Source organism: Henckelia pumila, unplaced genomic scaffold (genome assembly GCF_033568475.1).
Source record: "Henckelia pumila isolate YLH828 unplaced genomic scaffold, ASM3356847v2 CTG_461:::fragment_3, whole genome shotgun sequence".
Taxonomy (NCBI): Eukaryota; Viridiplantae; Streptophyta; class Magnoliopsida; order Lamiales; family Gesneriaceae; genus Henckelia; species Henckelia pumila.
This window is the reverse complement of record NW_027331831.1, coordinates 10,038,214-10,110,302: the sequence shown is the minus strand read 5'-3', so window position 1 is coordinate 10,110,302 and position 72,089 is coordinate 10,038,214. Positions and strand designations below refer to the sequence as shown.

The window sequence follows — 72,089 nt, the reverse complement described above, 5'->3', positions numbered from 1 at the left end:
GTCTAAAAAATGTTTCTTAATAATATAATAATTATATGTTGAATATCTATTTATTTTTTTACACAAATTTATTTATGATAAACTTAGCTTCTATAAGGGGGAACATGACATAAATAAGATTTTTGTATACAGCTTGTGGCGGCACACCATATGCATTAATTCACATCTAAAACCCAGCCATTAACATTAAATAAGTGTTAAAGAAACAGATAAAAAAATTGAGCAAGCACCACCAACAGATGCAGCTATTCCAGCTTTAGGTTTACTGTAATTGTCTTTACTTGGCAAATAATTCATTTGTCATTGATTTTTGGGTTTGAAAACAATTGAATCCAATGCTATCAATTCCAGGCAAAATAATAGTGAATAATTTATATGGATGAAATGGTAACTTGATGTCATTAATTCTTCCACTTCTTTCTCATGGTTGGGTTGGATCTGTATGATAGTTATATTGTTTATCGAGTTAATTAAACTCCATCTATTAGGATTATACTGCTACCACAGCGTAAAAAAACGTTACCATTGCGGCAAAAGTTATAGCTTACGAATGTAGGACCTAACTTTTTTATTTTATGAGATGATATTTAGTGCGAAAAATTATTTTTAATAATATTTAATTGATTGTTACTTATTTAACTCATTTAAACTTTATATTTAAATGTTTTACTATAAAATGATCTAAAACGATAGTATACAATATTTTATAATATATTATTATTATTAATTTAAATAATTGTATCAAAACGGAATTAGTCGAACCATTTCGATAGAAAATCGAACGAAAACGATAGTATACAATATTTTATAATATATCGGATTATATATTTTTAAAAACATATACCGAAACTAAAAAAATTGAACAGAACCAACCATTAATGAACCTAATGAAACTTTGTGCAGAACTGACCAATGAACCTAATTAATGAAAACTTCCCAAAAGCTCACCTATGTTTTTATTAATTAAAAGCATACATATAGGTACCAAACGATATATACCATTTTAACGATTGTTCTTCACTAATTATAACAATTTTAGATTAATTAATTATATATATATATTATATGTTTGAATGGAAGGAATAACGAGATCATTAAAATGTGACGTAGCTATCTGGGGGCTGGGTCTGCCAACTGGATGTTCCTTGACTCTCAGACATGAATATTCAAATTGTGTGCTACTTTTAATTACTTCGTGTTCACATGGCAAGTCTGAAATAGAATTAGGTTCATCGAATTTTAATATTATGTATAATTGATATTTTATCGACCTCGATATATATATATATATATATATATATATATATATATATTGTACGTTACTGTGATCATCTTAAGATAATGGCATATTTACTCTCTTAAAAAAAAATAAAAACCCACCCTGGCATACCGCATACAAACACTCCAAACAATTTTGACAAACTATTACAGAAGAACAACACAAATATATTAAATATAATTGCTCGTGATTTTATATAAATCCAACTTCGGAAATAAGTATTTATAAAAATCAATTGTACAAGCATGTAACACCTAACACGTATATAATATGTTATTGGAAAAGTTGAATGAAAATGGTTAAAATAGAGTTGACAAAGTACGAAAACAAAAATGGTGGACGCTCGAGCGCACATTTCTGCACGTCGAGGCGCCTGGCCCAAGCGAAGGGGCCATGCAGAAAAAGGCGTGCACTCCAACGCGCAGTTTTGTGCGGTGGAGCGTGAAGCCGCGCTGCCTGACTTTCCAGGCAGCAGTTTTTACTCTAGGAGTTGCACCTTTTCGAATCCATTTTCTTGTATGGATTGAATAACAGTTATTGTATGGCATATATTCATTCCAATGCACATCTAAATGATGATAGATGTGGTTTTTCCAGAAAGTTGTATTATTTTGACGAAAGGTCGTACTATTTGGATACAAACCTTTGATTATCTATATTGTTGAAGTATGCTTCTATCAGATTGAATGAGAATATAGAAAAGATCGGATCGAATGATACAGATCAGATGAGCTCAGTGTTCAGATGAGTTCATGGCCAAATCGTATACTGGGATCAAATCGATGTGATGGTCAGACGAGTCTTCGGATGAGTTCATGCAGATAGATTGCTCGAGTATTGTGACTTGGTTAGAAGTCAGATGGAGTGTCCAAGAAGCTATACGCTTGCAGGCAGATCGATGCAGATCGAAATACAAAGGCAGATCAAAATGATGAATGAAGACTTATCGGGCTGGACCATGTTGACTTTATAATTGGGTCATAAGTTACTGTTGACCTAAAGCCCAAGATGAAAGTCGGTCTAAATTCTCTATATAAGCAGATGGAAGCTGGCCGCAACGAGAATAACAGAAAATCAGATTCTTCAGAATATATTGAGAGAACAAAAGAGAGATTTCGGAGGAGAGAAACAAGCGAAGATTGTGACGGGAAAAATTCAAGTATCAAAAGCTTGAATTGAGTCTGTATCTAGCTTGAGAGTTTTTTTCGTTGTCCATCTCTGTAATAAGCTCTGTTCTTGAGCTTGCGTTGTTCTGTTGGGTGATTAATAAAAGTGTGTGTGTTGCTCTCCCGTGGACGTAGGCAAATCTTTGCCGAACCACGTAAATACTTGCGTCGTTTAATCGCTTTCGCGTGAGTTGGTTGATTGATTTGTGTGCATTAGGTTCATCTGCTTTCTGGAATTATTGTTCTTATCTGTGTGTTTCGTTTGCCTGGTGAATTCTCGATCTTCAAATTCGGATTGATTCCTAACAAGTGGCGCCGTCTGTGGGAAACCAAGCAAAGATGGTGGGATCAATGAAGTTTGATATTGAGAAGTTTACGGGCAAGAACGATTTCTCACTCTGGAGGATTAAGATGCATGCAATCCTGATACAACAAGGATTGGTGGAGGCTCTTAAGAAGAAGAGGGAGATGTCCGATGAGATAAAGAACAAGGATGAATTGCTCGAGAAAGCACACAGTGCAATTATTCTCTGTCTGGGAGATAGACCACTTCGGGAGGTGGCCAGAGAAGAATCTGCAGCGGCGGTGTGGCTCAAACTCGAAAATTTATACATGACGAAATCCTTGGCTAATCGTCTGTACATGAAACAGAGATTGTATTCCTTTGTGATTAAGGATGAGAAGAACCTTGAAGACCAGATCGAAGAAGTCACCAAGATATTGGATGACTTGGAGAATATTGAAGTAAAGCTTGAGGATGAAGATCAAGCTTTGATACTTCTGAATGCTCTTCCTAAAGTATATAAAAATTTCAGGGATGCTTTGCTATATGGAAGAGAACAGACGATAACATTGGAAGAAGTTATGTCTGCTATTCAATCCAAGGAACTTCAGAGAAAATCGAACACAAACACTGAATCACATGGAGAAGGTCTTACGGCGAGAGGCAGAAGTGATAAGAGGACATTCAGTGGAAAATATAGGCCAAAGTCCAGATCGAAGATTCAAGGAAGATACCAAAACAGAAACTTGGGTAATATGAAGTGCTATGCCTGTCAGAAGGTTGGACATCTGCGAAGAGATTGTCCTGAAAGGAAAGGGAAGCAACAGGAAAAACCCAAGGATGATGGTACTCTGGCCATAGCTACAGATGGATATGACTCAGCAGAAGTATTGGTGGTTTCTAAAGGTGATCAAAACCACGAGTGGATACTGAATTCAGGATGCTCCTTTCACATGTGTCCTATAAGATCTTGGTTTGAAAAATTGGAGGAATCAGATCAGGGCATGGTACTGTTGGGGAATAATAAATCATGCAGGATAAAGGGCTCTGGAAATATCAGAATAAGGATGCATGATGGGATCGACAGAGTACTCACCAAGGTGAGGTATGTGTCCGAGTTGAAGAGAAACTTGATATCATTGGGAATGCTTGATGCTCAGGGATATTCATTCAAATCAGGAGCAGGCAGTATCTCAGTGTCAAAAGGATCTCTTGTTGTGATGAAGGCTGTCAAAAGGAACCTCCTGTATGTACTACAAGGTGATACGATAATTGGAAGTACAACAAGTATTCAGGAACAGCAAGACAGAACCAAGCTATGGCATCTGAGGCTTGGACATGTAAGTGAGAAGGGATTACATGAACTGTCTAAACAGAGTCTGTTAGGTGGAGATAAGATCGAATCACTTGAGCTGTGTGATAGTTGTGCTCTTGGGAAATCTAAAAGAGTATCGTTTGGTCAAGGAAGTCACACAACTGAGCAACCATTGGCCTACATTCATTCAGATCTATGGGGTCCTTCTCGGACAGAAACTCATGGTGGAGGCAGATACTTCATGTCTTTGATAGATGATTACTCAAGGAGAGCATGTATATTCATCTTAAAGACTAAGGATGAAGTCTATGACAAGTTCAGAGAATGGCTGCTGGCAGTTGAGAACAAGAGTGATCGAAGAGTGAAACACCTGAGAACAGATAATGGGCTGGAATACTTATCAGATAAGTTTGTCAAGCTATGCAAGGAGAAAGGCATTACCAGACACAGAACACTGGCAGGAACACCACAGCAAAATGGCCTGGCAGAGAGAATGAACAGAACTCTTCTGGAAAGGGTCAGATGTATGTTGATCAATGCTTCTCTTCCTAAGTCTTTCTGGGGAGAAGCATTATCTACTGCGTGCTATTTGGTCAATAGGTGTCCATCCAGTGCGATTGGTTTCAAGACACCAATGGAAAAGTGGAGTGGAACACCTGCAGACTACTCAAACTTGAGGGTATTCGGATGTCTAGCATATGCTCATCTAAAACAGGACAAGTTGGAAGCAAGGGCAGTAAGATGTATATTCATTGGGTATCCGGATGGTGTGAAGGGTTATAAGGTTTGGAACCTGGAGTCAAGAGGTCCAAAGTGCTTCAACACCAAGGATGTGAAGTTTGATGAATCCAAACTGGGATATAAAATGAATACAAATGGAAAGGACAGTCAGATCAGTGTGAATGATAAACTACCGATTGAGGTGGAGTCTTCTGTGCCAGATGAAGAGGCAGATGAGATGCAAGATGATGATATGACAGCGAGTGATCCAAAAGAGTACTTAAGAACTTATAATCTTGCAAGGGACAGAACCAGAAGGGAGATCAGAGCTTCTAAGAGGTTTGGTGAAGCTGATCTGGCTTGGTATGCACTGACAGTAGCTGAGGAGGTGGAGTATTCAGAGCCAAATACTTATGATGAAGCTATGACGAGTAAACAGAAAAACAAGTGGATTGAAGCTATGAATGAAGAGATGAACTCACTTGAGAAGAATCAAACCTGGAAGCTAGTAGACAGACCGATGCATCAAAAGACATTGGGATGCAAGTGGATCTATAAACAGAAGGAAGGAACTCCTGGTACAGATCAGATCAAGTATAAAGCAAGATTGGTTGCAAAGGGTTTTGGTCAAGTAGAAGGGATAGATTTTAATGAGGTCTATTCTTCAGTGGTCAAACATTGTTCCATCCGAATCATGTTAGCACTGGTGAACCAGCTCAACTTGGAGCTTGAGCAGATGGATGTGAAAACTGCGTTTCTACACGGTGACCTGGAAGAAACCATTTATATGGAACAACCAAAGGGCTTCATACATCAGAAAACCCAGAACAAAGTCTGCTTACTGAGAAAATCATTGTATGGGCTAAAGCAGAGTCCTAGGCAGTGGAACAAGAGGTTTGATGAGTTCATGATTGATATTGGGTTTGTGAGAAGCCAATATGACAGATGTGTCTATCTGAAGAAGGATGATGGGCAGGTTATCTTGTACCTACTGATTTACGTTGATGATATCTTGATCGCAAGTAAAAGTAGGACAGAGATATCATCCTTGAAACAACAGCTCAACACAGAGTTTGAGATGAAAGATCTGGGTGAAGCGAAGAGAATTCTGGGCATGGACATAGTAAGAAATAGAAAAAGACAGGAGATTCATCTGAGTCAGAAGAACTATTTGAAGAAGGTTGTTCTGCGGTATAATATGAATCATGCAAAATCTGTCTTGACCCCTCTGGGACAACATTTGAAGCTATCTGCAAATCAGTCACCTAAAAGTGAGGAAAACAAGATGAAGATGGCTGGTATTCCATATGCTAGTGGAGTGGGGAGTCTCATATATGGAATGGTGTGTAGTAGGCCTGATCTGGCATACGCAATCAGTGTAGTGTCAAGATTTATGGATAATCCGGGAACATATCATTGGGAAGCTTTGAAGTGGATTCTCCGATATCTCATAAACACAACTGGGCTGAGATTGAAGTTTGAGAAACATCAAGATGGGATTGATCCGGTAGTTGGATATGTGGATTCAGATTTTGCTGGGAACTTAGACACAAGAAAGTCGTTGACTGGTTATGTGTTCACCTTTTATGGCACAACGATCACCTGGAAGTCTAATTTACAGTCAGTGGTTGCTCTTTCTACCACTGAGGCAGAATTCATAGCTGTGACTGAGGCCATAAAGGAAGGATTGTGGTTAAAAGGGATGATAGCGGAGTTGGGTGTAAAACAAGATCAAGTTGTAGTACACTGTGACAATCAAAGTACAATACACTTGACGAAACACCAAGTCTATCATGAACGATCGAAACACATAGACGTGAAAATGCATTTCGTGAGAGATGTAATTGAAAAAGAAGATGTGATCTTTGTGAAGATAGCATCAGAAGAAAACCCTGCAGATGCTATGACTAAGTCACTGCCGTATGCTAAGTTCAAGAAATGTTTGGACTTAGTTAATGCGGTGATTGGAAATTAGCCAAGGCGGCTAGGATGGAGAGCAGCATTCCTTCTGCAAGAATCAAGGTGGAGATTGTTGAAGTATGCTTCTATCAGATTGAATGGGAATAGAGAAGAGATCGGATCGAATGGTACAGATCAGATGAGCTCAGTGTTCAGATGAGTTCATGGCCAGATCGTATACTGGGATCAGATCGATGTGATGGTCAGACGAGTCTTCGGATGAGTTCATGCAGATAGATTGCTCGAGTATTGTGACTTGGTTAGAAGTCAGATGAAGTGTTCAAAAAGCTATACGCTTGCAGGCAGATCGATGCAGATCAAAATACAAGGGCAGATCAAACTGATGAATGAAGACTTATCGGGCTGGACCATGTTGACTTTGTAATTGGGTCATAAGTTACTGTTGACCTAAAGCCCAAGATGAAAGTCGGTCTAAATTCTCTATATAAGCAGATGGAAGCTGACCGCAACGAGAATAACAGAAAATCAGATTCTTCAGAATATATTGAGAGAACAAAAGAGAGATTTCGGAGGAGAGAAACAAGCGAAGATTGTGACGGAAAAAATTCAAGTATCAAAAGCTTGAATTGAGTCTGTATCTAGCTTGAGAGTTTTTTTCGTTATCCATATCTGTAATAAGCTCTGTTCTTGAGCTTGGGTTGTTCTGTTGGGTGATTAATAAAAGTATGTGTGTTGCTCTCCCGTGGACGTAGGCAAATCTTTGCCGAACCACGTAAATACTTGCGTCGTTTAATCGCTTTCGCGTAAGTTGGTTGATTGATTTGTGTGTGTTGGGTTCATCTGCTTTCTGGGATTATTGTTCTTATTTGTGTGGTTCGTTTGCCTGATGAATTCTCGATCTTCAAATTCGGATTGATTCCTAACATATATAATCAATCCCATGTCTGCATTACAAGATACACAACACACAAGTGCATTCATATTCCTGCAAAAATTCTCTTCTAATCACTTGAAATTGCAGCATATAATAGTTCGCAAAAATCAAGTAGTTGTGGTGCTTCAATTCTTGATAAGTACAATCGTTGTATCTTAGAGACGATTGCCGATACCAGTTTAGCACTTTGTAACCGGACAATTTCGTCTTGCGAAAAGAGTGTTATACTCTTACCTCGACGTCATTCTTGTTGCTGAGTTGCAGTGTTCCAGATCTGAAGATAAACAAACAGCATATGCTAACAATTAATTCTTATCTTTTCAAATCATACAATATACAGTTTAAACCTTATATATGTTTCGACCAATCTCCCAAACAAAATTGATTATCGCTCCCAACCATATGCTTTGACCCTTGTTTGAAATGTGACTACCACCAGAATGCCATTAAGACACACAACAATAGCAATTGTATAATATCTTTTTAAAGATTTTTTTTTATGGCAAAGCAAATGTATTCTGTATTTCTGTAAATAAAAATATTAAAATGCACATTAAATATTTGTAGAAATATTTTAGGTAAAAATATATGAAATCATGAACTCCTAAATCCTATATTTGTCGGTTTTAATAATGATAATGATAATGATAATGGACAGAACCACATGCAGATACAATATTGTTGAAGGGATGAAAATCGAGTCACATGGCCTCATGGGCTCGACGGCACCCTTTATTATGATTGGATAATGCTCATCCCACTCGACATTCTCTTATCATTTTATTGTTCCCTTCATTGTAATAATTGTCACAATATTGTCGCGTCATTTTTTTGTATTTTTTCCATTCAATTTTCGCCATGTCCCTATTATCCTTATCTGTATATACTGTGTGGGCAAAATCAATACATGTTATGAGTTTTGTGCTTCATGCTTCGTGTCATTTTTTTTAGGAAGAGTGTCGATCCATTGATATACATGTGTGTAAAATGTAGAATATACGATTGATGTAAGTGTAACTTTAAAAAAAATAAGAAAAATTATTTTTTTGGTCATGTATGTATGTTATTTTGTGATTTCGATCCTCTATATTTTCAGATTTCAGTTTTAGTCCGTTATCTTTGTTTTTTTTGGCAATTTTATTTATTTTTTCGATGTGGCGCTGATGTGGCACATATGCAATGCTGATGTGGAGCTGTCGTGTATAGTGCCACGTAAACATTTTCGAATAAAAATGACTAAAATTATCAAAAATCGAAATATGTAGAACTAAAACTAAAATATAAAAACATAAAAGACCGAAATCACAAAATGACAAACATGTTTTCTAAAAAAAAATATAGTTACTTTTAAGAATATTTTCGGGTTGTCGAATACTTCAACAAATCCAACAAATAATTTTATGTGTCACAACGTGAGAGGCGTTATGACGTATACATTCCGACGTTCAATTAAACATTTGTAAGAAGGTTATGTTTGAAAACCCAAGCAATGAATAGCAAAGAATGAGAGTGTACGTACTTTGAATAATGGAGGGTCTCCTTGTCTATTCATCAGATTTTTTGAGAGATTTGATCTCATTTTCGAGCATTGAAAAGGTGTTATAATAAATATAAACAATATTTAGTTAATTATATATATCCAGCCCAAAATTAACAGGCTAATTAAATTGTCGGTTAAGAAATTAATTCTAAATTCACACAAAACCAAGTGTGAGGTAATATTCAAATAATAAATTAGGATGTCAATGTACGGAAATAAAATTCTATATTTCAAGCAAGTTTCAGATGATCCTATGCTTCATGTTTGTTCTAATTTATAGTTGTTGGAGAATTGTATTGCTTTGAATAATCGAGGCACGACTGGATATGAATTTTTTTTGAGCAAGATTGGATATGAATTAGAAAAGACTGAAATTTGATCGATGAATTAGTAGTGTTTGAGATTTGCTTCTAGTAAGCGCTTTTGAGTTTTTTTTGAAATTATAGGGAAAACTATAAATTTTGTCCTGTATATTTGTCACTTTGCGATTTTGGTTTTCTATATTTTCATATTTTAGTTTTAGTTCTGCATGTTTTGATTTTTGGCAATTTTGGTCTTTTTTATTCGAAAATGCTTACGTGACACTGCACACGTCATCTTCACATTAGCACTGAATTGGTGTCACGTCAGCGCCACGTCGAAAAAAAGACTAAAATTGCCAAAAAAATAAAGATAGCGAACTAAAATTGAAACCTGAAAATATAAAGGACTGAAATCGCTAAGTGACAAACATACAAGACCAAAAAAACAATTTTCCCAAAATTATATAAAGAAAAAACTTAAAAGTGTTTTCTAGAAGCAATCTGAACACTACCTTAAATAAAGGTCCGATCTAAATATATAACTTCTTGACAGAAATTAATAGATTAAATCTTCTCATCACCAAATCCAAATGTTATTGGTGATTAATAGAAGAGTGTTGTCAAATTTTGATTGCAATTGATATAGTTAATGCAATTAATCATTTCATTCATCTTGATTATATCTAAATTTTAGGTAGATTAAGAAAATTATTGGAAAAAAAATTATATACAAATCTTATATATTTAATTCATTCAAAAAATAGTTGTACTTTTTTCAATGCGTAGTTAATAAAAGTATATTAGTAAAAAAATAGAGAAATACTGTTAAATATAGTACAAACCTACATACTCAAGACTAGGGGTGCAAACGAACCGAACTTGTTCGTGAGCTTTACGAGCCCGCTCGATAAATATTTGATTCGTATTCGAGCTTATCGAACTCGAGCCGAATTCGAACATGTTCGAACTTTTTTTCGAGCCGAGCTCGAGCCGAAATTACTCTGTTCGATAGTTCGCGAATAGTTCGTGAGCTTTAATATTTAATTAATATAATATAATTATATAATAATATATATACATTTCGAGCTTTTCGAACCATAATATCCGAATAGTTCACGAATAGGTTCGAATATTTCGAACCGAACTCGAACTCGAACTTCATTTCGAGCCGAACTCGAGCCAAAATATTTGAAATTATCGAACTTCGAATCGAGCTCGAACTCGAATATACTCTTATCGAGCCGAATTCAAACCTTAAAATTTTACCATTATTCGGCTCGATTCGGTTCGTTTGCACCCCTACTCATGACAAACAAAAAATGAAACATGACGTATATAATTGTGACGAAAGTAATAGATGAACATGTTACAGTGAAAATTGGTATATCAATTGGTCATGTTTTTATATACATTATTGTATCTCAAGTTATAGTCTTGATAAATGACAAATCCCCACTTGATAGAGCTTGATGCAAGGTTCACGAGACTTTGAGCATGACCACACGAAAGTTAGACATGTGAATACACCAGAGTTTTAAGTATTCATGAGATCACTAATTTTATCAAAACATAAAAAAATTTGTGAGACTGTTCCATATGCTAATTTTGTAAAACAAATATCCTATTTGATCCAATTCATGAAAAATATTATTTTCTTATATCAAATATTATTTTTCAATTTATATATAAATCGAGCCAACTCATCACACATATACTTACTTAATTATATTGGAAGATTGCATCTAAATAATAATAATAATAAACCACTATTATTATTACTACTACAACAACGTATATTTTCGGGAATACTCCTATGATTAAAATGTGTAAGACTGTGCTTAGATTTATGGAATTGATCATTTGAAGAATATATTTCAAAGAATATGTTTCTTGTGAGACAGATCAATTCTATATATATTTACAATAAAAAGTAATATTTGATATAAATAATAATAATTTTTCATAACTCAAATAAAATATCCGTCTCATAAAATTGAGCATAAGAAGTCTTACAAGAGGTTTGTGTTTAATTTTGAGTATAATTAAAAGTGCTTAACTTACTAGAGTGCATTACAATTTCATTTGAATTTAAATCAAGAAGTTTGAAATACATCAAACAAGCACACACAACCTAGAATGATTCTGAGATTTTATTTTAATATTATATCGTATAGTTATTTACCTTAAATTTTATGAAAAATTTCCAAATTTACCAAAAATGTATTGTTTTCTCTTCTAAATTAGCAGGTTGAAAGTTTTTGACGTTGGGGGCAGAAATTGGTTGGAGGCCTTTTTTTGGGCCTGACGGTCCCACCAAGCTCGGTTGAATCTCTTGTTAGGAAATCAGGCTCTACCAGGGCCTATCCAGTATTTTTCTTGAATCAGGATCCATAATTAAAGCTCAAGTCAAAAAAAGGCAAGTTATGAAAATAATAAGGCCCAACTAATATGACAGAAATATTTGGAACAGAAACGTGGAGAGGGATCTCAAATTCACAAGAACAAATTCAATTAGCAATAAATTTCAAATTCGAAATAGTTATTTTTCTTAATCATCACATGGATTTCAAATTTTAACATAAAGTCATTTCAAATTCTTCATCATTAAAATCATTTGATTCAAACACAATCTTAAAAAAGTTGCTATGTAATCAATGGAAACGTCGATGCTACCCCAGGGTAGTGCTCTAGGGGTGGCGTGGCGGATTATGATTAATCAAAGTCAATGGGTCCCACGTGAAACCCATTGATTTTGACATATCATGGAGTTCCACGTTGCCCGCAGGGTACTATCCTGCGAGAACCATGAACAAAACTGTAATCAAGAAACCTAGACCAAAATGAGTGGTGAAATTCTTATGTTCATTTCCATGTAGGGTAAAATAATTCTTCCGGAAGTGTGTGATTCAATTTTACGTGTTTGGACGTATGAAAATTATCATTAAAATAATAAAAGAAATATTTTTAAAGTTAAAATGTAATAAGTTTTACAACGTAACACTATAAAATAATAATAAAAAAATCAATTCAAAATATCTCAACTCAAATAAAAAACAAGTAAAATATAATGTGATTTATATTTATTTATAATGATTACATTTTGAATTATATGTAGAAAATATAATAAAAATTTATTTTGTATACAACAAAGATGAGTATAATTATATTAATGTTTTTATAAGAGCTCTGTTAGTCTGGTTATTTCTTTAAACTATAAATGTTCAAAAAGTAATGGCATGCATGACACTTGAAGTAATTAATAAACTAGTTAATAAAAATTAACCATTTAACAATTATTATATAATAAAATATTAACGAATATTAACTAACTCGCATTCTCTTGTTTCGTTCCAATTTTGGGAACAAAGCCAAGCCATGTGTGTCTGTAATCTGTATATAAGAGACAGACAATACATACACAATTCCCATTTCCCTCTCTTTCTTTCAGTATGTATGCATATTTCTTGCTTTCGGAATCAACAAATTCTCTCCGCCAAATTCCTCCTGCCATTTTCACGCAGACAAATCTTGTACGTACAAACTATGTGTACATACACATACTGCTCAGCATGTCGAATTATGCTGTTTCTTTAATCAAGTAATGTGATTTGTTTTTTAGTTATTATGCTTTCTTGTTTATTTTCAGGATCTTTTTTGATGATACGGTAATTTGGAGGTGATCTGTGTAGATTTACTGCTTATGCGTGTTTAATTGAAGTAGTTATCAAGATTTTGATGCAATCAACTTTTTTTTTTTTTTTTTTGGGGTGTGGGGGGTGGGTGGGGTTGGGGGGCGGGGGGCTTGATAATTTCTTTTGACAGGTTGTTGGGTTATAATCTTTTTTTGTCAATTTGGAAATACAGGTGTGATTTTCTTTTGAGGATCAAGGAGTATACGAAAACAAGAATATCATCTTAAAGGTTTAAGATGAAGCGGTATAGCTCTAAGGATGATTTGTTCACGAGGCCCACTATTAACTTTTCTCCAGCTGAACAGTGAGTTTATTGTCAATGAATTGATTATGAGTTCGTGCTCTGGTTGTTTTTATCCGACAATGAGTTTTATTTCTTTTATTGCCTCTATTTTTATTTATTTTTTTGTTTAATCTGTGGTATCATTGAGTTTCATGTATTATGTTGTTAATGACCGTTCTATTGCGTGGAGTCTGAAAGTCAAGATCTTGTTAACTTTGTTGTTCTCTATGCTTGCTTGCTTGCTATGGATATTACTCTGCTTTCATTCACCACAATAGTGAATGTATGAATCTGGTTATTACAAGCATTTCTTTTTTGGTCCGGGGATGTTTACCAGTCTAAAACGACGATAGTTGTATTTTAAGGGAGTAACAGGAGCTACAGCCCTTCATCTAATTGTTTTTGAGTTGTTAGGTATAAGCTCAGTTCCATCACGGTCACTTCACGAGATTGCTTTTTTATTTTTCTTCATAGATAATAAATGTTTTACGAATGCGGATTTTAATATATTGGGGTGGGGGTGGGAGGGAGGGGTGATTTTTAATTTTTATAGATTTCTTTGGTGATAGTCAAGTGTCACTAATGATTTGGCATTTGCTCATCGGGGGAATTCAGGTCTGGGCAAGACCAAATGTCAACCCCAAGCAGCCGGCATAGGTTGGCGAAATATGATGCTGTGGCGTACCTAAAACAGGTGAAGGATACTTTTCAAGACAGTAAGGAAAAGTATTCTCATCTTCTTGAAATCTTGAAAGATTTCCAGGCCCAAAGGTAGAATAAAATTCTTCCTTCACTTTGTTACATTTGTAACTCAAATTTTTAGCTGTTAAGGATTTGCATTCTGTTTTTTGTGGTGCTTGTAGAGTTGATACAGCAGGTGTTGTATTGAGAGTAAAGGACTTATTTGATGGGCATAGACACCTTATTTTGGGTTTCAGTACGTTTTTACCTGAGGGATATGAAATCACTCTCCCTGTGGAGGATGAACCACTGCAGATAAAGAAGGAAGTGGAAGTCTTCAGTGTGGAGGATGAACCACTGCAGAGAAAGACGGAAGTGGAATTCTTCAGTGCAATTAATTTTTTGAGAAAAATCAAGGTGCAACTCTAAAAGCTTGATAGCTCGGTTCTCCATTTTTCCTGCAGAAACTGTAGCGAGAACTATTTCTGATTAATTGCAGACTAGGTTTGAAGATAATGAAAACGTGTGCAGTGATTTCCAAGACATAATGCAATTTTTTAGAAAAGGTGACATGTCAGTAGCAGAGGCTATGCAGGAGGTATTGATCCATAAATTTGTATTCATAAATGGATAACCACACTTATCAAAATCAGGAATTATGGCATTCAGAATTTCAATTTTGTTTTCTAGGTTTCAGTTCTTCTTCATGGCCATACTGATCTCCTTGAAAACTTTATGCATTTTCTACCCGATACAATGGTTGCTGAGTATGTCCGTTATAATCAGTTGGGAAGGGGGTATAGACTCCGTCATGATAGCGGAGTCTCTCCCACGATCAATGCTAGGTCCATGAGTGCTGCAAGGGTAATTTCCTTTAATAATTATGTGGCAATTATTTTCAATGAGAGTATGTAATATCTCTGCTAGCTTGTTAAGAAACCTTTTCCTCTGCCTCCATTGATGAACAGAACATCCATCATCTCGATTCAGATCAGTGGGACTGTATTGAAAAAGAAAATGAGAAACGAGAAGATTGTGACAGGAATGATTGGGAACGCGATGGTAATATGAACTACACAACAAAATCTGCTCGCTCAGATCATTATGTGACCGACCAGGTTTATCGAGGCAGAATAATTGCTTTGAGCATTAATGTGCACGATGAACCTAGTTTGATGATTATTTTTTCTTAAATAATTGCGTCTCCAGTATGAATAGACTAATTGATTCTTCTTTTTGGACATATATTCAATTTATTGAAAGTTGAAACCATCACATTTTTGCTTGATCTCCTGTTTGGAAAAGTCATTGTGTGGCCCTTGAATTTATTAGTCTTGTTCAAGCTCCAACCCATTTGGACGAATGTACCCATAATGAACACTATTAAAATCACGAACTATAGTTTCTGTTTTTATTTTCTAGGTGTCCTATAAAAATGAATCAAGTTCATTTAGATATATCTTAATGTTATCATCAATTTTGGCTCAGGTATGCAGGATCTAGTGTCATCTTTCTATGAGAAAGTGAAGGAAAAATTACAGGATCCCCAGACAAGCGAAAAGATTTCAGATTGCCTTCGTTCCTACATAGGGAAAATTTTCACATTGTCTGAGTTTCAAATGCTGGTGAAGATTTTCTATCACCTTGATTTTTTCCTTTAACTTATATATGTTCTCCAGTTATGAATAAGCTATGCTTCTTTGGTACGCATTGCATTCTTACATTTCAAATCTTGAAGCTTTTATCAGCGCATACTGTTTCCAAATTATGGCACTTTACGAATCAAATATATGGTGTGCTTCTGATAAAGTATTGTGCACCTTTAGTCAATTTGACTTGAATCCAAAGATCAAAAGTCTTTCCCCTTGAACCCTATGAGAGGATGATTACTTCTCTTATCTGAAAACGTATGAGTGCTGGGATATTCCTTGAGATTGCCAGTTGAAAGGTGGAGAGTACAAACTTCTCACTAACTTAATGCACAATTGACTAGATAACAAGCCAAAAGTCTGTAGTAGAGACTGCTCATACATCGCATTAATTTGAATCTTTACTAGCTGCTAAATGAATGTGTTAGATGTATGATTCAGTCTATTTTCCCCAAAAAATATTCAAATTGTTTATTTACATTAAAAATTGACTTTTATTTTTTCAATGATGCCTTTGTCAAGGTCACCAAACTAAATGAATATTTTTGTTGTGTCAGGTGGCTACTTTACTTGGAAACCATGCAGACCTCATGAAAGAATGCAAAAATTTCCTGTACTATGTTGAGAAAACTGGTAACCGTGCAATAATTTCTTGTTATCTAGTATGCTTTCTTGCTGTGCCCCATGTTTTTGTTCACATAAGTTATATATAAATATATATATATATATATATATATATATATTTTCTGGAAATGGTGTAAATGTTGAGTTATTTTTCATCATGAGATTTTTATGTGTGTGTGTGTGTGGAAATGTGCAGATTTGTACTTCATCTTTCCAGTTATAAGTTTATGCTACTTCTTAATATGATGACAAATCTTCTTGTTATATTTATCGAACCACCATCTGAAGACTACTACATTGTCTATTGGAAAAGTATTAAAATGGTTATCCATGTTCTCTGATACATTCATGCAAGAGAACCTTGTGTTAAGTCTATATGCGTGTGTGTGTGTCTCTCCCTACATATGTGTGTGTGCGCGCTCGCCAAGTTTCTATATCATTGTAAGTCACGCGCCTTTAGCAGTTGGCAACAGTTTATGAAAATTGTCTTGAATATCTGCTGTTGCACATGCTAATTATAGGGTTGCATCTGGGCCTGATAATTTAGGATGCTTCTGCACGTGATAGTTTTAGGATCGTTGTTTTATTCGCCTTGATATTTTGGGATTGTTGGATGATTTCAAGTTAATAAGAATTAAGAACTCTCAGTTTTTGCTGTTATTTCATGTTCTAACCAAGTTGTTTTGGCATCTTTTTTTGTATACATTATTGTAGCTTGTGATTAGAATAGTTTTGCATTATATGGAGTTTGTTCACACTGTGCTGTAAACTTGGTGAGTCCTACCTTTTTCCAGTCTGGTCTTTCCGCTAAATGGATTTGTAATGTACTTCGTTGATGAATGTGGTTCTTTATTGCTGGCTTTTTTTTGTTTTGGCTGTGGTTCTTTGCATGGAAAGAGTCCCACATCCATACCGAATTTGTGATTTTACCTTTCTGTCCTTTAGATATCGATTGTATTACCCATGTTGTTTCAGCTATGCATTTTTCCTTGTTTGGGATCTTCAGAATTTGTCCTTTTACATTGCTTCTGTTTTTGCGTTTTTCACCTTTTTCTTAGTCAGCGGCTGTCATCCCAACCTTCTCCTACTTGTTTCTCATTCTTCTTTTGCCCTATTCTCATCTATATCATCAGACCTCCTTTCTCATTATATGTGGCAGTACCACCTTTCCTCCCCATCGATTTCGCTGAGTCAGGTACTCAATTCAGAGTACATTCGTTTCTTTCTTTTGCGACAGTCAATTGGCTTATGTTTGTTTCTAGATCTGATTGTCATCCGAGTTATGACTTTTTTTCCATTCTAACAAATTTGACTGTACATTTGTTTTTGAAATCTAGTAAAGATCCATGAGGTTGAATGGTGATCCTGAATAGAAATTTCCTCATTTGCGTTTATTTGGATCTAAAGCGCCATGATTTATAGCATTGTTATGTTGTGCTGAATGATTGTGAATCGAGGTTATGTCAAGCGTAAAAATTGTGTTAACATTTAATAATCTTTATTCATCAAAACTTTGGTTTCTTTTTTGGGTGTCAAAAATTTGTCCTGCTTGGTTTTCATGTATTCAAATAAACAATGATGAAAATCTCTCGAGTTATACTGTATAAAACTCTTGTTAAACGGAGTGTTTAAAATAATTGCAAATATCAGACACCTATTTTGGGTTGTTTCTTGCTTCTCTACCCATTTGCACAAGATAGAACAGCGAGCTAAAAAGTTTTACATTAGCATGTGAGTCTGAATTAAAATAGATGGGGTAGTTATTTTCTTTCAGTCTCGTTTCTTATACATAAAAAAAGGAGTTATTTTCTTTTAGTATGGTGAGTTTGTGCATGATTTTTATTTTCGTAAACAGGCAAATAAATCTAAGCACCATACATCTTAGACATGTTTTCATGGAAAATTCTAGCTGGTGAAGTCCGGCAAACTCCATGTTTTTTGTATTCTCTAATTGATCCATTTCAGGAAGTTTAATGTTGTGGTCCTCATTTGTTTGTAATGACAAAAGTGATTTTCATGTGGTTTGCAAAGCTCTATATCAGAGATTACTTGAATCATTTGAGATGGCCTGCTGATTTTCCTTTGGTTGCCTGCAAATTGTGTGAACATTTTCATTTCTGCATCCGTATTATCTCTCATTTTCACATGTTTATTTGGAAGCGTTTTAAATGTCAATTCTGAAGATTATTCCAGTTTCAATTTTTTTTTTAGTAGAAGACCACGATATTGTATGGAATTTATTCAAATTTGTTGAATTTCTACAATTACTAATAAAGTTGGTTTTAAAATCGCAACGAAGTTCTCTGTTTTTAACCTTTATCATTCTTTTAGTGACTAAAAGTTTACCTTTTAATTTTCTCTTCATTCAGCATTGTTAGCTGAGATCAAAGAAATGAACAAGAAGAATCAAAATGAAGATGACATGGTTCTCTCAATTGGTGCTGGGTATAGACAACCCATAAGATCTCTTATGGTATTTGAATATTCCGATCCTGAAATCCATGGAGATCTCTATCAGGTCATGAAACATTCCCGTGGAGAAATTTGTACACCTGAACATCACGACAAAATCATGACAATTTGGACGACCTTCTTCGAGGCATTCCTTGGTGTTCCTTCCCTGCCTCGCAGTGCATTGGATACCGACTATGTCAAGGATAACGATCATGTAACCAAAAGAGACAGCAGTCTTGGGGAAGGGAGTGGCTGTCCTGCTGATGAATCCAGTTCAGGAAACTGTGAATCTTTGGATGTGTTAGAACATGAAGATAGAAGTATTCCAACTGAAATATCTTTGTCCCAGATGGTAAATGATAATAATGGTATCCGAAGTGATGGTTCTCCTTATGCAGATCAAGTTGCTTATGAGAGTGACGTAAAAACCCAAGTGCATATTGGTGTCTTAGATCAAGGTGCTTTGTGTGCTGCTGACGAAAATATCATCTTTGAGAAAATGCTTCGTATCCACTTCGGTTAATATTTTTCTTAATTTGTGATTTTGTCTTCGTTTTTTTCAGATTTACAGCCCAACATTGAGGTTGGTTTATTTGTTGAGCCTTTTCCTACAGCTTCAGGACCTTATGTTGCCAATGCTGATTGTGGGATAGAGACAATGCCAATCATAGAATCACAGGTGCATTAGAGTTGTTTGGTAAATTGGCTTGTATGAACTCATGGATACTGTATTGATGTGCTATCCTTGTGTAATTTGGTTTTGTCATGCTTATTTTCGTCTAACACATCCCTCTCCTTAAGATTTATCTAGATGTAGGAAATATCTGAAAAGGGAAAAGTTTCCATGTTCTTTGCATCTATTCACAAAGATTTGTGTTCATATAATGCAAAGTTATGTGGACAGCTAGAAAGTTGTGAATACAGTCCCAATAATAATTTATATGTAAATTAATAAAATTCGTACACAAGAACAACAAATGTGGGTTGAAAAAAACTCGTGTGGTTTTGGTGCTAAAAATGATAAATATTCACTGCATTTAGATTGTAAGAAATCAAGACTTAAAAGTTTCGGTACAACCTTGTTTGATTTAAAAGTGCACTTCGAATTTCATATGCACCTACATAAGCAATTGGAAGATGATGATGGGAGTGGTAACATGACTGGGAGTGAAGGAGAAATAGATGCTGAAGCATTGATGTCGTTTTCTGATCTTTTTTCACAGACTGCGAAGCCTTTTATGGTGAAAATCCCAATGACGTGTGAGGGGGAAGATAAAAATTCTCAGATATTTTACGGCAACGATTCTTTTTACTTGCTTTTCAGGTTTCACCAGGTAAGTAATATCCGCGATTGATGTTATGGCAGGAATATGCGTTTCCTAAATGTATGTTTCAGTTTCCCAGTTTAACACATTTATCTTCATTGGGCCAGATCTTGTATGAAAGGATGTGTTTGGCCAAGATGCTGTCTTCATCTTCTGAAGAAAAAGACAGAATTTTGAATGATTCAATTCCTACCGATCCATATGCTAGGTAGTTTAACTGGATTGATCTCTTTACCTTCAACTGTTGGGATAAAAGTCAAGCATGCACGTGGTAAGCTTAAAATCCTTGTAATCTGGAACAGATTTAAGGATGCACTCTGCAGTTTGCTGAATGGCTCCTCAGATAATTCAAAGTTTGAGGATGAGTGCCGAGCTATTTTTGGTGCTGAAATGTATGTCCTTTTTACGTTAGACAAGCTGATACACAAACTTATCAAACAGGTAATCGATGAGATTCTTCACCCCCCCCCCCCCCCCCCCCCCCCCCCCCCCCCCCCCCCCCCCCAAACACACCACACACGCACACACCGAATTTTATGACATTTTTATGGTTTATAACTTTCGAACCTGATGATACAGCTACAGACAATTGTAACTGAGGAGATGGACAACAAACTCCTCCAGCTCTGTGCATATGAAAGATTGAGAAATCCTGACAAATTTTCTGATGTCGTTTATCATTGGAATGCACGTGTTCTTCTTCCTTATGATAACTTGTACCGAATAGAATGCGTAGGCTATCTTTTTTCTCCTGTTTTTGGCTCGTAATGAAGCTAACTAAGAAAAGGTATAATATATGAATTTGCTCTTCTGCTACAGTTTCCGTCTACGACACTTTTGACTATACAGCTTATGAGAAACGATCATGGCAACGTTGAAGTATCTGCTGCCTCCATTAACCCTGATTTTGTTCCTAATCTGAATGATGTGTTCCTATCAGTTCCTCCTGAAAGAAGAAAAAAACCTGGGGTATTCTTGCAGAGGTATGATGCAAAACAAGGTATTTATTATTTCAGAGTGTTTCTAGGTTCATTAATTCCAATCAATTTGCAGAAACAAAACAAAATGCACACTTGGAGACGAAATCAATGATATTCACAGATCCATGGAAGGACTTATAGTATACAACGGTCTGATAATCAACGTGAACTGCGATATGAAGGTACCTTCTATCCGGTACTTAAACTTGTTCCATGTGTGGTTCATATAAAAGATAAATCTGCAGATTAAATACAATAGCCAGAATCTTGCTGGACTGAATTGTACTGTTGCTAAATTTTTTTTGGCTACATTTTGTAGCTATCTTACATCAGATGTTCCGAAGACTTCATGTTTCGGACAAGGGGGAGGAGGAAGGCTCTGTATCAAAAGAGTTTGTGCAATGGTGCTTCCAATGGTAATTGTCACAAGCGGGAGCGCAAGTTGAGGTTCAGTAGATAGTATGCAATCCCGTGGCAGCAATGCATATATATAGGTGTTTTCCATTTCCTATTTTCATTTGAATGCGATTCAGACTTCAGTTTTACAAACAATTATAATGTTGTTCATGTGGATATTAGCACTTTAGCTTAAAAAAATTTCATGGAGTTTGTCTCGACCACCAAAATGCACATTCTTTGCGCATGAAAACATACCAAATTGGGAAAATAATATATTAAAATGCACGCGTGTTGCACGGGAACAGCCCAAATTGGCAAATTGATAAAAAAATAATATTAAAATGAACATGCGTGGCACGTGGAAATATTCCGAGTTGGAAAAAATATTAGTTTTTCTAGTTAATTGGAAATGATGTTACATTGAAAATTTTCACAATTTATGTTTTTTTTTTTATTTATTAATTCCAATCACTCTCATCTTTTCGGTATCATTTTTTTTCATTTATTCTCTCTCTCTTTCCGAGTGAATGACTTACCTTGTCATGAACGATATCTATAGTTTTAAAATAATTTAGTCATATATTTTCGACAAATATATGCAATTACTTCGTAAATTTTTAAAAATATATGGTACACACTGGTACATCAAGCTAAACTATAATTAACAGAATTTTAATTATTAAAGCATCACATCAATTTTACATTCTTAGCTGAGATTAAAGAAATGAGTGAGAAGAATGAAAATGAAGATGGCATGCTTCTCCCAATTCTGATCCTGAAATCCATGGAAGGAAATATTCTTCTGGAGAAATTAATTGGTACACCTTGAGTCTTTCCCTGGTGTACGTACGTTCCTTCCCAGCTAGCATCGCCGATGCATGTCGAGGATAACGATCAAGTAACCAAAAGCCAGGCCAGTCTTGGGGTAGTGATCAGTGGTTGTCCTGCTGATAAATCTGGTTTAGGAAACTACGAATCGTTGGATTGGATGTGTCAAAACATGAAGATAGAAGTATTACAACAGAAAAATTTTTGTCCGGCGGAGTGTGCGCAGATGGAAAGTGATAATTATGGGATTCTAAGCAATGGCGTACCCATGATTTTTAACAAGGAAAGGCGAACTTAACAAATTTAAAAAATTAATATAACGCAAAATATATAACAAATGTCATATATAATTAACTTCATATGTTTTTATAATAACACTAACTTGATGAAATCTTCGATTTTAAACATATGAGATTTTATAAATACACATGAAATCTTGGTAAGTGTTATTGTAAAAACATATGTATTAATCAGTGGCATACCCAACTAGTCTTTCATTTTATTGTTTTAAATTATAAATTAATCATGTGTATTTTTAGTTTGTATAAGTTAATATTTACCAGTGTTTTTAAAAGCGCGCTATAGCGCACTTTTCATGCCGAGCTCGGTCCTTAGTGGTTTGCTTCAATAGCGCACGCTATTTGTGGGCGAAGCGCGCCTGGAAGCAAATAGCGTGCGCTATTGCGCTTTTCTGGTGATAGCGCACGCTTTTTGGGCCTAAAAATAAAGGCCCATAAATTCATTTATTTGACCTACAACTTGTACATCCAAGCATATTTCCACGCCCAAGCACTAGAACTGATTCAGAAGTCCTCACGCGAAAAAAACTTAGAGTCGATTCAGAATTGAAAACTTTCTGGAGCTGATTTTAAAGGTAAAGATGAACCCTAGATCCGATTATTTTTAGATTATGTCGTTTTAGTTGTTAGACTTTTTAAATTATTAGGATTTCATAACTTATTTACCTATTCATTTATATAAGCATATTTCTATTTTTTAATTAAATAATTGACGTGCACGAATAGCTTACGCTATGCGCTGCGCTATTTACGCTACGCTATCACAAGATAAAAACGCTACAGACCAACGCTACGCCTTTTAAAATATTGATATTTGCATATGGGTCCGTGGATATTTTCATTCTCTTAGACTAATAATTACTTTGATTCTAACCTGATTTCAGTGTGTTTATTTTTTAATGGTTTAATTTAATGCCAAATCAAGAGATATATAAAGGAAAACAATATTAACAGATGATGAATATATAAAAGATGATATTGTCAAAAGTTTTGGTCAAATGTTTTCGAAATGAGTTTAAAAATATTGAAGATCTTGTTAGTTTGAAGCTTTTGAAATTACGATGAACACGCATCTTACCATTATAATTGTTATGTATTATTTTGTTTTCTTAACAAAAATGCTAGTCTGAATAACTTAAAATATTGACTCCACCATTGCATCAATAAATATTTATCAATTTTTATAAAAATATAAAAATATATTATATTATAATATTATTAAAATCAAACAATAAACACTTTCGATATAACATAAAATATATTATACCGAAGATTATAAGGCAGATTACCAGCTTCGTTTAAATAGAAATGTTGTGTGTATTAATTATATAAGACAGCGAGACACTCATGAGCAGTTACTTATATATTTATATATGTCAATATCAGTCAAGCAACAGGTGGAGAGTTTCTACACACTTTAATTTACACGTATCCATTTTTATATTATATATTATTATATTATATTCAAACATTACTACAAAAAAATAGTCTATACATATATATATATATATATTCCTCCAACACCGACCGTCGATATACCACCCCTAGTGATTCTGATCAACGGCCAGCGATGGCTCAGCTAACCAATTCCCGACGAGCTACCACCACTCTCCTGAAACCCATTTCCGCCGCCCTGTTCTCCACGCGCCACCTCTCCACCGAAACGATGACCGTGGAGACTTCCCTCCCTTTCATCCCACACAACATCGACCACCCTCCCTCGCAAACCGTGGAAACCACCCCTCAAGAGCTACTCGCATTCTTCCGAGACATGGCCGTGATGCGGCGCATGGAGATCGCGGCCGACACTCTCTACAAGTCGAGGCTCATACGAGGATTCTGCCACCTCTACGACGGCCAGGAAGCGGTCGCCGTCGGGATGGAGGCCGCGACCACCAGAAAAGATGCCATAATCACAGCGTACAGAGATCACTGCCTCTACCTCACCCGTGGGGGGACTCTCTTCGAAGCTTTCTCGGAGCTCATGGGGAGGAAAGATGGATGCTCCAAGGGGAAAGGTGGTTCCATGCATTTCTACAACAAGCCGGAGAGATTTTACGGCGGCCATGGGATCGTCGGTGCGCAGGTTCCTCTGGGCTGTGGATTGGCTTTCGCGCAGAAGTACAGTAAGGAAGATAATGTGACTTTTGTTCTGTACGGAGATGGAGCTTCCAATCAGGGACAGTTGTTCGAAGCTTTGAACATGGCGGCTTTGTGGACTTTGCCTGCCATTTTGGTCTGCGAGAATAACAAGTGTAAGCATTCTGATATTTGAGAATAAAATTTAATGCTTTTAAAATAAAATAAAAAATTTATTAAAAAAAAACCCTCCATTCCACGTGGTTTCTTCTGGAATATTATAAATATATATATAACATATCTTTTTGACTGAGTGATAAATAAATAGGTCCATTCCGTTTCTGATGTGAGATTAATTTTTGGTAAACTTTTATGTAATGTTATGAAATTCAGTTCTTGGGAATTCGATGTTGGATAGTTTTCAGATTATTGGTAAAGATTTCAATATTTCGGCGTAATTGTATTGTCACATTCGATAAATGTATGTCACTGGGATTACCACTTGGAAGAGGTGCTACTTTTTGTATTTGGATTCGTTTACGTTAGTTATATTATTGGATTGTTTGGTTCGCAGATGGAATGGGCACAGCCGGATGGAGGGCATCTAAGAGTTCAACTTATTACAAGAAGGGGGATTATGTTCCAGGTTTGAAGGTGAGTTATGCTTTTCTGCATAGTGTACCAATTGCAAAATGCATTGTTAAATTACGGACCCTTTTGCGATATAGTTTTCGGATATTGGCGTTTGAAAGGGACCTGTTTTTTGACAAACGAGTGTGCTGAGAAGAATGCATCGGCCGATGTGTTGCCTATTCTAAACTTCATGTTTTGCATCCCTGATAATATGAAACTAGATTAGTGTGAAAAATATATGATTTTGGTTAATTAGGGAGGTGGTGTTATATTTTATAAGTTAAGATGAATTTTGAAGTTGAGTAATTGACTGTAGATAGATGCAAGGACTTTGAGGCAGAAAGCAGAGAATGAGTTATCGAAAAAGTTGTCATGTTAGGGGATATGTAAAATTTGTCTTTATTTTTCTAATGTTGCTTACTTCTAAAGTAGTTTTCAATTCTAATTATGTTTTTTTTTTGTTTATTACATGTTCTGTTTCATAATAGGTGGATGGAATGGACGCTCTCGCAGTGAAACAAGCATGCAAGTTTGCAAAGGATCATGCCTTAAAGAATGGACCAATTGTAAGTTCTGTCATGTTCTAAATCTACTTGCTCACTTTTTTGTTTTTGAGAAATTTTGCTATCTGTTTTTTAAGTCGTTCACTGTATTTGTGTGTGTGAATTGCTGCGAGACCGAACTCGAGTTTGTTATCAAAAAAGAACATGGAACCGGAATAGATAGCATGATTTTTAAGTTCTCCCTTACGAATTAAAACTATGCTTTCCATCTTCGCTCCTTGCGGCAGAATGTACAGAGGTGATGGATTGTCCTCTTTGTTTGACGAATGTATGGCTTCTGTGTTCGCATCAAGAAATTTGACGTTCTTCGCTTTGCCAATGATTCTTTTCAGATCCTTGAAATGGATACATATAGGTATCATGGACACTCAATGTCTGATCCAGGGAGCACATACCGTACACGGGATGAGATTAGTGGTATTCGACAGGTAGATATATCGGGAATATCTTTTCCTTATGATTACCCAATTTTGTTATTTTAATGTGTGATCACTTCTCCTTTGGCAGGAACGTGACCCTATCGAAAGAATCAGAAAGGTTATATTGTCTCATAATCTAGCCACTGAGAAGGAACTAAAGGTGTGACAAGTTCATCTTTCTTTACGGAGAATCAATCTTTTTCATGCCAAAAAAATGGCTTGGAGTAAGATTTTTCCGCTTAAACTGAAGATGTTATTTAATCGATTCTTCATCATTTTCGATCTTAAATTAGGACACTGAGAAAGAAGCGAGAAAAGAGGTGGATGAAGCAGTAGCAAAGGCTAAGGTAGGATTAATTAAGAAATGTTTTACATAACGAATGCTCTATGTGTCTGCCATTAAATTCCTCAGTATCATGTTTTGATCATTAGTTGGAACCGAAAAATTCTACTGTGTTTTGCATCATGGCGGTTTTGCTGTTCATCTGGTTTTGCAGGATAGTCCATGGCCCGATCCGTCCGAACTCTTCACCAATGTGTATGTAAAAGACTTGGGGTTGGAGGTACCATTTTCTCAGTCCAATTTGTGTCGCCTTGCTGTTTAAGCATCCGAATTCAAATTACCAGTTGATGTGCATACTTTTACAGGTATTCGGAGTGGATAGGAAAAAAATTAGAACTGTGCTTCCATGAAGCAAAACAACACATTAGAGGGAGCTCGAGATATATCGAAGAGAACTCACACTTGGACGTTCACATGTAAGTCAAATTGTTGGTGTTTTTGAGTTTGAAATAGATAAACTCGAAAGTTACTTGTGTGTGAAATTTGTTGTCATAAATTATATTGTAAAATTAAAATATGGCCCGGGCTCGACGAGGGGTTAGTGTTGGTTTGTTCATTGTGTCGAACTTGGCTCAAGTAGCTAGGAGTCGTGTGGCCTCCGTTGAGTCAAATGATGAATCGTTGGTATAAATTCTTATAAATCGATACTTCTCTGCTCATGCAAATAAAGCAAATTTCACTTATAAATGTTGCACTAGGTAGTGTCTCATGAGGTGTTATGTTTCTAAGTTGTGGGTGTATTTGTAAGACTGATTCCAAAGTAGAAGTGCAAGATATGATCTGATTGATTTTTGGTAATTCATAATTGCATAACCAGCATTTATTTTGAGTCGAAGGTATGTCTTAATACTGTGAGGGTATATTGTGGGGTTGTAATAATTGTTTTTGTTGATGAGCGATTGAAATATGACGTTTGCGTCGATGTACGATTTAAAAGATTTTAGTTGAATCATTATTGTCTGCTTGAACTTTTGATAAAACGATAAACGTTTAGTCTTGTAATTGTTATCTGACCCAAGGTTTTGGGGTAGATTGTTATTCTTTGTAAAGAGTGCAATTGTTAGGAGGGAGAACGTAGGGGGTGAAATAATTGGTTTTTGCTGGGTAGAGTGGTTGAATCATGACACTTGGCCTACTGTACGGTTGAAAATATTTGAGTTGCACCTTCACCGCCAACTATAACTTTTGGTGAAGTGGGGAGCGCTTGATCTTGCCAATGTTGGGGGCACAATAATTTTTCTGTTGGTGAGTGATCGAAGCATGTCGTTTGGACTTTATAAAATTTAAAGTATTTGAATTGCAACATTACCAATAGCTATAATTTTTAGTAAAGCAACGAGCGCTACCTCTTACAATTGGTTATTAGAGGGACAATGACAATGTTGTGAGTTCGATTTTAATTGATGGAAAGTAGTACAATTATTGAGATTGAAATTGTTAGGATGCAATAATTGTTTCTGTTGGTAGAACGATCGAATCATAGCTAATGATGAGTTGTTGTGCGATTTAAAAGATTTAAGTTGTATTATTATGATTTGTGATAATAGTGACTAGTATTCAGTCACTATGAGTGCGTATATTTTATTAGCTAGGGGTATGAAGTGTCAATTCGGGTGGGTTCAGATCGGGTTGTCGAAAAAATTATTTAAAATTTTTTCAACCCGAACCTTCCCGAACCAGCCTGAAAATGGTCAACCTGAACCCGACTAGCCCAACTCGATCAACTTAAATTTTTTTAACAAAATAATTAAATAAAATTCAAAACACAATAATAATATTATTATTTAATTGAATTACATGATAACAAATTCTAAGTTTATATATAATTTAAATTTGATAGTTTAGTCGTAGAAAATTTAAAGTATACATGATGCAGAAAATAAAAAAATTATTAAAAATCAAAATCGTACAAAATAAATATTAAATAATGAAAATCTATTATATTAGTATATAGTAAAAAAAAATTCAAATATATATTATATGAAAATGTAGCAATATTTATATAAGAAATTAAATTTTTTGGGTCAACTCGGGTTGACTCGAACCCAACCCATGTCCAAATTAATTATTTTCAGGTTAGTTTTCGGGTCAATATGATTCAACTCGAACCCAAAAATCTCTAATCTTATTCTGATATATTTCGGGTCGACTTATGTAAGTAAGGTTGGCGGATTGGATTGGTTTTTGACATTTCTATTATTAGCCCGTAAAATCAATTATTCTTTTACAATTTGGATTATGTACTTTATATATGGTGGAAAACTTGTACCAACCGCAACACAAATATTTACAAAATGTTCATTTACAAGGTTTTAAAATTTGGTTTTTTTTTTTAAGATAAAAATTGCTTCAAGGACAAATACGTGTGTGGTTAATTATTTTTTAAGAATGATAGTATATATTTATTCGAGTAATTCGCATGTTACTTTGAGCAGGATGAATAAAAATTCGAACTCGCTTTGGGTGAAGAGTTGAGCTATTCGAAATCATCTAAAGTTACTTTGAGTGGTATCAATTAAAACTCAAACTTGATTGGAGTGAAACGTTAAGTCACTCGGGGTAACTGGAAATGATCGATTACACAATGTATTCATGACTTATTTGACTTGCACCGCCGGTGTAAGGGCGTCGAGTAAAACATTTCACATCACGAAACCAAAAAATAAAAAATAAAAAAAAAAAATAAACCCTTCTTTTGAATTGGCTTTAAAAAAAAATTAACTCGGAAGGGTCATTCAAAATTTTCTAAATTTTGAACAAAAAAAAAATCCGAACATCGACTCATTTTTTTTAAATGTGTACTTACTAAAAAAAAAAAGTAAAAATAAGTACAAGAGGACAGAAACAGGAAATATTTGAAAGAAACAAACAAAAATACAAAATGAGAGGGTTTTAATTTTTAAAACAGTGCCCCATTGGGTATGGCACATTTAAAAAATAATTAAAAAAAACAAAACTCGCGTCCCAAAAAACGACATCGTTCTGACTGTATTCCTCCAAATTTTGAAACTTGATGCATCAATGACAGATCGTCAGAAATCGTGGGATGCCAAATATATTATCATTTTCCAGAGGAATCCTATGCGTTGCTTTTGCTTATCTTTAAAATCACCTGCTTCTCCACCGTCGGATTCCTTTTCCAAATCTAATTTGTATTATTATTATTATTATTATTATTATTATTATTATTATTATTATTATTATTATTATTATTATTATTATTATTATTTCAACTTAATAATATTCATATATATATCTACCACTATCCCCTAAACAACTAAATAAATAATTTCATATTTTCTCCAACTAATAAATAATCAATCTTAAAGCCTCTTAATCAATCAGTGCATATGTTTTATGCATGTGCATGAATCTGTATATGCATATGCATATACTGCTTAGGTATCACTTGAAGTTAATGATGAGATAAATAATGTAAAAATAAGTAATATATTGTAATAAAAAATAAATTAAAAATGATAGTTAATATAGTATTTGATTTGATATTTTGATTGATATATTATAGTATGTTTGATTTGATTTATTAAATTTTATATAAAAATAATAAATTACTTTTTTGACCTTTTAACAATTAATAAAATATGAATATTATTATTTATAAAGGTAATGTAGTAATTTAAATTTAATAATTTAATTTATGTAGGATAAATAATTAATTATTTGATTGATTTAAGATATATAATTAATGTATGGATAAATAATATGATAAAAAGAACGTGAGATGAGATAAGATAAGTTATACATAAATTAATAATATGTCAAATCAAATGGTATCTTATTGTATGAGCTTTCATTTTTTTGGGTTATCTAAATATATAGTCTTTTTTTATATAATAGTAACATTTTTATTGTTTTTTTCATTAATATATATATAAATATATATATATATATATATATATATATATATATTTATATTTATTAACTAATTCTTAGAAAAATTCAATCATTTTTTGAATGAATCAAATAGAGATAAATTATAATTTTTTTTTGTAAATCTTGTTTTTCTAATGAATTTTTAAATGAGTGAAAAGACATCAATCTATATATTTGGGACGCCTGTATTTTGTAAGTAAAAAATAAATTATTAAAAAATTAAATATGCAATGAATATGTTATTTGAATCTCTAATCAAGAAACTGACTTGGGAGCTAAATTTAATGATATTTAGGAATTGTTTGTAACCTTTAAAAATGTGAAAAAAAAATAATTCATAATCACTTATATTTAGAGGTTACAAACACTACTTTAATTAATTAGTTATTGTCTTTCGATCATATTTTCGATGTCTCGTTCGTTAAGTTATAAGATTTAAAGATGTTTTTTCCAATTACGATCAGTGGCTTAACCAAGATTTGATTAGATTCAAGGGAAGATAATTTTATAATTTATGAAGAAAATAAAAAAAATATTCCTACACTTTTCAAAAAGTTAATTTTCATTATTAAATGTAATTATTTTACAGAAATTTTCTGTCAGAAAGTACTTAGTTTTACCCGCACACTAGGCAAAGTAAATGGTGACAGATATGCTGGCGGATAAGTGTGTTTTTTTTAATTTTTAAAAAAAAATTTGAGAGGCTGTATGTATAAATGTTGATTTGGGTTTAGAATAAATATTTGCTGGTAAAACGAGAATAATAATTTTTTAAAAAAAAATTCCATACAAAGTATAAGATAATTATTTTAAAAAAATTATATTTTAAATCAAAAGGGGACATTTCTTATGCACTCCATATTACAATTTCATGTGAATTGGGATCTTGACATGTGGAGGCATTAATGGGAGCCGCAAGTTGATGTTAATTCTATTTCAATCAAGCTTATTATTAAAAAAATCTTTAAAAAAATTATACATTTTCTTGAACCTTCAAGTGGTAATACACCACTTTATTTCATAAGAATAATGATGATGATATATAAAATAGTATTTTTTTTGAAAATTTAGGCTGTACGCCAGACATTGATTGGCACCCCCAATATAGCTTCCCACCAAATAAATATTACTACATTTATTTCCACCGGCGATACCTCAAATTTTGTATTAATTTGTTTTTTCAGCCATTATATAACTCACGGAAGCTATACTTCCTCAAGTAATTGAGTAAATTTTTAAGCTAGCCTAACATGTTGCAAACTATATTAATCGAGTAAATCGCTGGTTCATTGATATTATAATTGAAGTCATTTCATTGAGTACTAATGAATCAAATGTTTACCAACTTCAACAATTTGAACATCTCTAATGGTATAATGAGGTTGATTCTATGCTACACCGGGTTAAATACTCCATAATTTTTTTTAGATGTTCGCGCGAACATCTCCCTAAATGATAAAAAATATCATGATAAATGACAAATTAAAAAGTACAGGCGGGGTCCACATGATTTTTTTTTTCAGCAAGATGTTCGCGCGAACATCTTAATAAAAAACATAAAAAGAGTGTATCTCACCCGGTGTAACATAGAATCACCCGTATAATGAACGACCGTAGCATATATTATTTATATAGAAAAAAAATATTTTCAAAATATTTTACGGATATAAAAATATGATATATGTATGTATTCCAATCACCTTAATTACATATGAGATTTTTTTTTCTTTTTTTTTTAGAAAAAGGCCAAGAATCCTATTCAAGCTTCTCATTTCGTGATTTTTTTTTATTCGTTAGTTATGTCGATATCATGTTTTGCATTTTGGACATAAATAACATGGAGTGCGAACAGTGGGAGCAGGTAGACCTCTTAAAAACTATATAGTATTTTAAAATAATAAAAATAAAACGTAAGAAATAACTTTTAGCTTTATCCTCGTTAAGATATAGTATATGGCTGCGCTGTTGAGTGTGATCAATTAACAATACAAGCACAAGAATTTGATCCAGGGTGATGAAGAAAGGGACTGGGATGATTCAATTATTGTGGGACGAGTTTCGTGGTATTAAATCTTTAATAATAAGATTGATGTGAGATGGTATCGTCTCTACAATGAAAATGTAATAATTTTAACATAAAAATAAATTTTTTAATAGTCCATGTTATATTATAAAAAATATTTCTCACAAAATTTGACATGTTACACTATCTCATATGAATTATTACGAAACTTACTAAATATTATAAGAAGTGGGGACACAAATTTTATTTATTTATTTATTTTATAATTTTTCAAGCTAACATACATCGACTAGATTACAGAATTCGCTGAGTTCCAACCAAGTTAGCACCAACCAAATACATGTTTTTACGTCCCTTAATTTTTTCATACATATATATAGACACATATGTTACACTCTAACAATGTCCAGAATCCAGATGGCTAAAAATTTTTTGTGCAGAAAATAAAACACAATAAATTAAACTTTAATTTGCATTAGGTGTCATGTGCTCGAACTAATACGACATCATAATCGGCTGTTATAATAACTAATGTGTCTTCATCACACTTATACGAAATAATTAATCAAAGTTATTATAAACTTCTATTATAGATTAAATTATAAACTCATTTAAAAATTTACTTGTAAACTAGGGTACTATTACATTAGGTGAACGGACTAAATTATTTAAAAAAAAAAAAAACTTATGCTACTACCAAAGTGTTTTTTTTTTTTTTTGCAAGCAACATGTAGGGATGTAAACGAGCCGAGTCGAGCTTTTGAATGTTCAAGCTTGGTTCATTTATAAACGAGCCGAGTTCGAGCTTATTTAACGAATATATTCATGGCTCACGAGCTTATTCGAGCTTTTATAGAGTCTAAAAGAGCTCTATATATTTAAACTATAAATTTAAATATTCATTAAATTAATTAAAAACTAAATTATATATTTGAAAAAAATATAATATTATTATTAAAATTTGTAATTTTATTCTATTAAATTAATTTTTATAGATTTTTCAATATTTTTCTTAAGTAAAGTGTAAATTTATAAATTAAATATCAATACTATTATTTTTTCGTCTAAGAGATGACTTACGAGCTTGTTAACGAGCATGTTCACGAGCTAACGAGCCGAATATTGTAAAGCTCGAGCTTGGTTTGTTTGCCTTAACGAGCCTCATTAAACGAGCCCAAACGAGTTTTTAACGAGCCGAGACCCGAACAATTCGCGAATTGTTTGTCTCATTTACATCCTAACAATATGCAACCGAAAGTATATCCTTTTATTGTAAGAGATTATCCCCTGCCCCAATCCTAACTCCTAAGAAGGTTATGTGAAATATATTATTATTAATAGCATATTTGCAGACCCGTTGTGTGCGCGAAAAAATTTAATTTTTAATTAATTAAAATTAAATTAAATTTTGGAAAAAAAATCTAATAAATTTATGGCAACAAAAAATTAAATGTTTCTTGGGTTAAATATTAGTCATAAGTCTATGAGTAGTATTTGAAAGATCATGAATTATATATTTATATTAGTTATTTCCTAACATTTTTTTTCAAATAATTTAAAATTCAAATTAAAATCATATCAAAAGACCAAGTTGGTTTTTCTAAGGTCTTCTAACTTAATAAATAGGAATAGATTATTAAAATATAACAAATAATTTTAAAAAATTGATATACTTTTCTTGCATCGGCAGTTTTGACCCCATCCCACTGTTTTCTCCCCTCACACGTAACCCCCACCCCACCTACATCCACGTATATTTAACTTTCTTAATAAATACGAATGTAATTTGTAATTTATTTTTAACTAATTTAAATGGATGTAATAGTTAAATATTTGTTCATGATACATTGTGATTAGATTGTTATATTATATTGTTTCGAAAATTTGTTGAGTTGTATATATTGTTACTATCTATCCAAGTAGTAACATCAATATTGTCAATCACAATGCCGTTGGCCTACGTTAGGACAAAATATATATGTATATATATATATATATATATTTATTTTTTTTGAGAAAATCACATTTGAATTTATTTTTTTTAAATGAATATGTTATAAGTTAATACTCTATTTATTGTGTATTTAGCACATTTATTGTGGTTATTTACAGTTTTTTATTCATGGGAAAGGGTAGATACCAACAAATGTTCAGATTTAACATTTGGCAGGCTGTCAAAACCTTTGTGGTGACTGGTGATCATAAAGTTTATGCACAAACATTCTTTGAAATATATCGTCCAAACCGCTTAATTTTATAAGACGGATATTTTATTGATTTGATTTTTAAGAAATTAAAAGTATTAATATACAGGTTAAAAATATTATTTTCACTCTTTATATAAATTACATCGACGCATTTCACAAAATACGTATCCAAATTTATTGTTTCACTTGAAATTCATAAATATACTTAATTATCGAAAATATTGTAAAAATCATATATATTTTTAATGCCATATATTGGTGACATTCCACAAACAAAAGATCAGTAACAAATTAAAAATTTCAAACCACTACGGAAATTCACGTATTCTAAATCAGGTTTTTATCTTTTTAAAAACTATTAAGTTCTTGTGAGACGATTTCATGGATTTGTATTCATAAGTAAGTTGAGTATGTTCATATTTTTGTCAAAAAAAAAGTTATACATTTTTACATAAAAAGTAATATTTTTCACTGATAACTCAAATAAAAGATCCCTATTATTGAAGTTTTTATGTTTAAATAATATTTATTGAATCAATTTGAAACCTGCCACATTGTTTTTTAAAATACCACATATGAAATATCCTAAAAAAAAAATTAAAAAATACTACACATAAAATAATTAAAAAAAACTATATATATATATATATATATATATATATATATATATATATATATATATAAGACACGAAACAATCAATTTAACACAAAAAAATACTATGAGAGTATTGCAACTTTTAAAAACAAGTGTTTATAGATTATTTTTTAAAAAAAATTATTTAAAAAAAACTATATTCACTTGAAAACTCATCAACTCTATATTTTAAATAAAATAAAAAAAAAGGATTTATTTAACTAAATAACCCTTGTTTGACCATGATTTGAAAATATAAAAAAAAAGGATTTATTTAACTAAATAACCCTTGTTTGACCATGATTTGAAAATATAACCTTCTCAATTTTTTCCTTTGTTTTGTTTTTGCATTTTCTTTGTATTTGAAGGTCATTTTGCAAATTTTTTTTGAAGAAAGGTCATAAATCAAAAAATTTCGTTGACCAAGGTCATTTTTCAAACTCTCTCTTTTAAATATATCAAAATATAAGTTTCTAAGTCCAATTTGATGGAGCTGTCAAAAAAAAAAAAAAAAAGTCTAATTTGATGGTTTTAATTGATCAATGAATATATTGGGATTTAGTTTTTTTTTTTTTAAAGTTCGAGTTGACGAAATTAGTGAGCAGTCTGACGATACTCAGAAGTTTAATTCTCCTATCAATTTTTCAGACAAATCTTCTTGTGTAACTTATTTATCTAACCGTGATTTACAAACAATTACAATAGTTCGATGATTTATTCTATATGTATCAAAATATAGGAGTGTGAAAAATGAACTCAACCCGACACGAGTTGACCCAAAAATATCGGATTAGGATTGAGAGTTTTGAGTTCGGGTCGAATCGGGTTTACCCAAAAGCTAATCCAAAAAATTTAATCGGATTCGGGTTGACCCGAAACTTATTATTATTATTATTATTATTATTATTATTATTATTATTATTATTATTATTATTATTATTATTATTATTATTATTATTATATAAAATTAAGAAAGATTTGCTACATTTTTATATGTTGTATGTTTGGAAAAAAATTATTGTATATTGATATAATAGATTTCGTCATTTACTATTTATTTATATAATTTTGATTTTTAAAAATAATTTTTTTGTAATAATTATATTTAAAATTTCTACAATTAAACTTTTAAATTTAAATTATATATAATCTTGAATTTTGTTATTATATGTTTAAATTAAATATTACTCTCGTTATGGTGTGTTTTAAAATTTTATTTAATTATTTTGTAAAAAAAAAAAAAAATCGAGTTGGATCGGATTGATCGGGTTCGAAATTGAGATCTCAAAATATAAGTAATTATATTTAGAGTAACACTCCTGTGCAACGGTCTCATTCGTGAGACGGGTCAACCCTATCCATATTTATAATAATAAGTAATACTTTTGACATAAAATGTAATACTTTTTAATGGATAACTCATATAAGAGACCCGTCACACGAATATGACCCGTGCAACGGTTGCATACAAGTGTTTGCCTTATATTTATACCTCATTTATATTTGGAAAACTCTCCAAAATAAAACGCAGATTATTTACTTATGAGTTATTACGGTCTTGTAATAAAATCTAACTTTACCGTTTAAGCACTTTGTTAACGGACAATGTAAAATCTTCCGTTACCTTGTGCAACAAATCAAGCCGCGTTTTGATTTTACGCTGTAATTACCATTTCAGCGAAGAAAATACCGCGTTTCCTCTCAGAGTCTCCATATATATATATATACGCGTATATTTCTCTTTCTCCAGCAGAAACCCACCAAATCTTTCTCTACCCATTCTTAAATATGCTTTTCCATTAGAGCTAAAACTCCTCCATTCCCTCTTTTCCTTCGTGAAAAAACCATCGAGAAAATGGTTCTTTCACGCCTGTGTCCGCTTTCGATCCAGGTGGCGTCTCTGCTTCTGGCTCTCCTCCTTTGCTCACCGTCGATGTGCCTCGGGATCCGTTCCTTCCCCACCGTTGCTGTCACGGAGCCGGAGTTCAACACCCTCTTCGGGTATTCCGAGGCACCGGACTACCGTAACGGAGTCCAATGTCCCAAGCCGGCGCATTTCTCCGATCGGGAACCAGGGAAGCCATTCTCCGCCTGTGACCCTTCTCTGGTGCACGTCGCGATGACCCTCGACGCGGAGTACCTCCGGGGCTCCGTTGCGGCGGTGCACTCGGTCCTCCGCCACGCGTCTTGCCCTGAACACGTGTTCTTCCATTTCATCGCCGCCGAGTTTGACTCCGTCAACCCTCGGGTTTTGACGCGTCTCGTTCGATCTGTATTCCCTTCTCTGAACTTCAAAATCTACATTTTCCGAGAGGATTCGGTAATCAACCTGATTTCTTCGTCCATCCGCTCTGCGCTGGAGAATCCGTTGAACTACGCCCGGAATTATTTAGGCGACATCTTGGACCCGTGTGTGAACCGGGTCATTTACCTCGATTCGGATCTTGTCTTGGTCGACGATGTTATGAAGCTGTGGGAAGTGAAACTATCCGACGAGAGAGTAATCGGAGCTCCGGAATATTGCCACGCGAATTTCACCAAGTATTTCACGGATAATTTATGGTCCGACCCGGTTCTGAGCCGGGCATTCCCGTCCCGGAAACCGTGCTACTTCAACACCGGGGTGATGGTAATGGATTTGCACAAGTGGAGGGAGGGGAATTACAGGAAGAAAATCGAGAACTGGATGGAATTGCAGAGAAGGAACCGGATATACGAGCTGGGTTCATTGCCTCCGTATTTGCTCGTCTTCGGTGGAAATGTGGAGCCAATCGACCACAGATGGAACCAACATGGGCTCGGTGGTGACAACGTGGCAGGGTCCTGTAGGTCGCTGCACCCCGGTCCAGTGAGCCTGCTGCACTGGAGCGGGAAGGGCAAGCCTTGGGTCAGGCTCGATGAGAACGACCCCTGTCCGTTGGATCATCTTTGGAAACCGTACGATTTGTACAAGGGGAAATCTACGGTACAACATCAACACCATGATGTACAACCATTTACTTTGTCTAGTAACTTGGTTGGTTATTCTAGTTATTTGTTTTAATCGATTCTTTGATTGGGACATGAGCTGTGTGTACAGATGGAGTTGGGAGAGTTGATTATTTATTTTATTTTTTATATATAAAAAAGGTTCCTTTAATTGAAGGAACCGATTTTGGGTTTTATTTTATATTGGTTTTGTACTTACCGAGGCATTTGTAAGAACATATATTTGTTGTTGTAATAATAATTATTCTTGTACCAATCGATTCCATTTGTTTATATAAGTAATGCTATATGTATAATTAAATTTGTACAATAATTTTTATATCACAAAAAATTCAATACAAAATTTTAATTTATTAAATCTCATAATACATTGAATGTAAAATCTCACGATATTATATCAAAATTTCACGAGATAATAGCAAAATATTACGATATAATTGTTGTAAATATCATTGTCCGATATATTGGTTGTACCTTTAGCATTATTCTTGTTTATATTCCTTGTAACAAGGCAATGCGAGTTGTTGACGTGGTCAAATTTTATTTTATTATGAAAATATACAATTACATAGAAATTTTCAACAGTTGACAATGAGTTAAGGAACCATGTGAAAAGATTATGTGCTTATAACAGCTGTAAACTTAACAACGATGTTCCAATGTACAGATGGAAATCTCATAAACGTGTGCTGTTTTTGTTTCGTTGTAATTTGGCTGCTGACTTCAAAGATTAAATGTGGAACATTCATAGCCACCATACGAGAAGCCAAAAATTGCCCTTCATGATTCACATTTGTTGACAAATATAATATGCCCTGCTATTTTGATGTTTGAGTTGTACTAAATTTATATCCAACTTATACAATTAATGTAGTTTGGTTCTCCAAAAAATAAAAATAAAAATTTATATCAACTAGCTACATGTATTCGAAGTCATAAAATTCACATACTATATATAAAGTCGACGTTTTATAATATATTAGACCGCTGGATCTCACATAAAAACAACGAATGTATTGGACCATTGAATCTCACATAAAAACAATACATGTCTCTCGTCGGATTCCAACTTTCCCTATTTTCGATATCAGTTAATCTACCATTGTGCTAACCTTATGCTTTGATCCAACCGGTTTGATATATTTGGAGTCATGAGGTTCACATATTTAGACATAGACTCAACGTCTCCAAATATATTATATCGATGGATCTAACATAAAGACAATACATGTCTCCCGTTGGGCTCCAACTTTCTCTATTTTGATATGAGCTCAGCTAGGCATCTACCGTTGCTCTAACCTTAGGCAAGATGTAACTGTTTCGATATATTTGGAGTCTTGAGTTTCATATATTCAAATATAGACTCAACGTCCCCAAAGACATTCGATTGTTGGATCTAGCATAAAGACAATATGTGCTTAGTGTTAGATTCAAACTTTCCCTATTTTGATACCGTCCATTATTCCACAGTTGAATTGGTGGGCTCTTATAAAAAATATAGGCCCAATCTATATTTTGTGAAGCTTGGATTTCTTCTTGCCGTGCTTGTGGTAATATTTATGCTATATGTTTGATGATTACATGTTCATCGTGACAATAGTTTTTTTTTTTTTTTGTAATTAATAGTTGCGAGTCCTGAAAAAAAAGAAAAGAAAAAAGGAAGCATCCCCTGCTCATTTGAATCTTGCGAAAGAAAAAAGTGTGATAATAAGAACATTAATGTGAAAGAATCAAAAACTTGAAAAATGAAATAACGAAAACATTCACAGTGTGCCGCCAAGAGCTTTCTTATGTTTTTTTACCTATGTACAAAACTCGAAAGCCTTTGCCACTTTCATTGCTTTACCTCAGAATCATCGTCCGAATCACTCGAACTGCTCTTAGAGTACTGTGCCATAAAATTAGCCGGTAGTTTTGGGAACCTGAAAACCCGAGGAGATTCAGGGGACGATGGTCTAACGACCGGAGTTGACGACGATGATGACGATGGTGGTGGTGGTGGTGCTGATGATGCAGACTTCTTCTTCTGCGCATTTCTTGCAATGTCTATACAAACTTGATCGACCATTCCAAGAAAATCTTTAACGATGACGAAAAGTTGAAACGTGTTCGCCCCTCGATCCTTGGACGAGAAGCCCGGTTGGTAATAATCTGTAGTCTTCTTCACAAGCTCTATGACGCTCGCCTGCTCTTCTTTAACTATCTGTATCTCTATTTCTGCTGTATCAAGAAAACCCGTCATTTCACGGGCAAATCCACCATCATTACCGCATTTCACTACTATTTTCCGCGTCTCCACCACTTGTTTTTCCAGTTCCGAGCTTGTTTTTAGCAGCAGATCATAGTCTAAAGTGGCTGCCCTCTTAACGTTGGAGAATTCCGCGCTTAGGCCGCCAACAACGGGTAAACCGAGCATCATGTATTCCCTTTCTCTATCATCTTTTGATATGAACTTATCACTGTTTTGATTCTCAGCTGCTGCGTTTGTGGTCGGGCTATTTGTCCTGCTTAAACCGTGGTTTTTATTAAGCACGAAGCGTTTGCCCTCTGCGCGAACTACTTCCTGTACCACGAATTGGAGAAGGGTTGTTTTTCCATCAGAGCTCTTCACATCAGATAATTTTGTTAAAGCGGTGAGGTTAAAAGCCTGTGCATTTCCTCTAGATGTTCCCGCGTTTAACCGATTCCCGGCTTTGAGAACTGCTTCCAAAAGTTTCAAGAAAAGCCCTCGAGTTTTCATCTCCTTGCAAGCCGATTCCAGGGATTGTATCGACTCTTTGATATTCGCAAACTCAGAATCGTAGTTGCACTTGAAAAGCAATGCCTTGAAACGAGTGAACGCGGATGGAACAGCTTTAAGTAGATGGTAGATGAAGGATTCGGCATCAGCAAGTCTCGTGGGATCGCCATGAAATGCGAGGATTTGGGATAGTTCTTCATCGGTTGGAGCTATTTTTACAAGTTTTTCTATTGTGTCGTCGACTAAACCTCGTCCCTCGAGTAGGCCGTTGATCAGATCTTGTCGTGTGATGCCAAGGGATCTTAGTACTATGGCTATGTTCTGTGACTTTCTGGCTTCTAGGATGAAGATCTGTTGGGGAGGACCGGATTTGTCCCCGTTTGCTGTAATCGAGCCACCTTCTCCTCTTGGAGATTTTCGGTTTGTTGCCACGAATCCGAAGAGGGCTTCCATGAGATCACCATCAAACCTGAGTTACATATTTTAAGAATAAATGAGACATCAAGTAAGATATAGTTGACACATACTATAGAAATATTTTATGAAGAATAATAGTATTGGAGGTTTGCAGCTTACTTGAAAGAACCCTTGTCCATTTTATCCCACACCATGGAATGCTTCACATCTGGGTTAACTTTATCCCAATGCAATGGTTTCAGTTTCACCTGTCCACTCCCGTTGCTCGACGAGCCTTCGGCCGCTAAGGACGGGTGCTTGCCAGGCATTTCTTTCGATGCTGGTGGTGGTGGTGGTGGAGCAGGGCCATTATTTGACGACTTTTGTGATGGTGGAGGAGGTGGTGCAGGCATTTTTCCTTTCGGGACCGCCCCGGAAGCTAATATCGATTGTGATTGCCGTGATGGTGCTCCTGGCGGTGGAGGCAGTGGTGGTACTCCTGGTGGTGGTGTTAGCATTGATGGCTGAGGTGGTGGTGCAGCCATCTTTCCTTTCGGGACGGCCTCCGAAGCTAACAGGGGATGCCGTGGTGGTGGTGGAGGCACCGGGGCAGCCGGTGGTGGTGTCGAACTATTCGTTACACGATCGTTGGAATCTTTGAAAGTCACACTTGATGAAACAGTAGGGACCTTCTTCATTCTCTGGTCTGATTGTTTTTCTCCCCAAAGAGGACTTTCAGAAGCCGAAGACCTACCTTTAAGCAAAGGAGCTTCTTGTAAAGGCTCCACTTTCCTCACTCTTTCATTGGCCAATCTTTTCTCTTCTCCATTATGTTCATCTTTTTTCAAATTCACATATCGCTGATTCTTGAAACTAGTCCTCTTATCTCCTTCTTCCAAGTTCCTCCAATACAAAACATCCAATCCATTCTCATCAACAATCAAGCCTTTAAGATTACCGTTGAATCGACTAAAATCATCCGCTCGAGGCACGTTAGGCGCCATGGCGTTACTCGTCGGATTAGTAGTAGTGGTAATAGGATTGGTATGTCTTTCCCTTTTACGTTTCGAATGCCTCAAAAGCAAAAAGAAGACAAGCCCTGATAAAACCAGAGTGCTCGCTGCTGTCACACCGATGGCCGTTCCCACAGCCGATTTCGTCGAGGATTTCCCTGTCGTAGATGGTAATTGTGGTGGAGGAATCACGGTGGTCGGAGGGACAATAGGCGGGCCGTTGGTGGGGGCCGGAGGCGGCCGGAGAGTAGGTTGAGGTGGAGGAGGAGTGGGATGGGAGAATGGATAGTGAGTTTGTATGTTCTGCGAATTTGATTGAGAAGAGGTTGGAGGAATATGAGAAATGATCAAAAGAATGAATGAACAAAGAATTATACATTTTGCAGTCATGATAAAATGTTGCAAGAATTGAAGTGTGTTTGGAAATTAATGAAATCTTTGTGATGAATTGTGATCATTGCTCAATGTTTTTGGCTCTCTTTTTTTGTTTGGTTTTGTCTTTGGGAGATTAGTTTAAATTTTTGTTTGGTTTGGTTGCTGAATGTTTCAAAGGGGAGAAGTTGGTTTGTTGATTTGGTACACGTTTGAGACTTGATGAATTTTTGTGAAATTACCATCTTGCCCTTGTGTGAAGATTCAGGTTGGCCAAGAGTGGACTTTTGTAAATTATTCATTGTTAATGGTAATTTGAATGGTTAATAACTTGTCATTAGATAGGGATAGAAAAGTTGTTCATGCTTTCCATTATATCATCGATATTTAATTAACTTTCGTTGTGAAAAAAGGAATGAATTTAATATAATCTGTGTGATTCTATATTTTGACAAACTCAAGAATTATGAGACAAGTATTTATCATCATCATATATAATATACAAGCGTGACAAAATTTGTTAAAAAAATATTTTATATAGAAAGAAGCGAGTTAAAGTCTTTTTTTTAAAAAAAAATAATTTATAAATTTTAAAAAAATATAAAAAAAAATTAAAAGAATTTGATTCCTCATGGCTCGTTATTATTATATTATCTTTTTGGATCAAAATATTTGAAGCAATCTTTAACGCGTAAAAAGTCAGAAGGAAGACTCCATCAACACATGTATTTCAGCAATTTTAGGTCAAAAGCCACTGAAAGTGTCATTTGTAGCCTATGGTTATTATATTCATTATTGTTATTATATTAAATGATGACAAAGTCCCATCTGCATAATTTTGGTGTAATTGCTGAGGAATCATATTTTTAAGTGTAGTAGGAAAAGTGATGTTTCTTTTGGTGTTGGTGCAAAGAAGTGGTTCAGCTATCAGATATGGAGAATTCATGGGATATTTTTAAAAACATATTTTATTTTATTTTTCATACGGTACAGATTTAAAAATTTTATCAAAAGGACAGAAAAATCATAAGCGTCAAGCAAGGATGGATCCAAAAAATTTTGTTATGTCATCAATAACAAAAATAAATAATATATTTTTTAATTTCATGCTTACAACACTCCTCAAACTTGTATTGTTAATTAATAGTGGAAATGTTTGTGGGATATTTTATTGTTTTATTGATAATAATTATCATGTATATACTTTTAAAGACCTAAGGATAATTTTTTACAACAAAATTTAAGGGAGGACAACTGTCACCCCTAACACTATTACATTTTTAACTATGTTCAATTGTCAATAAAAACTATATAAAAAAAAATTGTCAATAACACGAAGACATGTCGGGTTCAGTAACATCCTCTTGGTCTTTTGATAAACTATATTTTGATCACATATGTAAGTAAAACATACAATGTATTATCTAAAATAAAAATCTAATAAAAAAGTCGTATTTTTTTACATAGTTTGTTCAAACAGCTAAAAGGTCGAAGTCTGAAGATTGATCGATTTGGATTTAGGCTCATTACTATCTTTAAACATTTGATTAAATTCATGTCATTATTATTATTAAACATTAGATTAAATGCATGTTTGGGTTCGTCCGGATTTATTTATCTAACTATTGTTTGGTAAACTTTGACTAGCTGTACAATTAAATAAATGGTGATACATGTTCTGACCCGACGAGTGGAGGCTAATTTCGTCAATGGCTCTTGAAAAGGTAGGTGAAAAAGACAACTGCTACGTGTTTTTTTGATGTAATTAATTCATTTTTAAATTGAATTTGAGGTCTGTGTCTCGCTGGTTCGAGTCAACCTTGAAATTACATCTATTTTTTCGGGTTTTTTCTGACTTTTTTTTTTTGGGGGGCATACTAAATTTTGAATTTTGTGGTGTTAAGACTTCATTTTCATACTTGAATTGGTTATTGATAGAAATTTAATTTAATCTTTTTTTTGGTTGGTGGGTTGATTATTTCAGATTTGGTTGTTACACCAATTGTTGTCATCTTACAATACTATACTTCTTACTAAAGTAGAGATCATATAATTAACAAACTTTCAATTAATTGGTGAAACTTGATTTGAAATTACCATTATCTCATAACTTAATTTTCAATAAAATCAAAATTAATGGGCAAAATAGTCATTTTATATGATTTCCTCTTTTCTAACCATTAAAAGCTCACTTTGTGCTCTTTGATATTATTTTATTTACAAAAATGACACTCACCTTATAAAATATTTTTTTTTTGTGAATATTTGTTTAGAAAAATGTTATAATTTTTATTATTTTTAAATTTTACCATTTATTATTTATTTTTTTCATTAAAAAAACAAAATGTACTAGCACGCAACACGTGCAGCAAAATACTAGTACAAAATAAAATAACAATACACGAGTATTCCGATTACTAATAATTATATTTATATATATAAAATTAAAAATGTATTTAATAATTATTACTGATGTATTATTATTGCCAACATGTACTGGTGCGAAAGTTTTAAGTATAAAAATTGTGCATTTCAAGTTCACTTAATAATAGTATAATTTGAAATATATTTTATGGTGTTATTAATGTGTAAATAAGTAAAGTAAAAATTAGTTTTGTGGTCCATTAACTTATCCATTTTTTTGATTTTGATCAATTAAATTATTTTGGTACTCTAAATTTTGGTTTTCGGCTATTTTGGTTTAACTGTTGATGTGACACCAAAAAATACTGATGTGACATCGAAAAATGATGACGTGACACCGAAAAATGCTGAAATATCAAGTTATCACGTCAACATTTGGACCAAAATAACCGAAATCTAAAAGTTAGTGTATCAAAACCAAATTTTGAAAAATTAATTGATCAAAACCAAAATATAAACAAGTTAATGGATTAAAAAAACCATTTTCCCAAATAAAGTGTAAATTTAATATTTGAGCTCCTCAATATGGTTCATCTTACTCAAGGGTCAATACTTTGTTAGAGCAATGTTAATTTTGCATATTTATTTGATCGAGCCCTAGACTAGACCTCGTTGCTAAAGTTTCTCTAACTTATTAACTATATACCAAAAAAAAAAAAAAATTGTGAGACACGAGTCAATTTTGTGAGACATATTTTTAATTTGGATCATTCATGAAAAAATATTATTTTTTATGTCAAAAGTATTACTTATTATTGTAAATATGAGCAAGAAATTCGTGAAAATGTCTCACAAGATACTCTTGATTATATTTGATCAAGATTGAAAGACTAAGTTGTTGATTCACACATAATTGCAATGAAAATCTTGAAAATAAAAATACTAAAACATTTGGGTTGCTCAAGGATTGATTCGACTTGTTTTGACGAATAAAATAAAATTTATGTGAATTTTAAGTTCATTCTATATATTAAATATTTTCAATTCTAATTGTGAAGGATTTTGAATACACCCAAGTGTCATCCGAAATTTTGTCATCAAAACCCTTCTCCAGATCAAATCTTTGCATCCAAATGCAGTTTTACACAATCCGATTCATTCACGCACGTGTTTTTATATTTCATTAAAAAATGTCCTTTATAAAATGACTATGTCCCCCCTTTTCCAATACAGACTTCCAATAAAAATTTCAAATAAAACTTTCCAAAATATGAAGTATATGATAATACGGTACTAGTGAAAAGCTACTAATTGTCCATGGAAATCAAATAAAATAAAATAAAATTCAGGCTGTTGATTTATTACCTCACAATGTTTTATCGAAATGAAAATGTCCAAATTTTCGTCAGTTTAATTTGGATGCTTGTCTAATTTGGTCTTGAAGTGATCAAATAGATCAAAAAGACATCTTACGCCGCATCAAATCTTTACACAAACTCTTCTTCTTTTTTTTTAACGGAAAATCTTATGATTCTTATTAATAAGAATAAGAGTCGTTTATTATAAGATTAACAAGCCAACTAATAAAATTATACGGCGTACAACCAAAGATTATTTTAATAGACAAAAACTTCTATGAGACGGTCTCAATTGTCATATTTTCAAGACGGGTCTCTTATATGGGTTATCCATTAAAAAATATTACATTTTATGTCAAAAATATTACTTATTATTATAAATGTGGGTAGGGTTGACCCGTTTCACGAATGAGATCATCTCACAAGAGTGGTACTCATTTTAATAAGTTCTTTGAAACCTTCAAGGTGGTTGTATTTCATGAATAATGCACTCTAGGTTTTTTTCTTGGACCCTTTATATGTCGTGAGTTACTCTTTTTTTAATTGATTGAGCTCTTTATTAAAGTTCATTGTGACTATTAGGTCTATGACAAAGCTCTTAGTTACTACTAATTGGATTTCCTTGCTTAAAGCTCGCTCACTATACTTTTTGAGAGAAGCTCGCCCTAATTTAGGGAATGTTTGTAACCTCTAAAAATAAGTGTTTATAGATTATTTATTTACAAATTTGTTAAGAAAAAAAACCATAATCACCTATTTTAGAGTTTGCAAACACTATTTTAGAGCTATTTGGGAAGAACAGATTCCTTTGATTGCAAAGTTCTATAATAAGAATAATTAACCAAAAAAAACGTGTGACTCCGTCTCATAGATCAACTTTATGAGATAGATCTCCGACTCAACTTGATCGATGAAAATTACTTTTTTTTAGATGTATGATATTATTTTTCACTGTAAAATATCATTTTTGTTAGTTATATTATGAAAAATAATATTTTATAATATAGTTTATGTGACGCTCGAAGCTGAAATTCTCAGGATGATACATGGTCCACAATATCAGTGATTAGCATCTGAAAGATGAAATTTCGTCGATGATTGTGTGACGGGAATCATGAATGAATCGTTCTCACACCCGAATGAAAAGTATAAAAGATTTGAAGGTACTGATCATATTACAAAGTGCATGCACTTTTTTTCGGGACATCTCGTCTGCGCTTGCACAATGGGCCTCTATAGCAACTACTTCGTATTCGTCATCGTTTCACGAAAATGATTAACCAAGTTGCTAGATCCATTGTAGCCTATTATAAACTCATTTTAAAACTTTCATTTTTCTCATTTGTGACAGGGGTCTCACAATCACTCCTCCTTCAGAAGGAGACGTCCTCGTCGCGACTTGACCTTCAATCTACCAGTACCGAGAATCTAGAGGTGGCTCCCACGCACGTAGCACTTTGTACCGCATAGGCCATAACACTTATTTCTAGAGGTGACTCCCACACACATAGCACTTTGTCTCGCATAGGCCATAGCACTTATTTTTCGGGGTTCCTGCTGGTGACCGTCTCTGATACCATTCTGTCACGTCTCGAGAGAAGTCCATTGTAGCCCGTTATAAACTCATTTTAAAGCTTTAATTTTTTTCATGTGGGACAGGGGTCTCACATAGATGGTATGGAATAGAACTTTCAAAAAATACAAAATCTAATGTGTATTTTTTTCGAATAAATTGATTTAAATTTACTTTTAAGATATTATTTACTTATATATTATCCATAAATTAAGTTATAAAAATATTGTTGCGTATTATTTCAAGGTGGATTTGTTTAAATAAATTTGTTACTTCTATTTTTGGGTGTCTTTTCTTAATAAATTGATCAAAATTTAATTTTAAGATATTTATTCATATTTATTTTTCATAAATTATTGTATAAAAGTATAATAGTATATTTTATATGGGATCAGAATTACGTTCTTTTTTATATCTATATGTTAATGTGAATAACACACACATATATATATATATATTGCGAACGAAATTTTGCCCATTAGATAAATATTTTCTGATTACGTCACTAGGTTAAGTGTGCTTGTGAGAAAATTATAGGATTGATGAAATATATTGGACTTTTGAAAAATATTATTTTTTATGTCCATTATTACTTTTCATTGCATAAATTTATTTTTTGTTAGTTATTGTACGAAGAAATATCGTGTAAAAGATGATTTAATTAAAAAAAATTACTTTTTACTATAGCTAGGGATTGGGTCAATCTATCTCAGCTATCTAAATGCGTGAGACCATTGCACCGAAAACCTATATATTAAAGTAATTGACTTTCTTTGCTAAGGTACACAAACAATTTCAAGGATTTTCCACATAAAATTGTGGTGTTCATTTTCATATCGATCTTCTTATTATTATTATCTCTCGCTACCGTGTGCGAGACTAATAGGAACAATTACTGTAGTTATAGTTTGTAGTGACTCACACCGAAATCACCTATTAATCATACTTAGGTATGCAATAAAACTTAAAGCATAATAATTAATAAACTGCGAAAGAAAATGGTACAACCAAACAACTGACGGAATACAACCGGGCCTCATAAACCAACATTAAAATATTATTTATACAACCTCATTGAATAAAGTACGGAAACTAGGACCCTCAAATCTCAACCTGAAACGAAAACGACGCTAATACCCGATACAGCTGCAACTCAAAGACCTCTACCACCTGGTCCGTCCAACCTAAGCCCTGCCCCATGGAATGGGTGTCCAAGACAAAATACCGAGGATGTGAGCAGGGGCGGAGCCAGAAATTAATCAAGGGGTGTCTAAAAATTATGAAAAGTCAATGTATAAATAAATTTCATATAACATATAAAATATAATAAATCAAAATTCACGCATTTAACCGGTGTCCGACGATGTTTTATAGCATAATATTCGTCAATAATAGAATATATATCTATATTCATTGCAAATTCTCGCTCAATTTAAATGATCATACAATCAACAAGAAAATCATCCTCCATTTTGTTACAAATTGCAGTTTTGACATGTTTCATTGCTGAAAAAGCTCTTCAAACTGTAGCAGTAGATACGGACAGTGTCAACACAAGATAAATCAATCGTTTTAGCATAACATAATTCTCCGAACTTCTACTTGAAACCAACTCCCGACATATTTCAGAAAGAGATGATACTTGAAATCGAGGTTCAAAAATCACATCATTCTGATAGTTTTGCAACTCAATTCTCAAGGAATAAATATCTTGTTTTGTAAAATACTGAGGGTAAATCTTCTCTGCAAGCTTGAAAATATCATCCATGTTGAATGATTCAAATGTATAACTGTTGAAAATACTGATGTCTAGTTAAATTTTGTGTTTAACTCCATCAGGAGAAAATATATTGCTTTGTTGAAAAGATCAAAATGATAATGATGTTTAACTGTAGGATACTCTCGCCCACAAGAACGATCAATCATATATGAACTATCAAATTCAGGTAAGTAAACATCATGTTTTGAGCAAAATGCAGCCACTTCCTGTAGAAATTCTTCCCAGACATCTCCCCTCAATGCTTGAATAAAATTTTTTGTAGTGTAGAAAAATCTCATTGCAGTTAAAATATATTGAGATTTCTTCTGGAGGGCTTGACACAAAATATCAGTTATTTACAAAATTCTACGCATGAAACGCAAGACAAAGACAAATTCAAAGCTTGTTATGTTTTTGTATATACCACCAACTTCAGCCTGAGAACTTGTGTTCGGACTATGTTCCATTAGATGCTCAAACACTTTAAAAGTGGCACCATACATATCTATCAGACTCTTTACAGAGTCATAATGAGAACTCCAACGAGTTGTCCCTGCTCGTTGCAAGTTACCAATCTGATGAGCCCCACGTCCCGAATTAAGTTCTCCGATTTCTAGCAAATGCTCAATTTCTCTTCTTCGAGTAATTTTCAGCTGACAAATACGCTTAGGAGAAGAAGTCATCACATTAACAACATTATCCAAATGAGAGAATAAATCTCAAATATCTCGGACGTCCTTAGCAGCTGAAACCAATGTTAATTGTAATCTGTGTGCAAAACAATGCACATAAAATGCATATGTACAATATTTTAGAAATAAAGCCTTTAGTCCATTCCAAGCACCCCGCATATTACTAGCCCCGTCGTAACCTTGACCTCTCATTTTCTGAGCTTGAAATTTGTAATGAACAAGAATATCACTGACAATGTTTTTGAGAGTAAGTGAGGTAGTATCACTGACACTTTTGATTGCCAAAAATCTTTATGGCATAATCCAGTTGCTATTCACGAACCTCAAGATAAAAGTCACTTGCTCACGTTTGGATTCATCATGTGCTTCATCAACAAGAATACAAAAGCTTGCATCTCCAATTTCACTTCGAATTTTCTTTCGTACTCTATTGCCATAATATTCAAAACCTCTTTTTGCACTTCTGGTAAAGTGTATGTTAATTTTCTTGCAGCACTATTCAATACCTCTCCAAATTCTTTATTCAGCCGTCCAAAAGCTTCCAACATTTCAAGAAAATTGCCTCGATTCAATGACTTAGATGATTCATTATGACCCCTAAAAGAACAATCTTGAAGTGCGAGTCATCGAACACTTGTAATAGTGGCTTTAATACAAAAACGATTTTTGTGAATTTCTTCACTCGATACAGCAAACATTACTTTGTCGATATACTGAGATGGTTTCATCAAACCTTCGGTGTGGGGACCTCGGGTGCTAATCTTATATATTAGAATAATCATTCTTTATGACTTAATTAGTCATAATAATTAAAATAATTTTTTTTAAAATAGTGAACAGTGTCTCGCTCGAGCCGCAACAAGTTGCGCTCGAGCGAGCAAAACTCTGCCTGAACTTATTAAAAGACCCTCGCTCGAGCCACAAGAAGTTGCGCTCGAGCGAGAACAGTTGTGTCTCAGCAAAATAATATAGGCTTAAAAACTGCTCTTATGCACACGCATACTCTAAAACATGCTACACAAGTGCCAAATATAGCTAATATCTTTTCAACAACATCTAATTACACATCAAGACACAAGTGAAACATTCTACTTTCAAGTTGAAGATTTGGCAGCAATTCTAGCGTCTTAACCCGATTCTCCACTTCTATTTCACAATCTCGAACTATCCAAGTCGTCTCTGACTCGCTCCTACCCCATCTGTTATCATGTACACATACAAAATAAGGCAACAGCCGGATAACTCCGGTGAGAATAATATTCGCAGTACAAGTGACATAAACATGCAATATAAATAAAAATAAAATGCATGTGAAATCAAGAGAAAAATTCAAGTATGATCTCAAAAAGAATATAGGTTCTTGGGATCCCTGGGAAAATACCTCACAACATAACCACCAACTCTCCACTCGAGGTGGCGTTGAACATCTCAATCCCCGGACTTTGGCGCAACTATACTAAGTAATCTAGCTCTAGGATTAGTTCTACATCGCGTGCCAATCAATTATAGCTCCCCAAACATCTTTTGCAATCTAGGTCGTTCCGTATTCTATGTTTTAATGGTTTAAGGCTCAAGATGAATGCATCAATCTATAAACAAGGCAAATAGAATTTCATGTTAATCAAGCAACAACATAAGACATGTAAGGCAAGCAAGAACAATCAATCATGCAAGTATATGATTTAGGTAAAACTCAAGAATCTTAGCGTTCTATCCCATCGGGATCGATGTCCGCTTATACCTTTAAATATTGATTCTACGTTGCTCCAATTTGAACAAGTTACATCAAAATACTCATATCAAAATCTGTTCACACATACATCAATCTTGAAAGATAGAAATCACTACAATATTGAGAAATTCTTTATCGATTCGAATTGCGAATTTCCGAGTTCGATAATCCTTATTTCAATATGAAATTAGATATAAGGAAGCTCAATATCAATGTTCAAATTCAAGTAAATACACAGTTCAATCAACGAAACTAAAAGAGGCTTCTAATCTTGAACTGGCGGCGTAACGGTTAACAATCGGCAATCCGAACTTCAAATATATCAATCATATCTATCAACTCTACTTCATATCAGCATAATAGCATCAAAAACCAGCAACATCAAAAATGGATATTTTCGAAAATCTTAAGAAAATTCAAAACAAATTCAAACGCCGATCTTTTTTCGATCCATCTTGGATATGTTATAACGACTAGCTCATGAACATATATATACAACAATACTCTGATTCCATCGACGTCTCAAAATCAAAACATGGTAGAACTTAATAACTTACATCAAAATGTAGCCTTCGATGCAGTGATCGCGAATATACGATCGATTTCGAATTCTACCGAGCGGATTGTGAGAATCGGGCTTTGAAAGATTAAAAGTTTGAAGAAAGTTTCTAGAGTTGTTCTCGTGTCTTCAGCTGAAATTCTGATAAAAATCTTGTTCTCCATATTTTAATATATATATATATATATAACAAGTGTAATCCACTATTCCATGATATATTGCACTTTAATCCCTAAAATCTTTGATATTTACAATTCAGTCTCTGATCAAATTTATAACTTCTAATACAATCTTTTAATTTAAAAATCTCGTAATTTAAATCTAAATCCCATAAATTCTCAAATTAATTATTTTCAAAGCTTTACATTCGATCTTTTTCAAAGATGTATTGTGATGTGATGAAGATGAGATGTCAACATGAGTGAGAAATGCACATTTATCTTCATTACAAACCCTCTTCCAAGTATTAAATTCATCGGTAGCCAATGATGAAAGATTTGGTTGAGTGGGATCGGTAAGAAAAAGAAAGCAATAAAAACAATATACCTTATCCTTTGAAGACGAGTATTCTAACCAGTGAAACTTGCCATACCAGTATTCTTGGAAGCTACGCATTTGTTTACCAAATTTTGTCCTTTGATATGCCAAAAATTTTGGTTGATATGGTCCAGCATTTAGGTAAGCTCGTCGAACCTCGTCTCGTTCATTTATTGGATATTCACATATTTGTTTTCTCTTTCCTGGATCATGTTCGATAAAAACATATGGTTTTGTGTCATGATCCGAAGGTGAAGAATCTATGACTTCAAAAGATGTAGCTAAGAAAGGGGGACATGACTAGGAATTGAGGGACCTTTAGATTGATCTTGTTTTTAAAAATAAGATGTTAAGGTTTTTCCCCTTTTCATAGCATGTTGATGGTTTTCCATTCTCAATCTACAAAATAACTCGTATTAAGCAAACTAATTAAATTACTAATAGCTACAAAATCTCAAACAAAGCTAGAAATAAGTAATACAATTTTAAGGAGAATGAAGCTTCAACAAAAGTTTTTGATATTTATTTAAATAATAAATCATCATAACAGTCAAAGTTATACAAAAATTCATCTTTGTAGAAATAATCTACAGATTTATATTACTCATTTACTCTCATACCACTTTACAATAAGCATAAAATATTTTTCAATTTTCATCTATTATACACAATTTAATATATTATACACACAGATAATGAGAAACCAACATCAAAATAAAATATATATGTGAAAACTAACAACATAAAATAGCATAAAATAATTCATAATAAATTATTTAGAGCCATATTCCCATGGCCACGTTTCCGATCCTCTGCTCCACTAATATGCTACAATCTATGCTCTACCAATTGGTGGAGTGATGTGTATTTGAGACTTGCTAATTTTTATCAAACAAAATCTATTACATATCTTTCCTAACCTCTCATATATCAACAAAATCATTCCAAAAACACAATTATCTTTATATATAAAATTTGAAATAATTCCTCACGAACAAAAAAATATTTTAAAAAAATAAAAATTAAGGATTAACAGAAAGATACTAAAAAAATTTAATTAATCCAAAAAAATTTATTTTCTTTATGTAATTTATATATATATCATAATAAAAATAAATAAATAATTTATAAAAATTTTCGGGATTGAATATTTTTTTAGGTATTTTTTTTATACTTTTTATATTATAATTATTTTTTTTAAACGTAGTTAACCGCTTTTTATTATGTGATATTTTTGTTAATGAAAAGTGGAATTTTTGGATAAATTTAAATTTTTTTAGTAGCTAACCTCTAATGGTGAACTTCGTTGATATTTTTATCATTTATATATCTTACCTATTGGACATTGGTTGATCACCCCTCGATGAGGTTTTGTTCTATTCTTCATTTTGTGTTTTTAAATGTTTTATTGTTATGATGATATATATAAAGAAAATAAAATCATTCGGTTAAATTAATTTTTTTGGCCTCTTTGTCCTAATCATTAATTTTATTTTATTTTTTTGAATACATTAATTTTTTTTTTGTAAAAACAATATTTTTATGTTCGTGTGGAATTATTTCAAGATTTATATATAAGTATAATTCTGTTTTTGGAATGATTTTGTTCATAATTAAAAGGTTGTTTAGGAAAGATATATAAAAATAGAGCATATTAATTGGTGAAACATGGAGTGTAGCATATTAATGGAGCAGGAATTGTGGCCTATTCTCATAGGCCATAGGTGATAGGACATATCCAGAAACAACTGGTATAATTGTGTAACCATTAACGAGAAATTTTTAGCTATATTTAATTTCTTAATCTCATAATTAGTATTTTATTACCTTGATGATAGGCAGAACTTTAGCTCCTCGTGAAAACCCCACTTCTGGCACCTTGTAATTTGTGAAAGAAATAAGGAGAAAAAAAAAAAGAAGAAGCAGATTTCGTCTTCTGTGCGTCGTGACTCGTGAGTGAAATAATAAGAATGAAAATACATATTTGTTTATGTAATAGAGCTTTGTAGTATAGAGGAAGAATAAGAATTGGGATGGACTAAATTAAATTGATAGGGCTAGGGCTAAATAATTATATGTATATAATGAGTATATATATTTTGGGCCACCCTTATATTCGCCCCTGGATGTGAGCGATAACGCCAAGTACAGAAGTATGAGTATACACATGCTATAAATGATAATGCATATCAACGGGTACCAGAAACGTATGACGGTAGAACTCTCGCTCAATCAAGAGGTGTCATGGTATGTAGCACGTTGGGTCGTCGCATCAGGATGTGGCAAACACACTAGAAAAAAATATGGATATAGGTGACCTGATCCCGTAATACAAACGGGTCCAACCATCCACTCAAGAACTCGGGGCTGAGCGATCTCACTACTGGTAATATCAAGGTACAGGCTAAACATAATAATGCATATGTAAGGCCCGAAAATATTAAATTATTAATTACGGGATTTGAGAATTAAATTCCATATTTTGGGCAAATATTGATTTGAGAAGTGAAGGAAATTATAGATTTAATTTTCGAGCCGAAAATATTTAATTTGAAAATTTACGGATTTTGAGAATTAAATTCCGGGAATTCTTAAAATTAAAAGAATAAATATTTGATTTGAATATTTATGGAATTTAAGATTAAATTCCAAGTTTTGAGAATTATTATGATTTAATTTGAAAATGAAACCGGATCAGGGGTGGATTTGAGAATATCGAGTTGCAAGGGCTAAAGTGCAAAAGGCCAGGATTATTTAATTTAATCCGAATTTATTTCATTTTAATCCGAGTATATTTAATTTGAAAATATTTAGAGTTTCGATTTAAATTCTAATATTCTTAAATTATTTAGGATTGAAATTAAATTAAAAGAAGACCGAGGACTGAATTGTAATTTATGATGTTTCAAGCACTAAATCGCAATTATGCAACACATATCCGATTGTAATCAGATTTATCAACAAGTATACGTTATCATATTCCATTCAGCAATCATGAAACAGAGGCCGAAACCTTCCTCGTTTTTATTTGATTTCCGATTTTCAAATTGCCGTAATTTTTGATCCGATCGTCCGATTTTAATTTCGAAAAGTGTTCTAGAATTCTTGCGACGAGGACTTCGATTTGATGTAAGTATTTTGATGTTTATCATAGGTTTCGAAATCAGTATGTGGCCAGAGATCATATTCTTATGGTTGATCATGTTCTTGACATGTTATCGCTTATATATTCGAAACCAGATCGAAGATTGATTATGGTATAAATTTGTTATGATTTCCAACATGTATATCGAGAGTTATAGCAGCTGATTGTGTTGGATATGCTGGTTTATGAGATTATAGTGCTGATATATCACACGTTCATGAAGTTAAATAAGTTAGATTCGAATTCGATATTTCGTCGGTTACCGATTTTTAATCGCTACGCCGTCGATTAATGATTTGAATCCGTTTTGATAGCCTATTACTGAGATGAGATGTTCTTTTAGATGTTATCGATGATATAGCAATTTTATTTCTCAGTTTCAGACTGGTTTTGAAGGCTACAGACTCAAGACGCCAAATTTGACCCGAAGAAGAAGAAGTGAGGTTTGAAATGATTTTGATTGAAGATATATTGATGATTTTGACTCGATTCTGAAATGAATGAATAGAATGAAGTTTAATATGAATGTTTTGATGCTACGTTTCAGATTTGAAGCGTTCAAAACCGAAGAAATACGAAGGTATAATGACGACATCGCAAGTCAGATATTTTGAAACTCAAGAACGATTATTTTTTAGTTGTCCCGCCAAAACCACATACTTGTTTATGTTTTGATTTGTTTTTGATGTTGTCGATCCATCCCAGGTAGTAGATCTTTGATTTGAGTCGATATGATTATGATACAAGATGATATTGAATTGATTCTATGCTGAGGTCGGAGGATGACCTTATTTTCGAATCCGAAATGATTTCGATAGATGGATATCCATATCAAGATCGGTTACGAATCTTGATGGCAACGAAGATATATAAATCAATTCCCGATCGATCGATAAAAGCGTTAATTACTCTATTGTTGAGTCATTTACGATTAGAGTTGATATGATTTATTTAACGCATTTATATGTTGCTTATACTGAGAATGTTTTCTCACCGGAGTTTATCCGATTGTTGCTTTGTTTTGTATGTGTGCGTTGCAACAAATGGGGCACGAGCTGGTCTGTGACGACAATTACAGCTCGAGAGTGAGACTTAGCAAGTGTGAACTCGGGTTAACACTGTATTCCTTGTTATTATCTGAGTCTCCTTTGAGATAGCCTTTATAATAGGTCGATCAACACTGTATTCCTTGTTATTATCTGACACCGGGAGACGCCGTGTTGACGGAGACTGACGCTACAATGGTTCGGACAAGTGTGTGGATGTACCCAGCAGAGTTGACCCCAGATGGTACTATATACTCATTGGCGCCTAGACTGAGCAGATATTGTGAATACTCAGTACCCAGTCATTTGCATGCATTATACTAAATTTGTATACTCATGCTTTATGTTCTAAGCGTAGTCGCTCACGTCCATGTTTTTGTGTTTCTTGGGCAAGCATTCGACGAAGCATGTATGCAGGGGGACCAAGAGCGAGACCAGTGGTTTGTCGGTGATCAGGGCCTGGTAACAGGGGTCGCCGGTAGTTTCTAGATTATGCTTTTAATTGGTACTCATTTATATTCACCTTAGATTGTATTATTTTCCGTAGTAACTCTGATTAAGTTATCAGATTATAGTTATTGCATGCTTAAGACTTTGGTTAGTAGGTGATCTGGGCTGGGTCACTACAGTACATCTGTACCTCTACTCAAGAAACCTAGCAACTCGGGTACTCAAGTCCAAGCCTATAATTAATTAAGCATCATATCACTCTCTGCATACTAAAAGCCTTAATTATATTTATAATATCTACTCACCGAAGCTAATCAGAGTCTAGCATTATACATGCATCTGTCGTCAGTCTTTTGATGACGATAGCCTCAAACTCTAAGCACGACTTTGCTACTATCCTGGTAGCTCCTCGTCACCGCCTGGCCCTCGATACGACGCCCGAAAACCAAAAAACCATACTAAAACGAGAGAGAGGAAAGAAATGGAGAATTGGCAAAGAAAATTGAAGATTTCGGCCTGGTCGAGCAAATACTACCACAAAAAATAAAATTATATATATATATATATATTAATTAAGCTCGAATATGTAACGACCCACTGTATCAAGACGAGTCTTTTCAGCGTGCTTATGTCCTCACTCACACGCACCCTGGAAAACTTTTCAGGGGGTCACCCATCCTATAATTGCCCCAAGTCAAGCACGCTTAACTTTGGAGTTCTTATGTGATGAGCTCCCGAAAAGAAGATGCACCTTCTTGATATGAGCAGTACATATGAAATCTTTTAAACCCTCCTCAACTATGTAGTCCCATACCTACACAGTCTCAGAATCCCCTCTCATTCCGGCACGGGATCGGTTCATTCATGTCTCCCTCCGCCTAGAAGCCTGCCAGGAGCCGCTCATTGTCCGTGCAACCTCTTGGCACCGGCGATCACTCCCTGCCTCCTCAGCCCCGGGCGTCACATGCCCACCAGCTTCCGCTTGGTTCGTCCCCGAACCATACCGTACTAAGAGAAGTCGGCTCTGATACCATTTGTAACGACCCACTGTATCAAGACGAGTCTTTTCAGCGTGCTTATGTCCTCACTCACACGCACCCTGGAAAACTTCCCATGGGGTCACCCATCCTATAATTGCCCCAAGTTAAGCACGCTTAACTTTGGAGTTCTTATGTGATGAGCTCCCGAAAAGAAGATGCACCTTCTTGATATGAGCAGTACATATGAAATCTTTTAAACCCTCCTCAACTATGTAGTCCCATACCTACACAGTCTCAGAATCCCCTCTCATTCCGGCACGGGATCGGTTCATTCATGTCTCCCTCCGCCTAGAAGCCTGCCAGGAGCCGCTCATTGTCCGTGCAACCTCTTGGCACCGGCGATCACTCCCTGCCTCCTAAACCCCGGGCGTCACAGAATATATCGCAAGTGCACGAGCCAAGTAATAATATAGTGTACAAAGTACGAGTATCGTCCCACATAAATTGATTTATGACAAAATTACTCAAGTATTATTCTTTAGTTAATTAAGATAAGATGAGAATAAATTAATGAAGTAAACAAAAAGGATGAAACAAAAGCAAAAAATAAATTAAGTTCAGAAAATAAATAAGCAATTTTTAGGATCTCGGTTCAATTACCCCTTAATCTTCTCTAATGATTGAATTTCAATTCTCAAGTCATGTTTTTGACGAAATTCTTTAATCTATCAATGTACTCTGTCGAGCTATATTAAATTAATTAACAATATGCAATAACCAAGTGTCCTTGTGTTATTTAACAATTGCAATTGTATTAGCGAATCATGGAATCTTCTAGCTTTCGACCTATTGGACTATGACTATCAACATGTATCCAACCTCATATGTTTGTAGATCCATGGATTATATTGCTCTATCATGTTATAAAATCTCCTTTCGATGTCAATTATAACAAATAAAATTAAGGAGAAGTACATTTTCGATCCTGTAGTTTGCACATTTTCTATTTTTGGTCATGTTAAAAGTAAATTTACAATTTTAGTCCTCTAACTTGCATTTTTTTTTATTTTTGGTCATATTAACAATGAATTCGCATTTTTAGTCGTGTAACTTACATGATTTTTTTTATTTTAAGTCCTGTTAACACTGAATTTACATTTTTAATCATGTAACATGTATTTTTTTATTTTTAGTCCTTTTAACACTGAATTTTTATTTTTTTTGTCCTGTAACTTTCATATATTTTTATTTTTATTTTTAGTCATATTAAAGGTGAATTTTCATTTTTAATAGTTTTATTTATATTATGTATTTTATAAGATGGTATTTAGTGTAAAAATATTTTGAATAATTTTTAGTTGATTTTTTTTATTTAATTCATTTAAATTTTAACAGTTTTAAAATATGTAAATCATAATATGTTATGATTAAAAATATAAAAAAAAGTATGCAATTTATGGAATTAAAAATTTAAATTCATCGATAATATGACTAAAAATAAAAATATATGGAATATACAGGACAAAAAAATAAAAATTCAGTGTTAACAGGACTAAAAATGAAAAAGAATGCAAGTTACAGGACTAAAAAAATAAATTCAGTGTTAACATGACTTAAAATAAAAAAAAACTCATGTAAGTTATAGGACTAAAAATGCGAATTCAATGTTAATAGGAGCAAAAATGAAAAAAAGAATGCAAGTTACAAGACTAAAATTGCAAATTCACTATTAAAATGACCAAAAATGGAAAATGTGCAAATTACAAGACCAAAAATATAATTTTTCCTAAAAAATTACTTCGAAGTTGATCGATCTCCAAAGATTCAATAAACACAATAATATAATCAAGAATGCATAAAAATCAAATTCAATCTTCAAAAAAAATCAAAACATAGTTTTTATGTTAGGATCCCCTAAATCCCAACAAATAGAAAAGAAAAAAGAAAAAACTAGTGTTTGCAGTTGTTGTTCTTTTTTTATTTCTTCATGCGGCGTCCTTCTTCTCACGTTCCTTTCTCGCTTGATAGCAGCTTCTCTTTCTCCTCCTCTTGTCGATCTTTTCTATCTCTTTTATATGTCTTTGAAAGCCCGTCAAATAAAGTCCACAAATCGAAACTTTAAAATTTAAAATCTAATTTTTTTCTCTTCTTCACGCAGCTCGTGCTTAGGTGCCGAAAATTGGCGCCTAGGCGCCCGATTTTTCTCCCAAGGCGCACCTGCGCCCTAGTACAGCGCAGGGGCGTTGCCCCTGCCTTCTCAGCAGTGCTGGGGCGCCCTGGGTTCCGCCTAGGCGGAAAATGTTCTGTCCGGATCTTCCAAATATGCCTTCTCGAGCTTCGATTTCCGTTTTTTTCTACAAGAAGTCTTGAATATATGAGTAGAGATTATACAGCTCAAAAACTCGAACTTCGGACATAAATACAGAATACTCCAAAATCTATGTCGATAATATACCAAATATTGTACTCATTTTATTGAAAATTTCGACTTTTATCACGGCCCCTATATATAGGCAATGATCGAAACTTTCAATCCCTGGTTCGGAGCTTCCAACTGCTCTTCGGAATTTTTGATCTCTCAAATCGGAGCTTCCGATCTCTTGCCACCAAACACGTTTCCCGTGATTGGAAAACTCAAGCTGCCGACAGAGTTCCGACCTTCCGAAGTTGGGGTTCGGAGCTTTCGAACTTACTCATGTCAAATCACCAATCAGAAGCCCATACTTGGCTGTCGTTGTAGAGTTCGGATCCACTGATCTGTGGTTCAGAACTTTTGAACTGCTCGATGCCTCTGATCTTTACATTATCATCCGATCTTGTTCGGAGTTTCAGAACTGCTCTTCGGAGCTTCTGAATTGTCCAACAATTGGGCCACTTTGGACTATTTTTTATCGTCTTGAATAGGATTTTTCACTCTAATTACCCAAATGAGAATCTCATAATCATATTTTGATCAATTAAACATAATTAAACAGTTGATTAGCTTAGTTAAGAAATCGCTACTATATAGTTAATGCTTATACAATTTTAACAAAGTAAATTTCATTAAATTTGTTGTCGGATTTAAAATTATCGACTACGCACGGCATGAATTCTGTTTTATAAAAAGATCTGTAAAGACAAAATGTCATTCTCTATATAGAAACACTGTTCAATTCTTTGTTGAAAAAAATTATTATGCACACACACATTAAAATACTTTGATATTTGAAAGTGGCAAAAAATAGTATTTTAAAATTTTGGTACAAAATAACTTGTATTTTTAAATACGTTACCAGAAATCATTTTTCGCGTAACTCTTATTCACGCATGGTGTCTTCTTCTTTTCTAAGTAATATTCTCAAGATATAATTTTTTTTTAAAAGTTAACACTGATATGTCTTCTTTGATCATATATAAAAAAAATTATATATAAAATATTTTTAAATTTTGATTAGCTCTATTATTATTATTATTATTATTATTATTATTATTATTATTATTATTTTGGTTATGAGTCATGGAGAATCAAAAAGTGGATGAAATATTGGCGTATCATTTTTTGATGATGTTTGTTAGCAATAAGGGTATAAAAGAGTACAATTAACTCTTCTTGAATTTAAAATTTGAATTCCAGCTGAAATTAATAAATAATATATTCAAATCATCACAGCGAGTTTGGATGGGTTTGTATGGCTCGCCCCGAGAGTAGTCGAAAGGTGCATGCAATCTTTGGGTCGTAAAAATAACTATAGTAAAACTTCTATAAATTAATAATGTAGGAACATGAAATTATACTAATTTATAGATGTATTAACTAATCGAAAAATTAGTAATTTTTTATTTGAAGATGCATTTTCGATCTAATTAATATATAGTAATTAAATCGATGTACCATTAGAATTTTTCGTCAATGTTTTAAGAACCGGACCGAACCGGCTGGTTCGACCAGAAACCAGAAACCGGTCGTTGGTCCGGTTCGAAACTCCTTCAAGAACTGGAAAACCGGTCCAATCGGTCAGAACCGATCAAAACCGGTCAAGAACCGGTTGGACCGGTCAAGAATCGGGAAACCGGTTCAACCAATTGAACCGATTTTTCGATTTTTTATAATTTTTGAAAATTTAAATTTTTTATTTTTAAAACTTTAAATTTAATATTTTATATATATATACATGATTATTTGGAATTGTACTTCATTAAAAAATTATTTTAATATTTATTGATTTTTTAAAATTAAATAATTCATTATTTAAATATTTTATAACTATAATTGATATTTTGAATATATTTACATATTTATTTAGCTTTCAAGCTATGGAAAATATATATTTTTTGCCTATTTATGTATATTTTTGAGTTTTTAAAATTCAAAATATATTATTTATTATATTATATAATATAAATGGTTTTTCGGTTCGATCGTCCGGTTAAAATGGTCCGACCGATTGGATCGTTTTTTTTAGGTAGACCGGCCCGATCACCGGTCTGGTTATGAAAACACTGGTTTCCGTATTATTTTCTTGAAAAAAATGTTTCCATATTATCAATGTGAAAATGTATGTGTTCACAAGTGCAAAATTTAGAAGAAATTACAGCTGAAGATGATACATTATATTTGGAACCAATTAATTGAAAAGAAATATTCGTCAAGAAAAAAAATCTTCTCAATTTTTGTCACGGTTCAAGAATGCAGTTTTAAATGCAATTAGAAAAGTTAGAGATAAAATTCAATTAGAATTTGATTTGAATTCGAAGAAGAAAAATAATTATAGAATCACATTTTACTAACTTGACCTAGCTATAATTTGTAATTTTAAAATATTATTAATTTATGATAGTGATGAGACCATATATTTATACAAGTGTCTTCCAAACATTTATTATCTTATTTTTGGAAATTATCGATTTAATAAATTGGTCCAAATCGAGAATGGAAAAAAATAGTTTAAAGAGATTATTAATTTATTTAATATTAATTTAGAGATATTTTACTGTATATTTTAAACTTGAATCGATTCAGGATCAGACCTAAAATAGTTAAATATTCATTATTCTAAAATAACAATGGTTAGCTTCACATTGAAGGATTACATAACGTTATAGCCTTCTTTACATCATTAACTCTAACACATTCAAACTTTAATTTACAGGTGACTTCTTCTATTTTACATTAAAATTGTTTCTCTTATCGTAACATAAAATCTTCGGGGGCGATACCCATAAATGATTTAGGGTCATCTTGGATTGGTCACTGTGCCAGTGGACAAAATAATGAGAATAATAATGTTCCAAAATTTTCGTCTAGTAATTGATTAATTATACTATTATATCTTAAAGGGCCGACACATATATTTACAATAAATATTTTTCAAAATATATATTTACAAAAAATAATATATAAAAATGAATTTTATTCATTGCCGTTATGCCTGCCAAACAAGAAATAAATATAAAATTATGGCTCCATCAATAATCCCACCAAAACACATAAGACGTGGGGCTCAAACCGAAGCCAATATTCCTTTAGCAGACAAGAAATAACATCAAATAACAACCCCGTATCCGAATCAAATCAATTATAATCCCATTTATTCAATTCCAAATACAATGTATCTGTCACGTAATCTTTCATTATAACCATATCTCAACCATTTTCTTATTAAAAAAAAAAAAAATTCTTTCGGAAAAGTCAATTACTAGTAATTCTCAATTATTTCATGACAAAATCAATCGGCATATATGTTTCGGCCCATCCCGATGGTGACGATTTCCCGATACACAAAATTCATGTTAAATTCACATGAGACTTTTTCACGAATCAATTTTGTAAAACGGATCTCCAAACATACCTACCGACTGTATACATGAGTAAGGTCAAATTGTTTAACTGACATATTTTGTTTCACTCATTGAACCTCAATTTAATCTGTCTCGTGGGAGACACCAGCGATGTAGGAGAGCAAGGAGTAGGTTGTCTTGATGGGAACGAAGAGAACGATCTCGGGGAAGATGGCGAGGAGGTGGATGGAGGAGATGGACTCGATGAGTTATCGACTTGGGATGGTGACGATGGTGGAGATGGAGATGGAGATGATGATCGCGATGAGAACGACGAATCGGAACTTTCACATGATTTCCTCTTATTAAAGCATCTCTCTTGTCTTTGAGTCCCTCCCTCGCCTAACATGTAGCTCTTCAAACGTACTACGTCGGATAATTTAACGGGCTTTACGATGAAATCTTCGGCTCCTTCTTCCAAACATCTGATATCGAATAAGGACGTAATTAGAATCGAAAACCATATATTTCCAAGTTTTAGCTGATAAAAGACATTCAACCATGAATTTTTTTACACATTTAACAAATAGAAGTTGTTCCCACAAATTGATGGACTTGCAAACTTTATCAATCAATAGGACCCAATGCTATAATTTTGTACTATACACACTATAGATTGTCTCCCACATGATGAAATTTTATATGTTGCAATAAATTAGAATAACTTGTTTTATATCAATGGTTCATTGAATTTAGAGATTCGGGAAGCTGGTTACAAATCTACATGTATTATTTAGCAGACAAAGTCCACTCCTTTAACATAAAAAAATCCCTTCTTTTTTTTTCCCCTCCACATCAAATTATTGTCAATTAAATCCGAGATAATATATTAAAAGCCATGAACTTTATTTATTTTTACCTATCGATCCGAGCCAATACGTTTTCAGAAGACATAATCACCACTGGTATTTCTCTAAAAGTGGATGAACCCTGTTCAAATGCCAATTACAAATATTAATTAAGCTAATTTAATCTTCAAATGGAAAATAATCTCAATTTCATAACAACTATTAATATTTTTAGATGGCATATAATATTTTTTATGGATTGTATCCGGTCCGATATCAGTATAACCCAAAATATATCCGTATTCGCAAGAGAGTTTTATTTGTGTATTATAAAAATTAAACATTGAGAAGTCCAGAAATTAACCTTGATTTTCTTCAGTAATTCGTATCCAGTCATTCCTGGCATACAATAATCTGTAATGATCAAATCAACCTTCAATCCCTGAATCAAAAATCACCAATTCATTAACATAAAAAGATTCTCAATCCAAAATCAAACACATAATAATACCAAAAAAAAAAAATCTAAACTAACATCGAATTCAGCAGGGTTTTCCTCTTCATCTAAGCCTAAATATTGCAAAGCCCTCCTCCCACTGTCCACTGCCGTCACTGCAAAAATAATAATAAATAAAATAAAATAAAATAAACATTTTCCACCAAATTTAAGAAAATTCAACAGTTTCCATTACAAAATCTTCACGAATTCAAGAAAAACAGTACTGATTTACCTTTGCAAGAAGTGATTTTGAGGAGCCTCTCAATGACTTTCCTGTCAACTAAACTATCATCCACAGCAAGAACATGAACTTCATGAGAATCAAAACATGGTGGCAAAGGCAAATTCTCCAAGCCTTCAGTTCCCTCTACTCTCTTTAACCTCGAAAACACCCCATTATTTGCCATCGTTTCCCAGAAAACTCGGCTGCCCAGTTGGGGAAAATGGCCCAAGATTACAAATTCGGCGGAATATCTTCAGCCCAGATGGAGAATTTCAGCTATAAAAGCTCGGAAATACAATTTCTTGAAGAAAAATCGACAGCCCAGATGGGTGAAATGGCCAAGATTTGAACTTTTAGTGTAGGATCTCTTCAACTCCAAAGTTGAGACAACTTTTACACCTGTTCCTACGGCTAATTATAGAGGAAATAAATGAAAAGAAAAGATATAGAGAAATGTTAATGTATGTAGTGGAAATATGCCCACATATTGGCCAAGGCGTCTGCATCAAAATTATATTATGATATCATGCGTCTTTTTCTTTAAAATATGCAAGAGAGAAAACGAGTCCTCCAAATCAAATCTGGCGAAATCTACTTTTTTAATGAATAAAAAAAGCATTGGCTGAGATTCTGAAATCCACTTTGTTGCTGATACGATTTTTCCACGAGAGGGTTTTTTGTATCTTTTCGTGGGATTTTGGTAAAAGTCGCGTTTACTATTTTCTAAAGGCGCGGACCTCAAATTCATATGGTTAGCAGTGCTTTATTTATATTTTTATTTTTAGCAAAAAATAAAAAGTTATGATTATATATATATGATATTATTGCTGAACAATTAAAGAGCTAGCTTTCGCATTTAATGAATAATGATAATATGGTTGAATTTAACAAAGAATTCGATCTTTCTACTAACATTTGAATTGACTAAAGATCGATACCCATTTACATTAATGAATCGCCTAAATAATAATTGGATTCGCTCTACTATCTTAAGATCACAAGTCATTGTTTATTACATTATTATGACTGATTTTTTTGGACTTTGGAACGAACCTTTTACTTTTATCATTTGATTGCTTAATTTGCGGTTATATATCAAAATCTTGGCACTCGAGGTACTAAAATAAGGTGACTTTTGAATAGTTGGAGAATCTTTGGATATTTTTTAGATAAAGATTTTTACTTATTTTTATCGAAAGTTATTGATTTGACAAGTTATATATTTTGCTTGGTAAAATACTTTGGATTTCCAATCGCATGCACGGCCAAAATTAAAGCTGGAAAAGGCAAAATAAAATGCCAAAAAAAAAAAATGGAGCTCTGAGCAAAATTTTACGATAAATAAAAGATATATGAATATAAATAGAAAATTATGAGAAAATTAGATGAAACTAAATTTCACTTGAGCTGAATTTATTAAGAATTACATTGGTGGCTGAGTATTTTAAAAAAGGTATTGTCTGAATCGACTCACCAATTGACGTGTGTAAACACATTATGAACTCATTTTTCTTTTCTTTATTTAAATTTCTTTTTAAAAAAACATGGTTTGCTCGGACAAGGAAATATTTTAATAAATGACCTACATTTTTAGTGACGACTAGGGGTGGTTCGGTACGGTATACCGCATACCGTACCGAATACTGCATATCTTACCGAAATTTGTCGGTATACCAAAATTTTGGTATGACATAAATCCATATCGATATCGTACCGAATATCAAAATTTGGTACGATATCGTTATGCTACCATGTATATCAATTTTTTATATTATTTTTTAAAAAAACATATCGGTATACACGGTATCATACCGATACCGTGTATATCGATTTTTTTCCGATATATCGAAAAATCGAAAATTCAAAAATCTTATATTGTATCGAAATTTAAGGTATACCAAAATTTTTGATATTTTCGATTTTTTTTCGATATGGTAAAGACGGTATGACAGTATTTCGATATTTTTTGTCAAACCTAATGACGACAGTAACCGTTCAAACAAAGACGAGATCGATGAATGTGTTTTTTTTCTTTTAAATGAGAATATTACTAACAAAAATTCTAAACCATGAATAGAGAATCTCGAACTGGCAGCGACGGAATAATGGCCACTGGTGATCCGAAATACAGCATAAGATTTTTTAAACTTTTTTTTTATGAGAACCCTTTTTATTTATGGGTGAATTGGTGTTCAGTCCCTAAATCCAAAAGCAAATTAAGAATCAGACCCTTGTCAGAAAAAATTTGTTTGCACTCTCTGTGCCCACATTATTTTACTCGGATAAAATTAAGTACAAAACATTGAAAATATGGTACAAATACAAGATATTTGAGCACTAATTATTCAAGATCGAGTACAAAAATACAATTTTGAGTATAAAATCTAAACATCTTTATTAATGTGAACTTGCAACATGTGTTTGAGTATTCAAAAATCATATATTTGTACCAGATCTAACACATTGGGTACTCAAAAATCACATATGGATACCATATTTTCAATGTTTTGTACCGATTTTCCTCCAAATAAGATAAATGTGTTATTAATATCAATATTTTTTAGTTCTAGAAAATCATATATTTATACTAGATCTAACACATTTGATACTCAAATATCATGTATTTGTACCATATTTTTCATGTTTTGTACCGAATTTTATCCGAAACAAAACATGTGGGCCCAGGGAGTTTAAACAAAGTTTTTTCTGACAGGGATTGATCATTAATTTTTGTTTAGGTTTGGGGATTGAATTATAATTAACCGTTTATTATTCACCAAATGAACTTCGAAATCTGAAAAGAAAAAACGACAATCTCTGCCCAAACAAAACATGGTCACGCTTCTTTCTTTTTTTTCTTTTTTTTTCCTTTTTTTTAAAGGAAGAGAAGAAAAATGAGTTGGTAATATGTGCACACGTATGAATTGATGAGTAAGTTAAGGCAACGCTTGTAAATATAGAGTCGAAGGAACCCACTACCCACCATGATAATGGCGGAATCAAAAATATCAATTAACTTGAATTAAAATTTAAGTCCTCCAATATTTTAATTTTTTGAATCGATAATATCAAATTCATCCAAAATTATCCCCTAGGGGTGTCCAAGTTGGTGGCGTAGGTGAACTTTTGACCAGATGTCAGGAGTTCGATTCCCCTACCAACACCTTCTTGGACTAGTCTGTCGCACAGGTTTGCCCAATGTGGTTTACCTGACTAACGTAGTTTGTAGGCTATTGCGTTAGTTCGGGGGTTTACCCATAGCGCACCGAAAGATAGCGGCGGCGGGTTTCCACGTTAAAAAAAATCCAAAATTATTGAAAATTAATATATTAAAAATTTCAAAAAAGATTTGTTTAGCCCGGGTGGCAATATATGTGGTTCCACCACTTCCCACACACCATGCGAAGTATAAAATAATTTATTTATGTTTGTTTTACTTCACTATCGTGTTTTGAAATTTATTGTATTTGTCTTTGTGCAAAAGTTTACATAATGCAAACTGAAAAGTAGCAATTAAATGAGTTATAAATAATAAGTAAATAAAGAACACTTTTTTGGACTAGCCTATCACATAGATTATGTTAGTGTGGTTTATTTGACTAACGTAGTTTGCAGGCTATTGCGTTAGTTCGGGGTTTATCCAGTGCGCATCGAAAATAGCGGCTGCAGTTTTCCACGTCACAAAAAAATAATAATAATAATAATAATAAGTAAATAAAGAAGTAATTGATGTCAAATATAGTGAAATTCATATTTTTTTTAGACGGGAAATGATTTGTTGCAAATGGAAATCAAATCGTAGATCTTATTTCAAATATGAGATCTTTAACATTAAATGAGTTATAAATAATAAGTAAATAAAGAAGTAATTGATGTCACTATATTTGTATAATATCTTGAAATATATGTACGTATGCTTGCATTTTCATATATAAATAAAAATATTCATATCATAGTGTGCTATGTAACTTTTAAAAGTTGTTTGATCAGATATCGTATCAGTTCACACGTAATATCTGTTGCAATGCATCATTAGCACGGTGCCAAAAAGTCCAAAGCATTGGTGTCAAAAAGAATGGCAGGTTTCATCACTATACTCTAATGTCAATAACAGTTTTCATGTGTTGATTTCATATTATAATAATAATAATAATAATAATAATAATAATAATAAGAAGAAGATGAAGAAGAAGAAGAAAGAAAGAAAGAAAGGAAAAAGAGGAGATTTGAGGAAGAGAAATGAGAGGAGAAGAGATATGGGGGATCTAGACAAATCTTTTGTGGGTCCTATATCGTGTCCTTTTTTTTATTTTGGGTGGATGTGATACCGATATAATACGATAAATTCATTTCATAATATCATTTCGATAATTTGAACTGATGAGATGTTATTGTAAGAGTGTACCTAATAGTTCAAATTTAATTTGATTATGTGAATGTTAAATATGTTTTCATTAGGGTACTCGCGGTCCTAAACCTAAAAACCCAACTTCATCGTGGGCCTATCATTAAATATATTTATCATCTCAAAACAAAATTTTTATAACTTTTCTCCACAATCCTAAACTCAAAAAATAACTTTTTTACTGGTCCCACCAATCATTTCTACACATATTATCAAATACATATTATTAAATACATATTATTAAAAAATTATTATTATTATTTTTTAATATTAAAGAAATGTAATAGTTGGCTCCATTTTTCGGAAGCCAGCTACAGGTTCTTCCCATGAACCTGCAGGCTGCAACGCAGCAGCCTGCAGGTTCAGCTTTTTTCCCAAATTAGAAGTTGGGAAAAAGCCACCGTTGTAAGCACCCTTAGAGGTGTCAAAATGGGCTTGGTCCGTCGGGTTGGCCCGCCCAGCCATATAAAATAGATGGGTTGGGTTGGCAATTTTCCAACCCGCCTAAAGGTGGGCCGGCCCGCCCTGCATAGTGGTGGGTTGTGGTGGGTTACGGGTTGGCCCGCCAAAACCAACCAAATTACATGTAGGCCCGCTGGGTTTGCCCGTCCCGCCACCTAAAATAGGTGGGTTGGATTGGTGTTTTTCCAACCCACCTAAAAGGTGGGCCGCCCCGCCCCGCCTAATGATGGGTTGCGACGGGTTATGGGCCGGTCCGTCTCGCTGGCCCGTTTTGACACCTCTAGTTTTCATGAACCCATGTTCGAATGAATTTTGGATATAAAACTAAACCAATGTTATTAAATTTCATCTGATTATTCAAATATTTCTTGTATATTATATTACTAAATCGAAAAAAGATGAAGATTCTTGAAAACTATGAGACCAAATATGGTAAAGATTTGAAAGATTCTGTCAGCAGCAGGCCCCCATCGATTGAACCTTGTGAGTTGTGATTAGGGGTGCATTATAATTTCGGTTAAATCGAATTAACCGACTCAATTTGAAAATTCGATTCAGTTAATTCAAAAATTCGGTTTTTGTGTTCGAAAATTTCGGTTAAATCGATTATTTCGGTTCGGTTTTAGGTTTCTTAAAATAAAATTCGGTTAACCGAATTATAAATAATTAAATTTTGAATTTTTTTATTAGGCCTTATATATAATTTATAATATATTTATC

At 33.4% G+C, this 72,089-nt stretch overlaps 5 protein-coding genes across 9 annotated transcripts; 3 read left to right on the top strand and 2 right to left on the bottom strand.

Moving 5' to 3' along the window:
- The first annotated feature begins 12,835 nt into the window (after nucleotides 1-12,835).
- LOC140871444 (paired amphipathic helix protein Sin3-like 4) lies at nucleotides 12,836-21,756 on the top strand. 5 transcript variants are annotated; one of them, XM_073273955.1, is made up of 19 exons: nucleotides 12,836-12,989; nucleotides 13,106-13,135; nucleotides 13,324-13,455; nucleotides 14,050-14,205; nucleotides 14,298-14,532; nucleotides 14,615-14,713; nucleotides 14,806-14,979; nucleotides 15,084-15,177; nucleotides 15,604-15,740; nucleotides 16,322-16,397; nucleotides 18,758-19,300; nucleotides 19,406-19,521; nucleotides 20,066-20,176; nucleotides 20,275-20,375; nucleotides 20,470-20,608; nucleotides 20,753-20,899; nucleotides 20,987-21,150; nucleotides 21,221-21,329; nucleotides 21,467-21,756. In XM_073273955.1, the coding sequence occupies exons 3-19, from the start codon at nucleotides 13,388-13,390 to the stop codon at nucleotides 21,605-21,607; spliced, it is 2,610 nt and encodes an 869-aa protein (XP_073130056.1). In that variant the 5' UTR covers nucleotides 12,836-12,989; nucleotides 13,106-13,135; nucleotides 13,324-13,387; the 3' UTR covers nucleotides 21,608-21,756. The 5 variants fall into 5 exon arrangements, with proteins under 5 accessions (XP_073130056.1, XP_073130055.1, XP_073130052.1 ...); XM_073273954.1 differs by having other exon boundaries at nucleotides 12,837-12,989; nucleotides 13,106-13,124; nucleotides 20,747-20,899; XM_073273951.1 differs by having other exon boundaries at nucleotides 12,837-12,989; nucleotides 20,747-20,899.
- Nucleotides 21,757-24,132: 2,376 nt separating this feature from the next.
- On the top strand, nucleotides 24,133-27,586 carry LOC140871774 (pyruvate dehydrogenase E1 component subunit alpha, mitochondrial-like). Its single transcript, XM_073274463.1, has 8 exons — nucleotides 24,133-24,928; nucleotides 25,327-25,406; nucleotides 25,874-25,951; nucleotides 26,281-26,376; nucleotides 26,456-26,527; nucleotides 26,661-26,714; nucleotides 26,865-26,930; nucleotides 27,016-27,586. Exons 1-8 carry the CDS (start codon nucleotides 24,244-24,246, stop codon nucleotides 27,058-27,060), a joined length of 1,176 nt encoding a protein of 391 aa, XP_073130564.1. The 5' UTR covers nucleotides 24,133-24,243; the 3' UTR covers nucleotides 27,061-27,586.
- A 9,622-nt stretch (nucleotides 27,587-37,208) lies between these two features.
- Nucleotides 37,209-38,712, top strand: LOC140871334 (probable galacturonosyltransferase-like 9). The gene has a single exon (XM_073273800.1). It carries the CDS (start codon nucleotides 37,324-37,326, stop codon nucleotides 38,509-38,511), a length of 1,188 nt encoding a protein of 395 aa, XP_073129901.1. The 5' UTR covers nucleotides 37,209-37,323; the 3' UTR covers nucleotides 38,512-38,712.
- Nucleotides 38,713-40,158: 1,446 nt separating this feature from the next.
- Nucleotides 40,159-43,146, bottom strand: LOC140871736 (formin-like protein 4). The gene is made up of 2 exons (XM_073274415.1): nucleotides 41,773-43,146; nucleotides 40,159-41,665 (listed from the first exon to the last, which is right to left on the bottom strand). Exons 1-2 carry the CDS (start codon nucleotides 42,993-42,995, stop codon nucleotides 40,291-40,293), a joined length of 2,598 nt encoding a protein of 865 aa, XP_073130516.1. The 5' UTR covers nucleotides 42,996-43,146; the 3' UTR covers nucleotides 40,159-40,290.
- A 21,580-nt stretch (nucleotides 43,147-64,726) lies between these two features.
- Nucleotides 64,727-66,992, bottom strand: LOC140871638 (two-component response regulator ARR17). Its single transcript, XM_073274243.1, has 5 exons — nucleotides 66,512-66,992; nucleotides 66,316-66,392; nucleotides 66,145-66,222; nucleotides 65,852-65,922; nucleotides 64,727-65,417 (listed from the first exon to the last, which is right to left on the bottom strand). The coding sequence occupies exons 1-5, from the start codon at nucleotides 66,684-66,686 to the stop codon at nucleotides 65,057-65,059; spliced, it is 762 nt and encodes a 253-aa protein (XP_073130344.1). The 5' UTR covers nucleotides 66,687-66,992; the 3' UTR covers nucleotides 64,727-65,056.
- Nucleotides 66,993-72,089: the final 5,097 nt, after the last annotated feature.

Bases quoted from the DNA above. Each gene is read 5' to 3' on its own strand.
- LOC140871334 (XM_073273800.1), top strand. From the start codon at position 37,324: ATGGTTCTTTCACGCCTGTGTCCGCTTTCGATCCAGGTGGCGTCTCTG.
- LOC140871444 (XM_073273954.1), top strand. From the start codon at position 13,388: ATGAAGCGGTATAGCTCTAAGGATGATTTGTTCACGAGGCCCACTATT. The intron at 15,741-16,321 runs GTGAAGATTTTC...TTGTTGTGTCAG, and splicing joins TGTCTGAGTTTCAAATGCTG to GTGGCTACTTTACTTGGAAA. The intron at 19,301-19,405 runs GTGCTTTGTGTG...CGTTTTTTTCAG, and splicing joins TATTGGTGTCTTAGATCAAG to ATTTACAGCCCAACATTGAG.
- LOC140871774 (XM_073274463.1), top strand. From the start codon at position 24,244: ATGGCTCAGCTAACCAATTCCCGACGAGCTACCACCACTCTCCTGAAA. The intron at 25,407-25,873 runs GTGAGTTATGCT...GTTTCATAATAG, and splicing joins ATTATGTTCCAGGTTTGAAG to GTGGATGGAATGGACGCTCT. The intron at 26,377-26,455 runs GTAGATATATCG...CTCCTTTGGCAG, and splicing joins AGATTAGTGGTATTCGACAG to GAACGTGACCCTATCGAAAG.
- LOC140871736 (XM_073274415.1), bottom strand. From the start codon at position 42,995: ATGACTGCAAAATGTATAATTCTTTGTTCATTCATTCTTTTGATCATT. The intron at 41,666-41,772 runs GTAAGCTGCAAA...TATGTAACTCAG, and splicing joins ATGGACAAGGGTTCTTTCAA to GTTTGATGGTGATCTCATGG.
- LOC140871638 (XM_073274243.1), bottom strand. From the start codon at position 66,686: ATGGCAAATAATGGGGTGTTTTCGAGGTTAAAGAGAGTAGAGGGAACT. The intron at 66,223-66,315 runs GTTAGTTTAGAT...TTTTTGATTCAG, and splicing joins AAAACCCTGCTGAATTCGAT to GGATTGAAGGTTGATTTGAT. The intron at 65,418-65,851 runs GTAAAAATAAAT...ATTCGATATCAG, and splicing joins GTATTGGCTCGGATCGATAG to ATGTTTGGAAGAAGGAGCCG.